Source organism: Phyllostomus discolor, chromosome 13, assembly GCF_004126475.2.
Source record: "Phyllostomus discolor isolate MPI-MPIP mPhyDis1 chromosome 13, mPhyDis1.pri.v3, whole genome shotgun sequence".
NCBI lineage: Eukaryota > Metazoa > Chordata > Mammalia > Chiroptera > Phyllostomidae > Phyllostomus > Phyllostomus discolor.
The window spans coordinates 28031719-28102400 of record NC_040915.2 but is presented as its reverse complement, the minus strand read 5'-3'; the positions used below and the strand labels follow the sequence as shown (position 1 = coordinate 28102400).

At 45.9% G+C, this 70682-nt stretch overlaps 3 protein-coding genes across 7 annotated transcripts; 2 read left to right on the top strand and 1 right to left on the bottom strand.

Moving 5' to 3' along the window:
* Window positions 1-32435: 32435 nt before the first annotated feature.
* PTTG1 (PTTG1 regulator of sister chromatid separation, securin) lies at window positions 32436-42902 on the bottom strand. 5 transcript variants are annotated; one of them, XM_036013944.1, is made up of 6 exons: window positions 42777-42902; window positions 38612-38712; window positions 37953-38137; window positions 36605-36698; window positions 33224-33382; window positions 32436-32591 (listed from the first exon to the last, which is right to left on the bottom strand). In XM_036013944.1, the coding sequence occupies exons 2-6, from the start codon at window positions 38700-38702 to the stop codon at window positions 32512-32514; spliced, it is 609 nt and encodes a 202-aa protein (XP_035869837.1). In that variant the 5' UTR covers window positions 38703-38712; window positions 42777-42902; the 3' UTR covers window positions 32436-32511. The 5 variants fall into 5 exon arrangements, with proteins under 5 accessions (XP_035869837.1, XP_028384121.1, XP_035869834.1 ...); XM_028528320.2 differs by lacking the exon at window positions 42777-42902 and adding an exon at window positions 39224-39293; XM_036013941.1 differs by lacking the exon at window positions 42777-42902 and adding an exon at window positions 39120-39253.
* Window positions 42903-42956: 54 nt separating this feature from the next.
* On the top strand, window positions 42957-56652 carry SLU7 (SLU7 homolog, splicing factor). The gene is made up of 16 exons (XM_028528934.2): window positions 42957-43113; window positions 44746-44931; window positions 45538-45691; window positions 46042-46122; window positions 46432-46596; window positions 47662-47730; window positions 49335-49382; window positions 49592-49723; window positions 49986-50083; window positions 50258-50325; window positions 50437-50576; window positions 51417-51578; window positions 52986-53090; window positions 53249-53320; window positions 53420-53536; window positions 54799-56652. The coding sequence occupies exons 2-16, from the start codon at window positions 44762-44764 to the stop codon at window positions 54979-54981; spliced, it is 1764 nt and encodes a 587-aa protein (XP_028384735.1). The 5' UTR covers window positions 42957-43113; window positions 44746-44761; the 3' UTR covers window positions 54982-56652.
* A 1395-nt stretch (window positions 56653-58047) lies between these two features.
* On the top strand, window positions 58048-63199 carry ZBED8 (zinc finger BED-type containing 8). Its single transcript, XM_028527657.2, has 2 exons — window positions 58048-58523; window positions 60757-63199. The coding sequence occupies exon 2, from the start codon at window positions 60806-60808 to the stop codon at window positions 62588-62590; it is 1785 nt and encodes a 594-aa protein (XP_028383458.1). The 5' UTR covers window positions 58048-58523; window positions 60757-60805; the 3' UTR covers window positions 62591-63199.
* The last annotated feature ends 7483 nt before the right edge of the window (window positions 63200-70682 follow it).

Sequence of the window (70682 nt, the reverse complement as noted above, 5' to 3'; positions counted from 1 at the left end):
GGGGACACTTTCTGGTTCAACACAGGGAAGGCAGCACTACCTTAGTCCCAAAGCACAAAAATTCTGACTCTTCCCATCCACTCAGAGTCCTAGACAAGAGGTGATGTTTCCACCGAGTGTAGCCCTGAGCAGGGACTGTGTCTTACTGACTGTTGAATCCTCAGCATCTAACACTGTCCCTGGCACATGGCAGAGGCAGGAAAGCATTGTCTCATTGATGAGTGAACAAACACGTGAGTGTCAACTGCATACGAACTTGAACCCCACAATCTCGATAAAGCAGATGGGAGTGAATGTACCAGGCAGAAGGGTTCTCACGGAGCATCTGGCACATCTGGAGGCAGTAAAGCAGCACAGTGGCCAGGGACCAGGCTCTGGACTTCGGCTGCCCCCTGACCTGCACAAGCTGCCCACCTCTCTGAGCCTGTCTCCTCATCCGTATCTGAAAGTATAACAAGAGACCTGCCCCACTGAGTTGTCGTTGGGAGTGATCAAGAGGGTATTTGTAAAATGCCGAGCCTGGCATGCAGTAAACACTCAAATGTTATTTTTATAACAGACTCAGGAATGAGTGGTGTGACAGGTTAATGAAGTCTGCCACAAGCGCGGAGAGGAAACAGGCAGCCGCCTCTGTGCACCTCTGCTGAAATGTACACCTGCCCCTACCTGCTGCTGTGAGATACCGTGCATCCCAGGCCTTTGCTCTGTGCCCGGCTTCCTGCCCCGTTCATCCGTGGGCCCAGCCAAAGCTCCAGGCGCTCGGAGTTCTGGGGGGACCTGCACAATTCGGTGACTGCTACATGAACGCCTTCCTTGGCTCATGGGGCAGCCTCGATCACACCTACTCAAACTGATCCACTGCACACTCGCCTGCCCGGGGAGGCACCCGGCGGCTGCCACCCTCACCCATCCATCCATCATCCATCACCCTCAACTCGATGCAGCCTTTTCCACTTAGAACACAATGTCAGGTACCGTGAGAATGCCCACTTGGAGGGCCTCCCCGGTTTCATCGCTTCCGTCGGTCTTGCTTCCCCCTTTCACAGGACGGAAAGCCAAGCCTTGAAGGGGGAAATGTTATCCCCTCCTTGGAATGCTTCAACTCAAACGACCCGGAGGTAGGACAGCCAGCAAGACAGAAATGTGATGGGAGGGGGAGCCACACGACGTAAAGACCCCCAGATGACAACTGCCTGCCGGGCCCAAACTAGGCACTGCACATGCAAACCTCCCTCCACTCTCGCAGCACCATGGGAAGCAGATACTTCCACCATCTCCAACTGGCCAAACGATAATAATTTAATTGATTAAATTCAATTAAGAAGGCGGAAGAGGAGGTGGGGGGCAGAAAGAGGGGGGTGGAGAGAATGGAGACACAGGGAAGGGGGGAAGAGGTTAAGCAGTTAAAACACTCACCCCAGCAGGCATAACTAACAATTTTATCCATGCTGCTCCACTGTCTGCCTCTTGGAAAAGTTTGTTGTGTTTTGTTGTTGTTGTTTTTTTTTATGATTTCTTCCCTGGGGAAAAACAAGCAACTGCAGAAGGCAACAGAAAACAGATGCTAAGCCTGGTGTCAACGACAGAGGTGCACAGCTGCTAGGAGGGGGACCTCGCTCCGGGATTGGTCCCTGGGAAGGCAGGCTCCTCCCACAGTCCACTGACTCCGTCAGTGCAAACCATTGGCCCAGGTTAAAGTCTTGGCATGCATGGGGGACTCCCCTTCCCCCTCTGTTCAGTCCCTCGGTAAGCGGTGTGAGCTCGGCCTTCACAGTGCATGGGAGCCTAACCTCTCACCTCCCCCGTGACAGGAGCCGCCATCACCTCCCACCCAGCCCAGCCACAGCCTCCTGGCTGGTGCCGTGGATCCACTCCTGCCTCTACCGTCCAGCCTCCAAACAGCAGCCAGAGGGACCTAATCAAAAGCTCCATCAGATCATGTCCCTTTCCCAAAAGGCTCTCCAACAGCTTCCATCACGTTCAAAGCAAAATCCGACCCCCTTGGTTGGCCTGTGAGGGCCCTGCCACCTGGCCCCACCGTCTGGCCCCACCATCTGGCCCCTGTCCTGTCTCCAGACGCGGTTCCTCCAGGACCTCCCCCACGCACACCCTGCACACGGGGCTCCTGGCTCACTCAGGACCACCACACCACACGCACTCCTCACTTCTTCCAGACTCTCGGCCACTGTCCCCTCCTCAGAGTCCCCGGACCCCCGCCCTAAAGTGACCCCAGATGTTCCCTCGCTGACGCCCACGCGCTCTGTCCCCCCTTGCCCTGCTTTCCTTCCCCGGGGCTTCTCACTCTTCGGGGCTTCTCACTCTGTGATAGGTGTGGCTACCGCCTTGCTGGTCGCCCGTCTGCCTGGCCAGAGCAACAGCTCCCTGGGGCGGGCACGTGGGCCAGAACAGTGCCTGGCAAGGTGCAGCGCCGCTCCCAACCCCTTCTTCCATCACCGCCCCCAAAAGAGCCTGTTTTCCTAATCACCCCCCCCCCCGGGAAATTTTAATACCACAGGTACGGTACATATCTGTTTACATACTAGATGTATATCTGTGCTTTACACATAAAAAGAAGACTTTTTTCAGGCCCAAGAGCAAATGTGCATGCCCTTCAATGATCCATTTGTGGAACAGTGCTCGACAGGCATCTGCTGGAGGCGCACAGCTCCCGAGGTGAACAGCTCGCTGAGAGACGACGTCATTGGAGACGTTGAGCTCAGCTGGGGAAATTCCAGGCGCCCGCCCCGCCCCGCCCTCCCATCGGCAGTGTGAGCACATCCTGTCGAGCTGTGTCTGGTGACTAGCGGGTATTTTTCTAATTCAGGTTCTCAAGCTTTTTTTTTTTAAACCCTGATCTTGTTTTGCATCCCAACTCCTTCTGCAGTTTGACTACTGAAATCTGCTCTTCCTCTCCCCTCACCCCACAGCTCGCTTTAAAATCCAGGTGGGCCCCTTCATTCCTGCAAATTTTGTTCTTCCTCCCACAGACCTTCACAGGGAGTTTCTGGGTGAACCAGACTCTGGAGGTGAAGAGATCATTCTGCCCCTCAGAAGCCACAGGAATGCAGGGCAGGCAAACAGGTGTCCAGTTCCACATACCAAGTGCCCCAGTCCTAGGAGATGCTTTGAACGGACAACCGCATTGACCCGGGGGAATCTCTCCTTCCACGTCCACCCATTCATTCACTCACCAGTCATCACGCATCCACCCAGCAGGACTCAGGCCCCGGGACGATGCTGGAGACACAGCAGGGAACAAGATGAACTTGGCCCTTGCCCACACATCCTCGTGGCGATCACCAAATACCAGGGCAGACCAAGAGCTCATTGATGGTCCCACAAAAACCAAGTGAGCTTGAATGGCAGAAGGGCCACCAACGAAAAAGCACATGGTCCCGCGAAGAGGAGACGCCTCAGGAGGAATCCTGAAGGATGAACAGGATGTGGTCTGGCGAGGGGCAAGTCAAAGGAGGTCCAGGCAGAGGGGACAGGATGTTCAATAGGATGTGACGGGCCACACAAGTGGGGACCGACAGGGACCCTGTAGGGGCCGTGATAAGACCAGGAAGGCACAGAGGTGAGGGAGGCCCAGGCAGCCACAGGCCAGCACGCAACAGCCTGGCTTAGGAATTCGGAGTTGACCCCAACAGGGGACAGGAGAAGCAGGGAAGGGAAGGGATCCCATCTGCATTTTAAAATATATTCTGGCCGGGGGTGGTGAACAGTTGGGAGGAGGGCAAGAAATAGTCCCACGTGCCCACCGTCTGGCCACGCAACGTGACCCTGGGTCCTCTGGGTCCTGAGTCCACCAGTCTAGTCATGGGCGACTGTGAAATTCTCAGAAACAGCCACGAGATTCTCAGCCTCTCTCCCCTGCCCCTGCACAGCAGCGCACTGCCAGGGTGGGTGGTTAGAAAATGTCTCTCGAGTAATTATTTTGTGATAACTGATTCTATGGTTTCCTTGTGATCAATAATTCCTTCCTTCTGCCCTCTGAAAGACCCCCTTCTGCCTCTGATTCAGACAATCACTCCCCCACTCGCTGCCCAACGGCAGGTTCTAGCTGGGAAGACCACCAGTAACTTCCAGGTCAGGTCCTCTCAAGTGCTCCGAACCGCAGTACTCGGGCAGGGGACCTCAGCAGCCCCCAGGGTCTGAATGGCGCACCCACCCGTTCAGCACTGTGGTCTGCTCCCTGCCCCCACCCCCCACCTGCACCGGGTTAACCAGGCCCTCCAGCCTCCCGCTCCTCCGTCTGCATCTCCGGGTCAAAAGGAGCTCAGGCTGCACAGCCAGGACCATTTCTCGGCCACACGGAGGGCAGGACACAGCAACTCAGCAAAGTAACTAACTGCTACCTGTTTACCAGGATGAGCTCGGTGCTGTGAACCTTTTCGTCAGCTTCACGAGATTTATAGTCAGAAACCATGGAAACAGGAGAACACAAAGGTCTTTTACCCACTGGCCACTTACATTTATCAACACTGCTGTTAAATGTATCGTTAGCATTTCCCCAGTGCAGAGCCCGGGAAACTCACATTGTGTGAAATCCATAAAAAGCTGAAAAGCTGAGCTCTCTTCTAAGGCAGAATACTGTTGTGTGACTCTGTCAGGAGAATGTATAGCTTGCCCTTTGAGAAGAAATCTCACCCCTGCTTTGGTCTTGGTGCATTACGATAAAGAAGCTATTCATTTCTATTTCCAGTATTTCATCCCCTTCTCTTTTATGTATTTTTCCCACTATAGGAGGGAAAAATAAAAACTAACCTGTGTTATTATAAAGATGATTTTGAAAAAAAATTCTACCGTGGCACTTGGCTCTTGCAACATGGAGTTAGAATTAGAAAGTGGGTTTCCAGTATGCGAGGCTTTTAGGAACGCTACTAATCTAGTGTAAATGTGCAAATCTAAAATCCTTTCAAAGCTAACTTAATGCTGGTCTTCCGGTTAACTCCCAGGAGGTCTAAAGGAGATATAGCCAGATTGCTTTATATTTGCTATTAAAAAAAAGTCCCTTACATAGCACTTCATTTTTTTTTAATAATTATCTCATTTACATCTGTGACTTAGGAGGAAGGCTGGAGCGGACACGGCAATACTGAAGACACTGGGTCATCAAACCTTCGCCAGTCAGAAACTGCAGGGTGATCTTGGTGTTGAACTTAGCTGGCCGTTTGTGCAAAACGAAACCCCCTTGCAGCCATGTGTGAGTTCTCCCAATGAGATAAAAAGACTCTACGAGACACAACTCACCAAACCACTGATTGCAGCCCAGCACCGGGCACCCTGCACCTCTAGGCTCTGGGGCCCCGTCAGCCTGGAATCAGACAGAGCCTGATACACAAAACATGCTTCAAGCCTGCAAAAACCGTGGCGGCTGGATCCGCTCCACAGAGGTGGTGGCACTCTCCTCTGTCTCCCAGCCGGGCCACCTCAGGCTCGGACACAACCGCCAAGCTCCTCAGCCCTGTCTCCACGGCCTTGACAGCCTACCTTTCCCTCCGTGCACAGGCTCTGCCCGTGTCTAGGGCCCTTGCCTTTTGTGGTCACTAAGGCACCAGTCCCTGGGGGCTTCTCTGACTCCCGCCACTTCCACAGCCTTCAGTGCTCACTTGTCAAAACACTTGACCTCCCTTTGGAGGCACAAAATGTCATATTTGACTTAGCAGATCCCCCACCCCTGGCCCAATGCCCCTCTTGTGGAGGACACGCTAATGAATAATTGTGGCAATGATCGTAACAGCTAGGATGTACTAAGTACTTATTAGGTGCCAGCTGCTGGGTGAACTATCTCGCTTAAAACTCACAACACAGCTGTGAGGTAGGTGCTATCAGCAAGCATCATTTTACAGGGGAAGAAGGTTAAGTGACTGGCCCAAGGCCATGTAGCCAGCATGTGGGACTTCAACCTGATCATTCCAGAACCCAGGCTCCTACGCATCCAGCTACACTGGCGCAGTGAATTAACCAACCGAGCCTCACCAAGGCCATCAAACCAGTGAGCCCTGCCAGGACCCCGGCCCCTCCAGCTCAGGCCAGGGCACTCCTCTCTCCTCTTCAAACCACACCCTGGCTTCAGTGGAGGAAATGAGCCCCTTGGGCACAGGTGGAGACAGCCCGCACCCCCACATCAGCCACAAACCACTTAAAGATTTAATAATCGTATTAAAAGTCATCCTCTCCACAAGAGGGGCTCTGGGGAAAGCTTGATAGCAAACCTTGTGATTTTGCAAAAGCTGCGGCTACAAAAAAGAAAACAATTTCTGGGCGATGAAATACACGAAATCCTGGATGAAGAGGCTCCCGTCCACCCTCCTCTGAGCTGTAGGATGACGGCGCGTGACCGCGGAGCATGAACACAGGGTTCCTGAGGCCGCCGCCTGAACGGATCGAGTGAATGCACAGTCTCTCCTCACCCCAGATTTCCACCTCCCCACTGTCGTTACTGTCTTGCCTTGCAAATCATTTTCTGGGCCCTTCTGCTGCTCCGTGGAGCTGGATGGTTCCTCACAGGCCTATTAACTAGCTGGAATTGCTCTTCTGAGCCGCAAGAGAAATTCACACACAGCTCGGATGAGTTCATCAGGGGACTGGTTAATTAACAGTTCTGGAGCCTGAAAATAGAGTTCCATTTCATGAACACGTAATTTTGGGGTGAATATTGTTATGATTGAAGCACACGCGTTCCTTGGTGGGGAAGACGCGGAGGTAGTAGAAAAATGGGAAGTCTGGGTGTTTATCGGAAGTGAGGTCGAATGTAGAGTTTTTAAAATAATAGTAATAGCTAATGCTGTGCTAGGTCTGTCTTACCAGGGTCTGTTCTGAGTGATTCATAGGTGTTTGCTTGTTTGATTTTCAGGACTATTAAAAAATGAATAAACAGGCCAAAATGGAGTCACTTATGCTAAGCCACATCTCCAAACCAACCTTACTAACTAACCTACATATATAGTTTCAGCCTTTCCGAGGAGTAGAATTTTAAATCTATCAGTCTGGAATTTCCTGATCCACACTAGCAACGGACCCTGCAAGATAAAATCCCTGTCATTCCTTTCCTGCCTAAGGAAGATGACCTGGACTAAAAACAATCCTTTCTCTCTGTTTGCTAATGATTCTCTTGCCTAGCTTTCTGCCTACAAAGGCCTTCTATTTTGTGCAACCCCCCCCACCCCCACCCCAGAGCAGCCTCCTAGTTGCTTAGACGGGATGCTGCCTGAGTCGTGACTCACTTCATCAAGCTGGTTACATCTTCAAATCTACTCAGTGGCAGGCTGTTCTTTAACAGGATCCCCCTCGGAGACAGGCACCATTATTTGCATTTTGTACGGGAAGAAATGGAGGCTCCCAGCTAAACCACACAGTGGAGCCAGGGACCGAGCCCAGGCAGCTGGACTCCAGACGGGAGTGGTTCTCAAAGTGAGGGGAGAGGTGTGACCCCAGCAGACATTTGCCGTGTCTGAAGATAATTCAGATCGTCATGTGTAGCCAGGAGAGCTACTGGCACCTGGTGTGTAGAGGTGAGGGACGCTGCTCACCATAGTATCATGGCGAGGGATGGGCCCCACAGCGAAGCATTAATCAGTCCCAGAATGTCAATAGTCCTGAGGAAAAGGAAGCCCACTGAGGAGCCTCATCCTCGGCATTGTGTCCAAAGCTGATGCTCTGAGGACGAGGCATTCTGTGTAAGAGGCGGGTCACCACCGCTGACCTCCTTTCCGACATGCCAGAGGAATGCCTGTGCCCCTTCCTGGCCGGTCACCTGCCTCCGCAGCAGCGACACCCACCAACAATATCAGTGATGTGTCTACCCGCCTGGAGTCTGGATGGGCCCTGATTAAAAGCCCTGTGAGATCTCAGGCTCCTTATCAACAACCGTGACCTCTCCAGAAACAATACTAATTACACATGTGACCGTGGAGCCGAAATAGCAGAAACATCAGTAGGAGAAAAGTGAGATTCTGAGAAGGCATGGGTGTATGCGGGGGAATTTTGGACCTTGTAAAATCACCCTCCCAAATCACCAAGCAGCCGGGAGGGGTGCACAGGAACCCTCTGTAGCATCTGTGCAACTCTTCCGCCGACCGCAACCTCGCCTCAAGTTAAAAGCTTGTTTTAAAAAGCAGCAGAGGGAAAGACTGGCACCTATCGAGTAAAATATCGTATCTGTCTCGCACGTCAGATAGATGAAAGAGCTAACTGCAAGTCAACATCGTGATAGCAAGTAAAACCATGCGTGCTTCATAAGCAAATGTAACAAATAAATCTTGGCAACCTCACTTGAGAAAGGCCTTTCTAAACAACACACAAAACCCACCAAGGGAAAGGCCGGCAGGTCTGAGGCCACCTTGGTGGGGCCAGGAGTGCACTAGGAAGGGGAAGGGAGTGTCAGCTCAGGAAAGAAGTAACCCGAGTTGTTCTGCAGCTTTCCGCGGGAGAAATTTTACAGCCAAAGCTTTGTCTCTCCGATTACAGAAGTCTACGGGAAAGGCCCTTGGGCCCATCCCCACTGGCATGCCTCTCTAATTAGCCTTAGGTTTAGGAGGCAAACTCTCCTCCCTGCCCTCTGTTCCTGGTTGGAGGAAGTCTCTGGCAAGCAGATGGAATGTTGTTAGCGGTGCACAGGCACAACCCTACAGCCGGGTCTCCGAGTCTGCTCTCCGTTCATAGAACAAGGGGCTCTTTTCTTGTTACTTTAACATCTGAGCTGATCGAGAGGACATTTCCTCCAGTGCTGGAAGCAGCTGGTAACAACCATCTTAAGCCAGGCGGCTGCTGGTCCCCTCCCCCTCCAGAATGGTGGCACTGTGGGGCTCTCTCCGGTACCTCAAGAGACAAAGCTACAGAAAAACTTCCAGCTCCACACCCAAAACTCTGCTGTTAGCTCTCCTGGAGACCTATGCAGTTTTCTGTGCCAACCCCCAAGAACTACGAACGCTTCAAGGCGGCCATTTTTCTTTTTTCAGCATGACCTTGCATTTCTGTCTCCAACAAGGAATGCCTCCAAGTAGCCGTGTCTTAAGGATATAAATTTCTTGCAGAGTCAGAAGCCTAAGAAACGTCTATAGGAAGGGGTAGGCAAGGCTCTCTGTCACCTATTTGATAGTCTAGTGATCTGACTGCATCTCCCCAGTACCTCTTTTCAAAGAACCAAAGACCCTTTCCGGGAGAAGGGCAACCCAACCCCTGCACAACACCAGCTGTGTCAGAGCTGGTCTGGAGAGGAACACGGCAGGAGATCTGGGGCGAGTCCCTGCTGGGCAGTGCGGCCTTGGGTAGGTGGCTTGACCGCCTCAAATCTCAGTTTCCTCAGCAGTAAAATGGGTATGATTCATTCATTCAACAACGTTTTAATAAGCTCCCGTTCTGTGCCAGTTCTACTGCCTTTCCTAACCTCACAAATTCTATGGAAGAATGACATGAAATGACCCCTGAAAATGCTTTGCGAATTGTCAATCATAAAGATTTCATGGGCTATTGCTAAAGTAAAAAGAACGTGTTGTTGTTGTGATTATTAAGACTGAGCCCAAGACCAAAATTAGGAACTGTTGCCAGATTGCAGAAAAACCAGAGGGAAGAATCACCAATTGAACTCAAACGGTTCCCAGAAGCTAGCTCGTCGGGACCACGCCCAAGCCTAGAAATTGCTGCCGACCAGAGAAAACACATACAGGGTCCGGCAGAAGTAACGCCTGCCTCAGTGTGGTCGGCAGGGTAATAACATGGGTGTAATAATTTATAGTCTTAATTTGAACAGTTCACCTACAATGCCATATGGTGTGCTTACATGTGATATGGTCATGTTACAGAGTTACATGCTTATGGTTTCGTAATAAAATTTTTTGTAATAAAAAAAAGAAGTGTTATTTGTGCCGGCCCCTGCATTTGCTACAGATGTAGCCCACAGGCTACGCTGAGAACAGGCCACCGGGTTTCCGCAGGGCCCACGGAGAAATGGGGAGATAGGAATTGAGAGGGACGAGGACGAACAGGTGCCCCGTCCATGCCCAGGCTTGGAGGCTCCTGAAGAGAAGACTCAGACGGCACCCACCCCACGCTAACCACCCAGGTTATTGCAAATCATCCCAGCAAACCCCAAAGTCAAGGTTTTTACCTTCTCCCTCCGTGAGCTCCACCACTGAGGGCTCTTGCGCCGCTGCTTACCTGTTCTGAGGAGTGCCACGTGGCAGGACAGCAAGGTGATTTGTATTGAAAACAAACACCTGAAGAGAAATCTGCTCTGTTCACCAAGCCATCGTTAACAACTTGGGGCCGCACTGCACTTGGCAGGGTTCAGGGCAAAACCCTGTGGAACCCCAAGCAGGCAAACGAAATAATGCGCAGGGTCTGTGAAGGTCCCAAATGACAAGAAAATGCAGTGATACAATGACAAAGCCTTCAAGAAAGAAAAGCTACACTATTGCCCAGTGGATACAAGTCCAGTTCAGTACGTCAAAAAGAAAGAAGAGAAGAGAAGAGAAGAGAAGAGAAGAGAAGAGAAGAGAAGGGAAGAGAAGAGAAGAGAAAAGAAGAGAGAAAGAAAAGAAAGAAAGATCAATTCCAAAAGAAACCAACAAAAACTCACATATTTAAAGACAAAATTGAATGAGATCAAGAATAGAAACACAATGGTCGGGGTAAAATGGAGAAAACTGTACTTGAACAACAATAAAAGTGTTTTTTTAAGAAAAAAAATAGAAACACAGTAAACAAAATGTAGCAGCCATAATCCCACCCCTAGCCCCCAGATGACACCACACGTCCCGTGCAATACTCCCGTGCAATACTGCCTCACTCTCGTCCCTACAGAAAGTCTGTGACTAGCTAAACACAGGCTCCCCGTCTACAACTCCAGGGTTTAAAACCCGTGATTATCAGTACACCGCTTCCTCGCCCCACCCTCCCCCACCCGACCCCACCCTGAAAATAACGAAAGGTTGAAAATACTTTCCTCTTGGAAATGCAGCCAGGTCTTAACTAAAGAAAGCACTGGGAATACCTGCGAGTCACATGGTTATAGTTACAGACCATGACAGGAGTCTCACCTACTTTAACTCTAACTCATTCAGCACACCTTAAGCATCTTGATGATATCTTCAATGTGCCATTTATTCTACGCAATAATCCACTGTTCCAAAGCCTGCCGCCTCTCAGACAGGAGATCAGTACGTCATAAATCAGCCTGCAGTGATTATTTTCCCCTAAAATAGTCCAGGGAGCTCCTAAAATCTCATTTTACTTTCTCTCTTCCAGGGCTGCGGCGATCCTGCCCCTCCTCACTCCGCTACTCCCTCCTGCCCACCCCGCCCACCCCGCGGGCACTGGCTCGCTGCCCCGGTTTGGGTTTTACCACCGCGCTCGGCCCCTCGCGGGGCCATCCGGGGAAGGAGAGCCGTCAAGGGTCTGGAGCACGAGCATCTTTCTGGAGACCCGGCCCTGGTTCGCTGGGTGGAGAAAGGCCCTCGAAGGCCTATTTGCATATGCTTTTATTCCATTTCCACACCCTGCACGCAAACGCTCTCTGGAAAGTCCCTTCTGAATTCCCTCCAGGGCGCAGCGAAGGGGGGAAGAGGCTGGGCCGGAATAGACGGTTGCAGCCTCGCAGAGTGTCCGCGTCTCCGTGGGAGCGGCCTCGACCTCCCTCCTGCGCCCACCCGGTGCAGACCCAGGGGGTCAGGCCGTGGGACCCTCTCCCAGTGCGCCCCCGGGAGCAGACATCTGCTCTGGCCTGCGCGCCCTGCACAGTTCTGGGCAGGATGCCGGAGCACAGCTCCAGCCTCCCCCGAGGAAGTTCTGGTCAGGCGCCAGGTCCCCCGGCTTCCTGTCTGTACTCTCCGCGGCGCCGCGGGGAAATCCCGAGACCTTTATTCGCTGCCCAACGACCCTGCTGGCTTTTCAAGTGTGCGCAGGCTGAGTTTCGGTCAAAACCTCAGTGTAACGTTAACCAAAAATAAAAGTAAATAAATAACATGTGTGCAGGCATATATATATATATATGCACTCATAAATTATTTTCAAAAGGACGGGCCTTTTGGAAAAGGTGAGGATCAGGCAGCAATCTCTTTTTCTTGCTGCAGATCCAAGGGGCTCGGATTTGCTCAGCGTCTGGACGAGCGGCTGCTGGGCACTGGACGCTGGCTGCTGGCAGTGCGTGCGGATGCGCCAGGCAGGAGAGGCAGGAGGGGCAGGAACCTCCTTCCCAGGACTCTTCTCCAAAGTGCGGACGTGCAAAGTCCTCGCGAGTCTCACGCAGCTACCGTCGTAATCCTCTGCGCCAGGCACCCTGCCCCACGAGTCACTGGCGAGAACGTGCCTAATCCCACAGCGAGAGCGTCAGGGAGCCAGGAAAGGACGCCCCTTTTACCGGTACCGGGATTTCACCTCCCGCGAGGTTGGCGTGACTTGCCCAAGGTCACACAATTAGTCACTGTTTCATTGCATGCTCCTTTCCCCAAACTGGGAAGGACTGCCGAGGCCCTTGGAATGTGCAGCTGCAACTGAAGGTTCCCAGGCGAGAGTCCCTGGACCTGTACCCACAGCCACAGGCTCTTACTTCCAGGTACAGGAACTCGCTTCCCTGAGCTTCCCGGAAGGGATTTGTTGCTCACCTTGCCGGGCTCCCAAAAAGTGTGTTTGAACTTCTGTTATGGATAATTTACTTTCTTTTTCAATTACAGTTCACGTGAGGTATTATTTTGTATTCGTTTCAGGTGTAAAGCATGGTGGTTAGACCATCACATATTTTACAAAGTGATCCCCCGTATTTCAAGTACGCACCTGGTACCACACACCGTTATTACAATGTTACTGACTGTAGCCCCCATACTGTGCATCCCTATGACTATTTTGTAACTACCCATTTGAACTTCTTCACCCCTTCACCTTTTTCATTCAGCTGCCACCCCCTTCCCCTTTGGCAACCATCCATCTCTTCTGTGTCTGAGTCCCTTCGTACTTTGTTCTGTAGATTGCACACATATGTGAAATCATACGGTATTTGTCTTTCTCTGTCTGACCTATTTCACTGAGCCTAAAGCCCTCCAGGTCCATCCGTGCTGTCGCACATGGTAAGACTTCATTCTTTCTTATGGCTGAGGAATATATATGGCCATTGCATATATATTTGTGCTACTGCTTTTCTCTCCACTCTCCCATCGATGGACACGGGGGTGCATATATTCTTTTAAATCAGTGTTTAGGGTCTCTTTGGATATGTACCCAGAAGTGGAATCGCTGGGTCATAGGGCAGTTCCATTTTTAATTTTTTTGAGGAACCTCCACACTGCTTTCCACAGTGGCTGCACCAGTCTGCATTCCCGCCAACGGTGCACAAGGGCTCCCCTTTGGTCACACCCTCACCAGTACTCGTTGATTTACTGATGAGCGCCGTTCTGACAGGTATGAGGTGATATCTCATTGTGATTTCAATGGCATTTCTCTCTTGATTAATGAAATGGAGCATCTTTTCATATGTCTATTGGCCATCTGTATGTCCTGTTTGGGGAAGGTGTCTATTCAGGTTCTCTGCCCACTTTTTTTTTTTTGGTATTGAGTTCTTTATAAATTGTGGATATTAATCCATTGTCAGATGTTATCATTGGCACTTACCTCCTCCCATTCAGTAAGTTGTCTTCATTTTGTTGGTGGTTTCCTTTGCTGTGCAAACATTTTTTAGTTTGTCATAGTGCCACTTGTTTCTTTTTCTTTTGCTGCCTTTGCCTGAGGAGATGCATCAGAAGAAAAACATTGCTGTAAGAAAACGTATGAAGGGGACACAACAGTAATGAGGGGAAAATACAATAAAGATTAAATTAAGAGGAAGAAAAAAAGAAAATGCCCAAGATTTTACTGCCTATGCTTTCTTCTAGGGTTTTATGGCTTTGAGTCTTACATTTAAGTCTTTCATCCAGTTGGAGTTTATTCTTTATAGACAACTTTTTAAAGAGCAAATATTCATCGAGCACATGTATGCCAGACACAGCACACACATACAGGCTCCTGTCCAGCCCTCCCGACAACCGCAAAAGTGATAATAGTATTGTCCTCAGATTACCGAGGAGGACATTGCAGCTCAGACAGATTTAAAGACGTGCCCAGGGGCACGCAGCTAAAAATCTGCGGAGCCCGGGTGTGCACTGAAGTTGGCTCTGCTCACACCTCTGGCCACCGTACCCGCACCGCTCTGCCTCTCAAGGGCGTCAGCGCCAACACTGTTCGCTTGTGTGAGATTCTCCTGGGGAAGGGGAGCTCCCGGGGGAGTGGGCTGAGACCCAGACATCTGAGTCAGCTCTGAGCTGACCTTGGGCACTACTCGGCATTGGCTGAAACACTGGATGGATGGGCTGAGGAAGGGTAAGGTCACTGGAAGAGTTAAGGAGAAAGTGACCTATTTGAAGCTTTATGAAAGGCTAAGAACTGTATGATGTCCATCAGTGACACTCATGTTCAAAGGACTTTGAAGTGAAGTGGACCCACTAACTGGGGCTAGACTCGAAAGGAAGCAGCAGGGGAGACCCAGGCCCAGCTGGTCTCTGCTAAGTGCATTACCCCACCGCAGGCAGCTAACTGGACTCCTGCATTCCTAAGGGCCCCCTCACAACACGAGGGGCTCACTTGGCAGGGTGTTCCAGAAACTGGCACGTGGACTCACAGAGCCAGGACCTAAGTAGCTATCTGCCGCCAGCTGTGGGTGCCTCCACTGGCTGCCTACGGCCTCGGCAAGAAGAGACCCTCCGACCTCGAGCCGGGTTTTCACGGACAATGTGGGAATTCAGCCTCGTCCTTCCATAATCAAAATTTACATCATTCCTATTTTGTTGGGGCCGGGGAGGCACGGAGTAGGAAGGAGGTGAGCTTCAACGCCATTTCCGGAACTTCTGTGCCAGGAAGAGTGCCGGGCACTCTACCCACATTATCATATTTAATGCCCATAAAGTGGGTATCACCATCTCTGCCTCACAGATAACTTCGCAGGGTTACAGAATCAGTGAGACGATCCCGGGGGCGGGCGGGGGGGGGGGGGGGGGCATTAAGTGACGGTGATTCTTCCTGGGTAACAAAACACTGCCTTTCCTGGTTGGGAGCCCCAGTCTCAGCAAATGCCACGCTATCTTCTTTACAGGCGCCCACAAATGCAAAAAAGTAACAGGGTTTCTGGGCTGGAGCTATTTTCTACCCAGTTACTTGGGAGGCAGAGGAACAGCGTTGGTAGGAAAATTTTTGAGCCCTACATTGTTTTATTTTAAACCCAAGCAGAGCCACCCTTCCTTTTGAATAACTCTCTCACTCCCCACTCTCTACCATTGTATCGGGCATCTCAAAGTGCACCCGCAGCCCACAGTCAGCACTTCGTACAGGCGCTCCTCGATTTTGCACAGTGCTATGTTAACTGAAACTAGTGCTGACGTATGATTTGAGTTCAAGTTCATGAATTGACATAAAGCTCGATGCCATACTGGAGAGGCATTTAATTAAAACTGCATTGGCTTTGGTTTTAGTCATTTTCTTTTTGAATTTTGGAGCCACTCAGCTTTTCCCACGAGCCCTAGGAAAGCACGTCCACACAGCGTCCAGAGTCGAGTGTATTCCCTGGTTCCCCGTCGAAGACACAGCTTTGCTCCCCGTTTCACAAGGTGCAGGCAGGAAGCTTGAGAGTCTTGCCACCATCCACCTTAAATATCACAGTGTGGGTTCAGGGGTACAGAAATGTCAAGCTGGAAAGACGGCCTTCAAGCGTGCCCCCGTACCCCATGGGGACGCTACACCTGAGCTGTGTGACCCTCCGACTCTTTGATTCAGGGCTAGGAAACTGTGACATTCGTGGCTACAAAAAATACCCCCAAGTGTCACGATGATGATGCTTGTGTTTCCAGCCCACTCGGGAGCTGAGAGGCTTGGGGCTCTTGAGCCCAGGAAATCCCCAGACAGACAGCGTCTCCTGGGGTAAGAATCAGAGCCGCGTCTCGGTCAGCTTGCAGTTGGGCTGGAGCCCAGAATCAGGAGTGAACTCACCCTCATCTCTGCAGGTTCAAGCGAGGGTGAGCTGTGTCCGAAGGAAGAGCCCACAAAACCACATGCCCGGCCGCTCAGGTGGCCCGTACAGGGTGTGCTGGGCAGCAGGAGGCCACCAAAGGTCACAACCCAGCACCCTGCCCTTCATCACATCACGTACTGTCTGCATGCATGGCTTGTCTGATGCTTTTAACTTCTCGTGTGTGCGCAACTGGTCGGTCTCTCCAGCTAGTTCAGTGCCTACAGAGGAAAACAAGGACTAGCACAAAGAGCCGACGTTCAACTCCAGCTGAGAAAAACTAACAACTTCTAATGAACTTCTAATACAACGGGGGAAAAACTCCTCCCTGACAAGGTTTCATTAAAGCTTAAATAAATGCCAAACATAATACATGGTCCACAGCAGGCCCTGAAAATGACAGAGCAAAAAGATCACGTATTAACTATCTCTGTATTTCTTGTGTAGCCTTTCCCCAAGCTGGACACCCAGAGAGCTCTCTCAAACCTTGCTCCCAGTAGAGGGTTCATGCTACACTGTTGCATAAAAGGGCAGGCAAACAACAATGATGCCAACTGTGTGCCTGCATTCTGAGAGTCTGCTCCTGAAACTGAAAATGGGTCAGGGGACCATCAAGCATCTCTGGGGGTGGGAACAACACACATGGGCCGGGAAGGGATACAGAGCATCCCCAGCTCTGGAAGTGGACACGTGCCTCCATACTGAGATAGCCGAACCCCCTCAAATGAAGACAGGCAACACTGTAGCAAAGATTTAGCAAACAGTGCTCATGCGCGAAGCTGTGTTAACATTAAAATACTGGCAGAAAATCCAATTGTCCCAAATAAGGTCTTGGTTAAATACATTGTGGTGCATCTACCAAATAAGCATGTCCACTCTACTTAAAACGATGCTACAATATTGAATGTCAGCTGCACTTGAAAAATAATTTTTTGAAAGCTGATGATGCTAAAGAATGCTTGATAACATTTTTGGATTGTCTGTATCTCTTTTAAAGTGAAAATACTATAAAATGCTTGCTGTCATGTGATTTCCGTAAGAAAAAGTGAAAGCAACACACCAAAAAAAAAAAGGAGTTATGTTTAGAAGGAAGATGGAATGACATGAGGTCTTTCTTACATCTTCTCACCTGTGCTTCTACATCTAAAAAAAAAAAATCCAAGTGTATTAATTTTATAAAAGCAGGGTGGGGCAGTTTGGGAGAGAAAAGGAGAAAAAAAGAGGAGGGAGGAGAAGGGAAAAGGGAAAGCTCAGAAAGAGGGGGCAGCAACTTCTTCCCACCCAGCACTCCCCTCTGCAAACCCTCCTGCTTTCTCCCTTCAGAACTTCCGAGGAAAAGCACTGCCTGCCATGCTGCTAGTAAAGGATTACTGATAAAACACTAGGAACACATAGCCAATGCTTTAGCAGAGAGTAAATATTTCTAGATCAAAGGTAAGTGCAGTTTAGGGGTAATTTTAAGTAAAAATTACTTTGCCTTTCCCTTGTATTCCTGAAAGCCTGAAAGGACTTTCAAACTACCCAGAAACTCCCGACTAGGTGGAATGATCCAGAGTAACATAGGAACACCATCTTCTTCAAAAGCACCCAAGACAGAATACAGTTTGCAGCAAATAGGAGGAGGGAAATGATTCTGTGGAGCAGAGCTACTTTAGTCCCAACCTGGGTCTGGTAAAAAAAAAAAAAAAAAAAAAAAAAACTTGGGTGTAATGGCCAAGCAGAGGGTCCAGAGCCAGATGGCCCAGGTTGAATTCTTTTGCTTCCACGTAACAAGTGGGCAACCTACTTGGTGTATTTCTCTCTGTTGCCTCATCCTGGAGATAGCAGAAATAGTAGCACTTCATAGGGTTCTCATTAAATGAGTGGGTGCATGTAAAATCTTTAGTAGAACTACGGCCAACAGAGAGTAGGTGCTGCATGTATAAATACTTGATTATTCTAGGAGACAGTTAGGGTGTACAGGCAGCCTAGCACCCCTTTCCTTCCGAACACTGTTCCAGATCTCCTTCCTGAAATCCTCACTCCTCTGTTCTCAACCCTGTTATTTTGAATGGAATTGATCCCATGCTCCCGTCCAAAGGTGGTCACTGATTGGCTGTGACCACTCTTCTGAGCAATGATAAAAATGGGTCAGAAAAGAACCATGACGCAGTTCAAGCCAATGAGAGAGATGCAATTCTGAGCCTTGCGGAGGGTCAACAAAAGAGACCCTCTCTCCGCCTAGATGAGGCCATCACCAAAAGAAAGCTCCTGATGGATATCACTGGAGTTCCTGGATCAGGCCTCACCTGAAGCTGGGACAACTGCTGAGCAATTTAGTTATATGAAGCTACAGACTCAGTTATTTAAGCCATTTGGTTTGGCCTCTGTAACTTGCAGGTAAGAAGTGTCCACAGTTAACGTTTCTGAGGTGTCTCATCCTCTGCATTTCTTCCTCTGGAACCTGACCATGTTCTAGCCATTCTCTAAATCAGCAGAGTTCACTTGAGCCTCAGACTCTCTTTCTATGATGAAAACGAAAGAAAATAGGCCTTCAGCTGCCTCTACCCTTTCCTACCTCAACTATTTCAACCCACCCCGATTTCCAAGTACCCTCCGAAACCAACAGCATGACCTAAACAACGGTCCAGGCATTTGGAATAAGAAAAATATAGAAAATAAGTCAAATGCATAAAACTCTATATTGTGTATATGTGCCTTCTAATGTGCTATCAACCCAAAACAAGATAATATGATTTGAAACAATATGCTTAACCAAACTGATGAAATTTCACTACAAAATTGACGTTTCTGGGATTTTGTGATGAGCTACTTGAAAGACAGGGCACGTTGGTTGACACACAGCTTTGAATCACCCCAGCATCTAGGCCAGTGTCTCCCCACAAGCAGACACTCACTTGTCAAATTCAAATGTGATTGATTCATCTAGGTCACACCATGCTTGAACCACAAGTGCAACTATTTATCGAGCACCTGCTGTGTACCAGACATTTTGTTAGTCAATTTATACTTATTCTCTTAGATAATTTACCTCAGAGCACATCTGCATGGTAAATGCTGAACTTTCATCCCTATTTATAGAGGAGGAAAGAGAGTCAGTTTGTCCCGGGGCCACACAGGTAGTAAATTGTGGTGCTAAGATTAGAACGCTGGCCAAATATGTAAAAGACGCATCAACAGTGAAACACATCACATGAGCAGCAGCAGCAGAAGAAACAATCATGTGGTTACACGATGTAAAGGTCAAGGGCAACGATATTTAAGAGGCGGGAGGCAGTGTGATGTAGAGGAAAAAAGAAACAAGCGTTCACACAGCTCTGCCACAAGTGAGCTTCATGACATTCAACAAGACAAAGAATCCATTTATTCGTTCACTCAAAAAATAGCCCCTGAATGTCTAGTACGTGCTTACCACTCAGGAAACAACAGCGAGTAAAACAAACACAGTCCCTCCCCTCAGGGAACGTGTGATCCCGTGGAGATCCGAGGAGTGAAAAGGCCATTCAGAATCCCCGAGGCCAACTCTCCCTTGGACAGATGGAAAGACTGGCGCCTCGGGAGAGGCAGGGACGCGCTCAAAGTTGCACAACAGGCTGGTCCGCAGTAGGACTGGACTAAACCCAGCTCTTCACGTGCCCCCTGCCACCCTGCACAGATGGGAAGGGGGTGGGCTGCCGGCCCGCAGCCCGCAGGACCCCCAGACCGCTGAGATGGGGTGTCTGTGAGCAGCGCAAAGGCGGGCAGACACACACCGACTGCAGCGCCGGCATTACGCACGCGCTGCGTAAATGCGCTCTAAGTAGGGAACTAGGGCGCCTCCATAGAATGGGTGCTGTTGTCACTGAGGCTGCTGAGGATGATAATCATAATAAATACTGGTTTTACTGGGTCGGTCTGGAGAATGGAGCACGGGGAAAGCAGGTTGTAGGACAGTGAATACGACAGGATTCCCACTCCTGTTGGTTACGCGGTTTTAGGAAGGAAACACACTCGTGTTTATGGTTTGTGTGTCCATGTTTAAACACAGGGACAGATGTGAAAAGATACACACCGCTGGTTTCTCGGGGGGTGGACGGGAAGGTAGGAGAGGTGATTGTTAGCTTTTTCTTCTTGTACGACTGTGTCATCTGAGTTGGCACACGCGTGTGTACTTCGTATTTATGAGCATTCTGTTTGTGTGTTACACACACATAGCTCAAGTTCGAGAGACAAGAGCATCCAGGAGAAAAGTGTCACCCGTGCTCCAGGGGGAAAAGAACATCCGGGGGGAAAAGTGCCCGGGAGAGGCCCCGGGCCCCGCAGGCTCCCCGTTCCTTGTGCATCTCTCCAGAGACAGTGAATGAGAACACAAAGGCAGGACATGCCCCACACCCACGTTCTTTCACTCAACGACACATTTGGTGTCACGGCGTCTTGGTCAGCTCGGCTACTATGACAGGACACCACAAACCTGCTGGCTTAAACAACAAACACCGGCTTCACCCAGCTCCGGGGGCCAGAAGTCCGAGGTCGGGCGCCAGCATGGTCGGGCTCCTGATGAGGAGCCCCTTCCTGGATGGCAGGTGGGCAGGTCTGTCTGCATCCTCATGTGGGCAGAGACAGAAGCTAATCTCGTCGTGAGGGCCCGCCTCCAGCACAGGAACGGGCATGGAGGACGAGCCTGACGAGTATTTGTGGAATGGATAAATATGAATGAATTGCACACCTGAGCCTCTTTTATTACACACATATTTTTACCAATGGTAGTGTATTGAAGTATAGGAAAAGCATATTATACTTGGAAGAAGGAGCAGGGGAGTTGTATTGGGTTGTCCAAAAATTCCATTATGTTGTTTCCATAAAATAAAAGACACATTTTTCATTTTCACCAAAAACTTTATTGATTTGACCATTTTGAGTATGTTGGCTATCTCCCACTATTGGCTTCTAGTGGGCAGAGGCCAGGGGTGCTGCTAACCATCTTCCAATGCATAAGACAGCCCCACAGCAAAGAAGTATTTGGCCAAAATGTCAATAGTGCTGAGAAACTTCACAAACTACTTTTGACACATTTGATCAATCACAGCACCTTCTCCATATACTGCACAAATCTCTTTTTTTGCATTTCAGTTGTGTTTTTACCTTCCTTGAAATAATAAAACATAATGAGCTGCAACTGTTGCATATTTTCTTCCAACTTCAATATTAAAATGGCTGCACAAAAATCCACCAATTTTGATAAGATTTTTAAATGCATGCTGATATGACAGCTGTCACAATAAAATCTAAGGAAATTGTTTCGGATGAAATTAAAGACAACTAAGTGCTATTAGAACTACCTTACAGAAAAAAATGTAACAGACTTTTGGCCAATGCGACAGATAGCAATTATGTTTCCTGACAAGACCTCTGCATAGAACCATCGGGCACACTTCCTGTGACTTGTTTGTGTCACTGCACACACCCCTCAGGCGGCCCCTCTCAGGGCTCAGGGAACTGAGCACGAAGCAGTGTGGTGACTGTCTGAGGTCCCACCATGTGGGGAGGGGAAGAATCCACAGCAGGGGTCCAACCGCAGGCAGCTGGTTTCTGACGCAGGTTCTCACCAACCACCACTGAGGTCCAGCTCTGATTTCCTTTCCATTCAGGCCCCAGGCCTAGTCACTGAAAGGGAAATCCTAGGAAGCCACAGATGAATCACTGTAGCCCAAAATCCTTGCCTTTGCTTTCACACGTGCACATGGCGCGGAGGGAACCCTGAGATCACTCCAGGCCGAGGGCCCTGACGTCTAAGTCACTCGCCCAAGGCCGCACCGCCATGTGCAACGGAGGTGCGGTTTGGATCCAGACATCCCCCACTCCTGAGCATCCCGCCACACTGCCCGCACATGGGCCACGAAGAAGAAAAAATGAGTGGGAAGGCTGTAGGCTGTGTGCATGGAAAGCCCGGGGAGCTCCCAGGCCAGTCTTTGTCCCAGAGGACTCGCACCAGCCACCAAAACCACACTGCTCGTTCTCTGGAAAGTTCTGACTTACAAGGTTCCTTCGACAGGAAGTGCTGCCGCTCAGAGCTCACCTTGATCAGTGCTGTGGCTGGAGCTTAGGAGGCTGCAATGACAGGACAGGAGACAGATGACCCCCTGGCAACCTCAAACTGCTGTCTAAGGGGCAGCTGACGGCCACCTCCAGGCCATCAGGGTGTCCGCTGACGGGCAGTGTCAGCACAGTTAGGCCCTGAGACCCACTAGCTGTTGTTCCCACGTCTCCTAACAGGACACCGCAAATCACAGCTCCGTCTTGGGGATGCCTCCTCTCAGGGCAGGGGCGGCCGACATTTAACTGCCACGGACCCCGAGCTGCCATGTGCACTCACGAACTAACAGTGAAGTGCAACGGCTACCTTCACTCATGCGGGGCTGCCCAGAGCTTCATTTTCCCAGAAACGCCACCAGCCTGAGAGTCAGGAGACCTGCATTAAGACCATGTCAATGAGCTTCAGACAGTCGCATGACATCTCACCGGGTCTCAGTATTTTTATCTGGAGAGTGGGTGGCTGGGACGGGCCATGAATGTAGCCTGGATCCACGCTGAGCCCTGGCCCACCCATCCCACCCCACCCCCGCCGCCGGTCCCTGGGCCTGGGACTCATCGACCCGTGTCCACTCCTTTCCTCACTCCGACAGCGCTGGAGGTGGGCTGAGTTGTGCTGAGGGTCTCCGAAAAAAGCAAGGACACCAAAAAAGGAATGATAAAAAGCAACAGACACTTCCACAAAAACACCATGAGGAACAAGTAAACTTTCTGTTGGATTATAACTTTTACTAGTGGGGGGAAACACCATGACCTTCCCATGTTTATGATGACCTGCCAATCGGCCTGATTCTGGAAAGGAAGAGGATTTCCCACCGCCTCCCCCCCCCCCCCCCCCCCCCCGTCCTGCCTCCTTTTGAAAAGATTCCCGCGCACCCTGTGCGTCGGTCCCCATGTTTAGAAGAGGGCGGTTGCCCGGAGTTCCCCAGCTGCACACAGTTACACACGTAAGGGAACACGGATCCCTCACCACGAGGTGATGAGGTGTGTGCAGGGTCTTCTCTGCAGCAGTGTTTGTGACAGCAAACAGGGAAACCAGTGTAAATGCCCGCAGCACAGCGCTCATTTGACCCATCCCAGGCCCCGTGTTCCCCGGCATACTCCGCGCACTGGCCGGCCTGTGTGTGTGAAGCGGAACCTTCACCGGGACCCATCTCCAAACGAAGGAATCCAGATGCAGGGCAACGCACAGCGGCTCCCGCTGGTGTTTCTCCGAAGACGCCTGTATTCGCCTGTGCTGCACGTACCGGACTACCTCCAGAAGGCTAAACAAGGAACTGGGACCCGCGGCTGCCTCTGGGGAGAGGGCTGGGTGGCCAGAGGGAGAGGGGATGCGACTTCATCATTTTCATTCTCTATGCTCTCCCACTATTTACTTTTTCGTATCCCTCCTGTGCAGAACTCCTACTGAAATAAACAGAAAGGCCACATTGACATACCGTCCTGTTACTGATGAGAGAAGATAGTACTTTCAGCGTCAATTAGAAAGCATTCACTCAGTTCAAAGACTGGCGGAACATTTATTACGTGCAAAGCCGTGAGCCGTGCGCACTGGCCGCGCACGCGGAGGGGCCTGAGACGGCTGTGAGATGGCACAGTGGGCACCAGCTCCAGCTCTGGAGGGAAGCGCAGTCGGCTTGAGGCGCGCCGCCGCTCCACCACTGTCTGCTGGGTAACTGTGGGGAAAGCTGCTCACCTCCCTGAACTTCGTTGTTGTTGTTGTTGTTGTTGTTGTTGTTGTTTTAGCTGCACAATAAGGATATTTGAAGAGCCTACTCCCCACCCCCATCTCCAAAAGCTGTTACAAAGGATAAATGAGATAAGGCAGCTGACATGCGCATCCCTGGTTCTTAGGATCAATAAATGGTGGTGAGTGCAGGCCATTGTCGTGGCAGGTGTCTCTACCTGAACCTAGCGACTTGCTCTGTCCCAACCTGTTCCTCCCTACACAATAGATCCTGAAGAAGCTCAGAAGAATCCAAGGCAAGACCGGTAAGATAAGTAGGCAGATCGGACCAACTGGGGTTGGGGGAAGGGAAAGGTGGAGATTCTTTTCGGAGGAAGCAGCCTGAATTAAGAGAATGGAGCAATGAGGACGCTGGGGGATGGTCAAGAGCCTGGTGGAGGAGGGGGCCCTGCACAGCGAGAGGCCAGGGCAGCAGTCAGGGTGAAGCCCCAAGCGCTGTGAGGGGAGCTTCCGGGACAAAGCAGGTCCCGAAAGTTGAGGAGCAATGGGGCTTCCTGAGGAGCGCAGCGGCCGGCCGTGAGAATGGAAGTGAGAAGGCGGAAAGTGAGACAGACAGCCCACCTTGGGGTTAGCTGGAGGGTGGGGGGGGATGGGTGAAGGAGAAGCTAAAAACCAGCTGCAGGTTCTAGTGAGCGCAATGAGCCTGAGCTTGCCATGGCAGATGGGGAGAGAAGTGGGGGTCCCTGTGAACATGTATTGATCTGATGTTGCCAACACAAGGCACCCTTGTTAATGTCCAAGCTGTCAGAAGATCTGAGCAAGTTTCTCCTTAACTCATCCAATGAATATTCACTAGGCACTCTAGTGCATTACGCACTGCACCCCGAGCCAGAAATATAACGGTAAAGAAAGCACAGTGCTCCATCTCAGAGTCCTTACGCTCTGCAGCGGAGTCCCGGCAGGCTGTCAATCACAATCACAATGGGAAGGGAGATTGCATGGGATGTTGGGATTTTAAGGAGGACGCCTACTATGCACTTGGGTGTCCGTGAAGGCTTAGGAAGTGACTTCGAAACTTAGAACAGAACAAGAAGCAGGTTTTAAGAAGACAAAAACGCAGGGAAGACTATCCCAAGCAGAGCAGACAGCAAAACGTGATGCTCCACGGATGTGGAGGAGCCAACCAGAGGTGAAACAAGCCGGATGGAGGTGGGCAGTGGGCTGAAAGGAGGCCACAGGGGGGCCAGGTCTTGACCTAAGGTGTTAGCATCCATGCATAAGCATCGCCCTCTGAGTGTTGCTCAGCGCAGACCCTGCCACCCCTGCAGCTCCGGCCTGCACACTGGGAGGGTGGCCGTGAGCACCTGGGTCTGGGAGCCTCCCCCAGAGCCTGTGGCAGAAGCACGAGTCAGGCCAGTGAGTCGGAACCAATTTCGAAAATGATGACTTTGCTTTGTATCAGATTTCTAAATAGGGACTTTTTTTCAGCCCCATCAATGTCATGTGCATTGGGTTCCTCCTTTCACTCCCCCTTAAAAAAAAAGAAAAAAGAAAAAAAACTGAAAAATACTCATGCCAAACGCCCAGGAAGGTGGACATCCTGATGTGATGATGGGGACATGTGTACACTAACCACAGAGCTTTGTCTGCAGGCTTCTCTCATCCTCTCGTTCGGCGACAACCATGCCCAGGGCCCTCACCACTGTCACCACGCTCTCAGGACACAAAATACCAGAGCCAGTTTTATTTTGCTCTTGGTTCTGATGCTTGAAAATATTTTGTCATTTGTCCAAGGTCAGCTAGCAATTTGTTGTTCTCAGGGCAGAAGAGCCTATTTTTCCACTTGTCTTTCCCAGCCTCTTCCTCCCCATTCATTTTCTCTTTCCCTTCCCGCTCTTGGGTGCAAGTCCTGGACACTTACTGTTGGCCTCAAGCAACAGAGGTGGGGAGAAAATGCCAGTTGTGTAGGGAACCCGAGGCCCCCAGTGGAGCAGCAGGAAGTGTCCCTTGAGATACCGGTCGCTGGGTATCTTTCGGTCCAGAGCTGAGTCAAACCCCAAGAGGCAGGAGGCTGGGAAGGTGGGACTGGGGCTGCACCATCTCTCACACACCGCTGCTGTAGCTGAGGCCGGGCCTTCGTTGTGGCTGCCCTTCATCTTGCGCCTGTTCCGCAGCTTTCCTGACGTTTCCACGAGCCACCTGGCAGGCTTTCAGTAGGTTCCCCGTCTGCTTCAGACAGCTTAGCTGGTTTTGGTGTGGAAACCCCAACGGATACAGGACCTCTCCACAAGCGAGGCCTCTCTAACCCAGGTCTGCAGATGAAAGAGCAGAACCCTCCTTCTGTTTTAGGTGGCAGTCATAGGATCATGCCAACATGGTGTCTCCATCAGGACAAGTCCATCTGGTCTGGAAGGTCCTGGGAATGGCCGTCACGGGCAGGTGCCTCCCAGCGTGAGCAAAGAAGCACCAACGTGACCCCGCAACTCCTGCCTCCTTGCCCAGCGCCACCTGCCTCGGTGGCAGAGCTGATCACAGGCCACCACAGGTTCACTCTGTCCCTCCACTGCTCCCCCAACTCTCCCCGGCCCCTCGCACACACTGGCAGGCCCCTGTACCCAGGAGCCGTGCAGAGATGTAGGAAACCTGTGGGCTAGAAAGCCACAAGTCACTCAGCTAGTGCTGTCAAACAAAAATTAACTTTTAAAAGTCTCAAAACCCACACAAAATATGCTCAGCCCTCACATCACCACCAAGGCCGTGTGTGGGTGGGACCGCCTTGCACATTCACACTCACCGTCCTCAGACAAGCCCCCCCCCCCCCTTGCAGGTGCCTGGGGCACACACTCCATCAGGTTACAGACACGGGGGACAGGGCCCCAGACAGTGTCCCCCAGTGGCCTCCCTCCGGGACCTCAGTTTCTTCTTCGTTAAATGCCTTAGGAAGCAGCAGAGTCGGCGGGGACAACTGCCAGGCCCCTGGCGAGCCCCCGGCGTGCACGTTGTCACGTGGTGCTCCCAGGGAACACGAACGCCGCGACTGTCCACACGGCACACACTCAGGGGAACCGGGGCCAGAGCCGTGCGGTGACTCGCTCCAAGTGGCCAAACTGGGAGGGGGCAGAGTGAAGACCGAAACCCAGGTCTCTTGGACTCCAGGGTCTCAGCTCTTAGCCGCTCTGCCCTGTCGGGCTCCACTGCGTCTCACATGAGAGGGTGCTGGTCGAGACTCCTCTGGGAATCCTTGGCTTGCTCTAACCCTTTGACAGGAAGTCCAAGTACAGAACCAGAAGACGCCCTCACTGGAAGGAGACTCAGAGCCTTAGACTATTGGCACCGGCAGAATGTCCTCATCTGACAGGGGAGGACAGAAAGGGCAAGTGACAAGTGCAGGACAGGACACATAGCCAGTAAGTGGCCCCTTGATTCCGAGCCCAGGAAGCCACCCCACGAACCCATGTCTCCAGAGTGAGAGACGTTCTGTCTACCACTGTATGAGAGGTGATTTTAGGGGCGAACAGTGAAACTTTTAAAATTACATGGATTCTCTTAAATAATAAGGCTATTCCCTTATCCCTCTGCTGGTCCTGATTACTTTGAGGACACTCTTGGCTCTTCATCACGAATATACCTTTGATATCTCTAACACTTGTTAAACTCCTTTTATATGGGGAGAGAAGGAAGGTTTGGTGGGACTCTTAAGTATGAGCAAGGATGTAGCGGCATTGTTTTCTCTTTTTAGGTTGCCCTCTGATTATGCCAAGTGATACAAGTTTTCCATTTATACATTAATTTAAACTTTCCATTTACATATAGTCCACTGTCTTTAGGTTAAAGAAAAACTGAGTCAGTTTAAATACAACTATTAAATGAATACTTACCGCTTGCTCTAGCAGGAAGTAGCCTCAGCAATAATTCCAATTAAAATAGAACACACATAATCACCTTTAAAGCAAATGACTCCATAAACAAAACTCAAACTTTAAAGCATGTGACTCTGATCACGGTGTGTGCATGTGACCAGAAATCTATCACAATGACTTGAGGGTCAGCTCTACACTCTGTGACTTCCTCTCTTTATACCCCACTTCCCACCCTCAGCACTCAGGGGACCTCGGGGAGCCAACCATGCCACCCCAGGAGGAATCTAACATGGCGTGATTACAATGGCAGGGGGAGACAGCCCAATGTCACGGGGTAGGCCCCTGAGGTTCGCAGGGGCGGAAGAACATGCCGCCCCCGGTGGACACTTTGGAAAGTTGTGCTTGCAGGCTTACACGGGTAAGTAAGCCTGACACTCAGTTGTATTTTCTTTTGTATTATATGTAAGCATACACCACCCATGTATAGATATGCACTGCCTGTGAACTTCCCTTCGGGATAGTAGAGGCGGTGTTACCAGGTGGAGGCTGGCGAGGCTGAGAAGTATTGTGCTAGGACCGTGAGACCGGCTCCCTGCTTTAAGGGCGCACAGCCTCGGCAGGACAGTACCCTATGAAGACCATTTCCTAGTCCAAAGTGTGACTCCCCTGCCTGACCAAACTCTCTGGCTCATCTCCTGTCCAGACCCTGCCTCCTGCCAGGCCAGGCCTCCCTCCCGCCCTCCCTCCCTCCAGCTCACGGCCACCTGGCCCTCCTCTGCAATCAGCACACTCTTCCTGGGTTTGAACCTGCTCCACCACCTTTGAGCTGGACTTTGCACCAGTCACTTAACCAGCCAGAGCTCGGGTCTCCAGCTATTAAAACTGAGTGCCATGGCCGCACCCCACAGTGCTGCTCTGAGACTCCCCAAGACCATGCACATGAGGCAGTTAGCACAACCCTGGCATGAAGAACCTGCTCACTAAATGTCAGGGGACCGTGGTGACACCCACAATCTTCCACCAACCCCTTCCTGGCCCTCCCAGGTTTATTTAAAGAGGTCTCTGTAAGTGTGTGTTGACTGGTACAGAGGCGGGTGTCTCGGACAAGGCCAACCACACTCACCAAGCGAGAGTGCCCTGAAGACACCATCTCTGCTAAAGAACTGTTCCACATCAGAGAAAGCCGCAAGTGAATGGATAGGAAGGCAGGACGTGCCCTCTAGTGGTATGACTCCATGGTTGCAGAAGAAAAGTGGACTCTGTACAAGCTGAGAAGGATATAGCATAATTTTCGAGGAGAAAGGCAAAACCAAGTGTTAAACGGAGGCAGCAGCAATGATGCCCGAGAGATACAGTGGGAGCTTACTGTCTCCTCAGTGGACCACCATGGATGCCTCTATCATCTGACTTTACGCCAGGGGAAGTGGCTTGCTCAAGGTCAGGTGGGGCTGGGCGGTGAACCCCAAGGTACCAACTACAAATCTAGAAATCTCTCCCCTCCTGGACAGCAAATGCCTTCAGAGTGAGAGCCTTGTGCATTTACACCCTTCACAGCACTGAGCACAGGGTTATGCATGTACAAGGGGGCGACCCCCCCAAAAAATGGAATTTAATTATAAAAAAAATGTGCATTTCTTTTGTTTAAACTTCAGTCACCTTCAAATTTCTCTCCATTTGATGCAATATACCTACCAAGACATTTTTTTCCACTGCTCAAAACAGTTTTTGAACTCCTCGATTTTGATGCCTTTTAGTTCCTCAGCTGTTCTTGTTTCACCTCTTCTGACTTATTCCATCAAGGAAACAAAAAAAAAAAGTTGCTGGGGCGAGATCGGGTGAATAGGGAGGGTGGCGCATGGGTGTCATGCTGTTTTTGGTCAAAAACCGCTGAACACTCGGCGTGGTGTAGGCAGGTGCACTCATAAATCACCCGTCGTGAGATGGGCACACACACCGAAAGACTTCAAAAACAATCCACCAAAGCCAAATGCAGCCTCTGACAACGCCAGCTGGTGCACTGACGCGGATGGGCTCCTAGCACACACACCCGGCGGGGGAAGCCTGTACTACAAGGGGCTCGGCCTCCAGAAGATAATTCTGGGTTTTTTTGGGGGGCCCCCCTCATACTATTATATGTATTATTTGATCAAATAATCAACATTTGTAAAATGATCACTCTGGGCCCAGCACTGTGCCAAGCCATATTAATACATTTCACTTGTTGCTCACACCAACTGTATGAGGTATCTGGTTTACAGATAAAGATATTAAATCTCAGAGAGGTTAAGTAACTTAAGATCACAGGCCTTCTCTGCACGCAAGCGCACGAACTCCAGATCCAGATCTCTCACCCGCTCACCACAGCTCTCAGCCTGTTTGGCCTCAGGATTCCTTCACGCTCTTTAAGGGCCTCAAAGAGCTTTTGTTTATAAAGATAATATCTAGCAATGTGCACTATTAGAACCAGTTACTGATTTAAACATTGTAGTAACAACCCCTTTTAATGTTAATATAATTAATATTTTCGTGAAAAACAACTCTTTTCCCAGATAAAATGACATTTGGTGGGAAGACTGATAATGTTTTACGTTTTTGCAGATTTCTTTAATATCTGGCTTAAAGGAAGGCAGCTGGATGCTCATCTCCACATCTGCACTCAATCTCCTGTGATACCACACTCACATAGCTTCTGCAAAACCCCAGGACACACAGTGAGAGAATGGTGTGGAAATGGCAAGTAACATCTTAGTTCCGTTGTTGACTGGTCTTGACCTCCTGCACCCCTGAAAGGATCTCGAGGGACCCCTGGAGTGTCCAAACCCCCCCTGGAGAAGCACCGCTCTACAGCGCATTGTCTGCAGGGCAAAGGAAAAGGAAGTGCATTCCCCACAGTCCCAGCGACTTCTCGGACACCACTTCCTCTTTTCCTTCCTGCCTCCTCTCTTCCTGGTACCTGCACCTGCATGTCCTCTAAGTCACCTTCTCCTTCCTCTGGGCCCTTGGATGAAGCCTCTCAGGGTAGGGGGAGCCCGAGGCAGACTCCCCCAAGCAATTCAGAGGGGCTGTCTAAAGACTAGATGCCACTCTAGAAAGACCCAGGGGCAGAAATGATTAATTCCTAACTATTATTCCACCTCTAGGGAATAGACCTAAAAAATCCTCGCTCAATTTCACCCAGGCTAAGAAACCTAGTATTAGGAAGTGATACTCCCACTTATGTTTCATTAAAATTAATGTGTCAGTAAAAGACATATTGCACACCCGGAGGGAACCTTGGCTCCCTGGCTGCCACCCCTGCTCCAATCACCAACCCTCCCCATGCCTCCCGTCCCTGCACCCCCCAACAGGGGTCCTCGGGGCTGCTTCCAGACCATGCTCCCTCTGCCCACATGAAAACCCCAGTTGGAATCTCGGGTCATCCAACTGCACCATCCATGGACCGTCTTGCTGCAAACACCCGAGCCATGTCCTCCCTCCCTGCCTCCTTGAAGGTTTGGCCCCCAGCTCACTGCCATTCTCTCTAACCCCACTCCTTCACTCTATTCTGTCCAAGACCTGCTCCCAAAACCCCCTCCGCCTCCCTATCTCTCACTGCCTTCCAGCCCCGCTGACCTTCTGCAACACTTCCAACACACCAAGTCCATTCCTACCTCAGGGCCTTTGCACTTGCTCTCTCCTCCGCCTGGACAGTCTTATCCCGGGGCATCCCCAGGACTTCCTTCGCCTCCTTTAAAAGTACCTCTGCTCAAAAGTATCCTTCTTCAAAAGTGCCTTCCCACTGAGGCCCTCGATAACCTCTCTACTTAAAATTTCAACCCGCCCGCCTGCCCGCTCACCCACAGACATGTGTCCTCCCCTACCATATTTTTTCCAGGCACCTATCACTTTCTAGCACATCGTGTAGCTCACTATTTTGTGGATAGTCTGTTCCTTCTGGCTGGGATGAAAACAGATTTTTACCTGTTTTGTTCAGTGCTCTATTCTTAGTACCTAAAACAGTGACCGGCACATAGTGACCACCCAATAGACATTTTTCTGCATAAATGAAGAGAAGTGGACTGCAAATTTGAAACAATAAAAAAAATAAAGAATGGCCCTACTCAGTGTGGCTCCATGGATTGAGTGCTGGCCTGCGACCCAAAGGGTCGCTCGTTGGAGGCACAGTCAGGGCACCGGGTTTCGAACCAGGTCCCCAGTAGGGGGCACCCAAGAGGCAACCACGCGTTGATGTTTCTCTCTCTCTCTTTCTCCTTTCCCCTCTCTCTAAAAATAAAACCTTTTTAAAAACTTTTTTAAAAATTAAAAGAATGATCAAGGCATCTACATAAACCTTTTCAGAAGGTAAGTATTCATGTCCTCATTATTTACTGAGCACCTACCATGTGCCCGAGGGCACGCGCCGACAACTACAATGCTGTGCGGACGGGCAAAGGCGGAAGGGCGCTGGGGTCTCGCTGACGCAGGCGCAGAGCTCAGAGCAGACGGACGTCAGGAGGAAGGGCGAGATTCACCTTAGGGCGGACTGGGGGCCTGCAAAAAATATCTAACGATCTAACAAGGGTCACCAGTTAGCAGCCACAGAAAAGCAACCAAGTACACATCGAGGGGATGTGTCTCACAGAGAAGAGTGCAGCTTCTATCGTAAGCTTTCAAACAAATCAACGGGTTTTATGGTATATTTTTCAAATCAGACAAACTTCTATTGTCAGATTATGGATTCTTATCTATTAACACTTTTAATGATACTAGTTTTTATATTGTTTTAAGCAAATTACAAATATCAACCGCAATGTTAAGAGTCTGTCAAGGAATTGCTTTATTAACACGAACTATTAATACATACACACAAACTGGAAAGCACTAAGAAACTAAACCTCTACGTCGTAGCACACGGGCGGCAGTTCAATGTCCAGAGTCGACAGAATGCTTGAGGGAGACTGCAGCGGATCTAGAAAAGAGGAATTTCTTCTTCAGTGTCTGCAAACCCTTGATTCACTGCCCACATAGACATTAGCTGTCATTTTTAATCATCAGTTGTTTTCCCCTTATCTGATGAATCCCTGCCCCACCTACACACCAGTAAGAGCCAACAATACCACTAATGTAAACTACAAACTTTAAATTATGAAACAGTGGAAGTTATCTCATCAGAACAAACAGAAAACACTGATGGGGGCCTCTCAGCACCACCTCGAACCCGGACCTCAAACACCGTACAGTAAGGTTTTGTCATTCTGTGCCTTCATCCTGAACAAGCTCTGGATGTGACTTGGAATTCCCATTTCAAGCAAGTTTATTATACCTCAACTTGTAACCTATGAAGCTACATGCTAAGTTCCATCTCGTTTTGCTGGAGCAAAGGCTGCCTGGATTCCAGAATGACTTGATTTCACCCAGGCATTTGGAATTAAAAAGTGGTACCAACTGAGAATAGTGTTTATTGTTCTGAAACCTCATCCAGAAGTCTGAAGGACAGAACTCACTGGCAGGCGAACCTTGCACAGAGCCGTCCCTAGGGTGATGCGCGTGTCCTGGCGCTGACAGCTCTTGGCCCTGCCAGAAGGGCCCTTGCGCACTTACCGGACGCCCACGGTGGAGAGGGCATCTTCAGAGGCGAAGGGGGGCCGAAGTGTAGCAGCCGTTCGAGTTTCCTCTCCTCCTCAAGGATCATGAGAGGCACTCCGCTCAAGGGCAGCTGGGCGATCTGGTGCTCTTCGGGCAGGTCAAAGCTCTCAAAGTCTGCCACGCACAGAAGGGATTTTGTCAGGACAGCAGTTCTCAGCCTGATCAGCGGACTCCCGGGAGCCCGAGCCCCTGTCTGCAGGCTCACGAGGTCAAAACCGTTTCCCACTGTGCTGACATGAGCAGCGACGGCACAAAAGCAACGGTGGGTAAAGCAGCATGCCTTGGCATGGATCACGGCAAGGGGCAATATGCTGTGTTCCTCCCTACCATTCACCTGCAGTAAAAAAATGCCAGTTTTGCCCTGACTAGCAGGGCTCAGTGGATTGAGTATCAGCCTCTGAACCAAAGGGTTGCCAGTTCAATTCCCAGTCAGGGCACATGCATGGGTTTCAGACCAGACCCCCAGTAGCGGGTGCACAAGAGGCAACCACACACTGATGTTTCTCTCCCTTTCTCCCCGCTTTCCCACTCTCTAAAAATAAATAAAATCTTTTCAAAAAATGCCAGTTTTACGCACAGTGAAAAGTATTTATTTTTTTTAGCTCTCGATCTTTGAGGATATATCTCTGTAATATTCTGTATGAGAAAATAAGTATGCCAGAAAGCACTCTGTTGCACACTAAGGTATGATGGTGATCTCAAAGGAAAGGGGTTTGGACGACTGCTTGACTTGCAAGCTAAACTAGAGGCCTTTTTCCCAGCGCAATTCAGCCGAAAGAACTGAAAGACAAACTGGGGTCACTCAGAGTCGGGTGGGGGTTGCCCATTTTCTCAGAGGAAAGAAAGAAATCTATCCCTTTGGGGAAAACTGTGTGTGTTGCCGATGATAAAATGCACAATTTCAAGAAAAAAACTAGAATTTTGGAAAAGTTGTCTGCGATCATTAGTTTGACAGCCGCATCATACTTAAGACTTTTCTGATAAGATGGGTGATCAAAGAACCGCTGTTGCTGCAGCATAACGAAGCATTTCAACATGTGGTGAATCCGCTTTTCTCAAGAAACCAGTATTCCTCAATGACCAGTGCACGATGAACGAAAGGACAAAATACTTTGGAAGTTCACAGGAGGCCCAATCATTTTACTGCCACAGCACGAAATGTTCGGTGCCATGGCTTCAGATTCCACGCTGTCTGTGCAGAAACAGCCACGGGTTGAATTTTAGTGTAGTATCGAAGAAAACTACACATATTGGAAAAGACTACTAAATGCTCCCCCCTTTCCGAACTAGATACCTGCACGAGGCCAGATTTTCTGCATGTACTTTAACTGAAACAGATGCGACACACTGAACGCAGGCGTCAGAGGAGAACCCAGCTGCCTCAGATTAAGCCAAATAAAGCAAATTTTCAAAAATATAAAACCATGCCAATCTTCTCAGTAAGCTTTTTCTGTTTTGGAAAAGTTATTTTATAAAGTTATTTATAGGAACGCAATATGTTTATTATTTTTTAACCAATTAATAATTTTAAATATCTCCATTTTAATTTCTAATACAGGAAATATAAGCAAAACATACAATTGGAGTCCTCCTTAATTTTTAAGTGTGGAAAAGAGTGATTAAACAAAAATTTGAGAACCACTGTCTGTGTTATTTAAAACTGGTTTTTCTTGACAGTAACAAAATAGGATTTAAATACTGAATCTTTCCTCTTTACAAGGAGGTTAACCATTTTCCCAAAAGACAAGAACAAAGGGTTAAAGCATTGTCCAGATACGCCAGCAAGTGCAAAAGTTCTCTGAAGCCTAAATACTAGGAACGTGTCTGTCCTTTTGAAGCCTGGTAAAGCCCAGAAGTAAAAAAGGAACTGAACGACAGAGACTACTTCATTTACAACCACGAAATTGTGAACGAAACCAGAAGCAGACGAAAGACTCAGGAGGAAGCAAGTCTGCGACATAAGAGGGCTAATTTCCTGTATCCACTAAGATCTCTTAAAAACAGTCACATTATCAAAGGAAAACAAAGATCCAGATCGAAGTTAAACTAACTACAAATGGCCGATTATCAAACATGCTCGCCCTTGAGCGCACACACAAATCCCAATTTAAAACAGAGATACCCACTGTGTTTCTGATAAAGATTAGAGTTTTAAATAGTTGCAGTTAGAGAGCAGGGGGAAGCAGGAGACGCCTTCTGTAACTTATGCTCCCACTTTAAAGGATAACTCGGCCATGCCTCTTTCCTGAAATGCAGCCCACGGGAGCCCTCCTTCCTGGCCTAAACCTTCCTCATTTCCTTAACGTCTGAATGGTAACCATTAGCATGGAGGCTCTCAGAGTGTCATCACACAACGTCCCTCAAGTTTACTCGCTGGGTATACTCACGACACTGTAACTTCCAGAATACTGACTGCAGAATTGTCTGCAATGTCGGAAAGCCACAAACAGCCGGGATGTGTGCTAGTGCAATGCCCAAACGCCCATTGGGTGAAAGGGCAAAAAACCCAGCTGAGAAAGCAAGAAGGCCCTGCTTGATCTGCTCCCACTGCTTCACCCGTCTCGTCCCCCACTCTGCATTCGGTTCCCCAGAACCGCACCAGGCCTTGGGCCCACCGCGGGATCTTTGCACACACTTCTGTGTACAATGCTCTGGCCTTACCCCATCCTCCTCTTCACCGACCTGTCTCCTTAGAGCTTTCAAGACTCCACTTTGTGCAAGCTTCCCTGCTGTTCCAGGCTGTTAGGTCCGGTTCCCCCTACCGGGCCCTGTTTTTCTGCCTGCTCACCCTCACCGTGAGATGATTTGTTCAGAACTGGACAAATTCAGAGCCTCCAAACCGTAGGCAAATCAGGGTGGGGTCTGGCATACAGTAGCCTCTCCTCAAGTAGGAGTAAATTAAAGCTAAAAACCTGGTTCTATAATAAAAAACGTTTCAGACACATGTAGCACGTTGAAGGAGTAAAAAAAATAATGTTTTCACTGGCTATGTGACGTTTTCAGGCGTTGTTTAATTTGCTACAAAGCCCGCTTTCTAACAGGCTAACTAGGGCTGTCCACTGCAGCCTGACTTGTTCAAGGTTAGTGAACACATCCTCTCCCCCCGGGAGGGAAAACGTTCTCCACATCGCTGCCCCAATTCCCCTTCTGACCCAGGATGGTGCCTTACAAATATACCTACTAACAAGTGTGTCTGTTCAAAGCAGCCCAGATTCAGACAGCCTCGTTACAGTTTCGGGTCATGTGTCACATTTGTATCCACAGCAAGTTACAGCTGAAATGGATTCTAAGAGAAATTCAAGGCCCCAGCATTTCTGTAACACCAAAGGATACTACCTAGAGGGTTGAAGGGAAAGAACTTCTCTATTTCTGGATAGGTGTCCTCTGAGGCAGGAGCAGAGCTTTTTCCTTTAACAGTCTTCTCGGTCCCCTGAAACAAGCCAAGAAAATAGGAGTCAGTGAGAGGACTTCTTCGAGCTCGGTTGGCTAGAGCGTCGTCCTGATACACCAAGGTTGCGGGTTTGATCTCCAGTCAGGGCACATACAAGAAGCAAGCAGTGAATGCATAAATAAGTGGAACAACAAATCGATGTTTCTCTCTCTTTCTTCCTCTCACTCCCTAAAATCAATAAATTCTTTTTACAAAAAAAAAGATGTGAAGGCTTTACTGCAGTCTAAACTTTTTCAATTTCAAGCTGACTTCAAAGAACCATGATCCTTATCTCCTTTTTTTTAATTTATTTTTTTCATCCTTAGTTCTGTGATTACATACAAATACAATTCAACAAGCAATTCTAGTATGGAGGCTCAAAAGTTAAGTCCGAAATTTCAGTATTAGTTCCTGTTAGCCTCAGCCATCAAGAATGCAGAGCGGAGGTAATTAACGCAATCACTCAGCCTAACAGAGGAGGAAAGGACCCTGAGTCAGCCAGAATACAAGCTAATCCTAAATGCCATTTTTGGCTTTTGGAAGTGTAATTTTTTCATGTTTCCCTTAATGTTACTTTAATCAATTGTTTTTTCTTAATACACGTTAAACAAAACAATCATTCAAATCAAGTGTCAATCTACACACTCAAGTCATGTTTCTCAGCCTGGGATGCACTGATGTATAGCATTAGCTCAGTAGCTAGTACACGAACACAGAGGTCACCGTGCTAACAAATCATCACCTAAGCGGGCTGGTGCTTGCTCTGGGAGGTGGGGTGGAGGATGGCAGAACCTGAGCTATTATATGCAAAGCACTTCCTGTGTGTGTTAAGTAGATACAGACATACTTCATTTTATCACATTCACTTTAATGCACTTCATAGTTTTGTTTTAACAATCTGAAAGCAAGACCCTCCAAAAAAAAGGACTCGCTTTATGGCAATACTTGTTTTATGGTGGCCTGTGGCCTGGAACCCAACCCTCGATATCTCCGAGGTAAGCCTGTACTACCAGCCAATCTGCTTCAAGACATTAAGGGCAGGTGAGGCAAAAATATTCACCAGCTGCTTCCAAGGCTTCTGATCTCCAAGTACAGAGGAAGCTCACAAAAACGGCGTGATTCTCTTCTGCCAATATGTTTGCTGGTCTATATTTGCCCTACTCACTGGGAAGAAAGCCAGAGAGGATGCCAAGTCATTTTAAGAGTCAAAGTGCTGAAGTGTTCAAACTTAGTGTCTTTATAGACAATACTTACCTTTTTAGCAGAGAAGGTTGTCTGTTTCTGCTTGAGAGGTCCATTACTCTTTACTGACTTTTCTGAGGCCCTGTTGACAGTTCCCAAAGCCTTTCTGGGAGCCTTAGGTAAGGCTGGTGGAGCATCAAACATTTTGCCAACGTGTGTTGTTGAAACCTGAGATCTCCCATCTAAAGCTTTGACTGCTAAAAAAACAACAACAAAAAAACACCCCGTAAGATTATTTGGGCAATACACATCTGTGCAACTTGAGGGCTGACTGTGTATCAACTTGGCCTAATTCTCACTGCAAACTCAACCCCCATTTTTGACCATGGCATGGCAATCGTCAATCCCATTCAAATACTGAACATGCAAAACACTCATAACAAGCACGTTGTAATGGCAGTACAGGCACACCTCAGAGATATTGCAGGGTCAGTTGCAGACCAAGGCAACTGAGCAAGTACAAAGCGAGTCACAATCCTGCTGCTGCTTGGTCTTGCCCTTAATTTGTAAAAAATGCAACGTCTGCGAAGTGCAATAAAAGGTATGCCTGTATTCGGCAAACTCGACTCCAACTGCCTACAGAAAGTACACTAAATGGCTCCCTAGGCTCCAGGGCACATCCACAATTGATCCACAATACCTGTGTATCTGATTGCAGCCCGTATACTTACAAGGCCGGGACCCCAGCTTCAGCCGGTCCTTAGGAGTAACACGGGTGCCCGGTTCTCCGTTTTCCTTATCCACAAAGATCACAGTAGCCATTCTGTATTAACTAGGGGTGTGAAATACATATTAGTCCCTGGGGGTGGGAAAGACCAGAGAATCTAAGGTGTAACACAGACCGAACTTTACATTAAGCAGAGAGAAGCCCGAGCTTGTGCCAACGGGCACTTAATCCAGCTCTTAACTTTTGAAGGAGGCGTCAGACTCTAAATTCCATAGGAGTTGGCGGTTTGGAGCCGGCAGAGACACTGGTACTCATCAGAACCGAATGGTCGGGGATCGCGATGCAGCCCAAAGCCGCGGCTCAACCCGACTCGGCAAGCCCAAGCCCCGGGCACGCGGTCCTCGCCCCACCTCCTCCAAATTCCCTGACCCTGACCCACCCACCCACCCCGAGTCCCGGGCCCTCGGAGCCGCGCCCCAGATCCCTGGCCCCCAAACGCAGCCCCTTGATACCGGCTCCCAGTTCCCGGCCTCCTGCCCCCAGCCCTCGATATGCCTTTTTCCTGGCCAGAACCCCCATTCCCACCTAACCACTCGCAACCTCTGGAGTCACCCACTTTAGGATCAGCAACCAAATTACCCACGCCGCAGCCTCCAGCTGTACCGCCCGGCCCAGCCAGGCGTTTGAAAGACAACTCACATCCCTATTGGCTCATCCGCCCAGGAGGCGGGACCGGAATGGGACGCAGGCTCCCCGAAAGAACCAATGGGAGGAACCTAAACTCCTTGGGTTCCGCCCCGAAAATTTTTTCCCTAGAGCCACATAATCTAGGGACTAGATTATAGCTTGTTTCTTGGGAGGGGGTGGGGAGCGGGGGGGGATCAAACCTCCTGGCACCTTAAAAGTTAACTTTTAGGGTTTTTTTTTTTAATTTGCTTCCCAGACAGGTATAAGAGGAGTGAATATGGTCTACAATTACAAATAATTGTGATGATGATTATGATATCAGGATAGTTTTGTTTTTTCTTATGACACTTGAGGGGCTAACACGTTCTTAAATGAAGTGATTGTGAGATTCAAAAAGTAATTGGTAACAGAACTGTTTTCCTTAAGTCTTCGACTAATCAACTCTTCGTCCAGAGAGTAAACAAACCAGATAAAATAAAAACGAAGAGGCATCCTGGAATAAAGGAATGGTAGTCTTCAGGAAAGTAACTGAGGAAACATGGCTACATTACAGCTGAAAAAATACATCATCAGGTGGGGGAAACAACCCATATTAGGTTTAAAGGACACTACCAGAGAAGAATGAAAAACTAAGAAAAAACATAAGTACAGATAGATCAAACATCAATATTTGGGTCTTTCTATTATGATTGTAATTAAGAATGGACAGATTAGTCCCTAACTGAAGGCCTTTCCTCAACATTTCAGGCTAGGATGCTGTTTCTAGTATGGCAACAGGAATCTCTGGCTTAGCAACAAGATGATGATCCTCATGAATACATAATTCAGGCTTCCTTAAAAAGTCTATCATTTAATAGGGACTGGCATAGACATGGTTCTCAACATATGGCAGCTCACTGGCCTCCTCCCTGGGACTTCAGGACCAAAATTGATGGAATGATCCATTCAGTGAATAATTACTGAATGCAGGTTAATGCATCAAGAAGAAAGGATCCTAACTCAAGAAAGTGAAGAAAAGAGAACAAAACAACCATGCATATCTTTATTACTTCTTCCCTGTCCTTTTTCTTTTAATCCCCACCCCTCCCCTTATTTTTCCCTTGTACCACCTTCTACATGTCTCAGCTCCATACCATGTCATGGGCACACAAAAGTGTTCGTTCTTGAAACCAAATCTGTACAACACCTACAACTTCCAAGGGGGGGTCCTCTATCTCCTAAGTTTGGGGGCTGCAAGGTTTATACCTCCCTAGGGGTAAGTCTTCCCCTTACCAATAGGGAGCACTGCCTCCCAAGGTCATTCAGTAACTGAAAATGCCATAATCACCTCCCCAATGAGTGACCACTGTTATCTTATTAATGATGCTTCAGACCTACTTTGTTCTTCCAAACAATTAGTGGGATACCCAACTGTTACATCACCTTCCCTTCACAAGGGCATGCAGATCCTAATCAACCCCAATGTATCCTAATCCCGATTTACAAACTCCGACCCATCCAGAACTGCTTCCTTAAATCCTCTTCAGAATCAATCCTATGGGGAGGAACCCAAACCTTACAAAAGATTCTTCCCTCTTGTCCAGCACATTCTATGATTCCTCTGGGAGAGGAGCTTGTGCCTGGTGGTTTGAACTTAATACACCTCAGCACTTCCAAGCAATTTCAGTAATTGTTTTAAAGAGATAAAAACTAAGTGTGGGTGATTCACAGACTACTCACTTTCAGGCTATTCTCTAACACTTTATTCCTTTATCTATTGCCCTGTAGAATCAAAATTAATATTTACATTCCTAAACTCTAGGCACTGCAAACTCTTGATAAGAAAAAAATAGACATTAAAATAGGCTATCTTCTTGAGGCAAAAATGTTAGCTATTTTCACTTTTATGTTTTAAAAGGAATACATGTTATTTTGACAAGTTTTTAAAATAACCAGAATAGGTGGGACTAAAAATGAAAATTCAGCTGAGTAAATGTGAAGATCTAATTGGCTTTATTTACTCATTCATGAATCGGGTGGCATCCCACCTAACAACTGCACCAGCATTCAAAAGGTTTATATAGGAAGAAGGATGGGGCAAAGGAGATATTAACAAAAGAGAAGAATTATTTGGGGGCCAAGACATCTTTTGAGGGGGTCGCTGGAGGAAGAAGGGGAAGGTATTTATCAAGCAGACATTCTTCTTTCCATGGGGGTGACGAATGAAGCATGTCCATGTGGCAGCTAACCTTACTGGGACTTGAGAAAGGAAAATGAGTCTAAACTGCTGCTGGAACTTGATCAGTAACCAAGGCAACACAGTAAATTCCTCACCAAGACTTCCCTGGGACTAGCCACATATATTTTCCAATAGCTCCAATTAAAAAGATAAATGATTAATCCCTGGCTGGTGTAGCTCAGTGGAGCTCGGGCTGCGAACCAAAGCACTGCAGGTTCAATTCCCAGTCCGGGCACATGCCTGGGTTGCAGGCCACGGCCCCCAGCAACTGCACATTGATGTTTATCTCTCTCTCTCTCCCCCTCTCCCTCTCTCTCTCCCTCCCTCCCTTCCCTCTCTAAAAATAAATAAATAAATAAAATCTTTTTAAAAAAGGAAGAAAGCTTTCATGGAATAGATTGTATTTAAAAAAAAAAGATAAATGATTATAGAAGGCAGTCAGTGCCTGTTCTTTCTACATCCTAAAAATGTGTAAAAATAATTGCTTTGAGAACCCTTCCAACGACTCGGGACTCCAGGTGCTTGATGGCCCTGCCTTTTCTGTATATTCTCTCCACCTGATGTAAACCTACTAATCCTTGAATATATGTAACTAACTAAAACAGCTTATGCACAGCTGTATTTTTCTTCGTCCTCCTACTTATATAAACATCCCCAAACTCTGCTCTCCCACAATGTCTTCAAATGGGCCCAAATAAATCTCTTTTCTTAAATTTACAAAGGTTCAAGTCCTCTTTCCTTGATATGCTTGATTAGAAAATTCCAGACTGGGTGATTCGATTATATTTCTGGGATTGGTTGCAACTGCAATTAAATCCAGGTTGGGGATAGGCGGCAGCGAACAAGGTAGGAGGAGGTAGCGAGTTATAGGTGATACAGGTGAAGCTGGAGAGCCCCGGAAAATGGGCTTAAGTTACTAATTCTTAGGTACAACCTCATAGGCGAGATGAACGCCAGGTTGAGGAGGGAACGGGGAACGGGTACCTTGAAGAAAGCCGCCATCCTAAGCTTAAGACATCGTCCTTAGATCCAGTCAGGCCAGAACTGCGTCGTCAGTGGTCTTTAAAGTAAAAGGTATGTCACTGGAGCAGCCCTACCCAGCATGATACCTATTAGCTGCTTGTGGCTCTTAAGCACTTGAAATGTGCCAAGTCTGAGCACGTGTGATATCCCTCTCAGATTTTAAACTGTTTACTTTTTTCTTATGGCGAATTACTATGCTGGATATATTGGGTTAAATAAAATATTGCAAAAGTAATCTTACCTGTTTCTATTGTCATAATAATATGGTTACTGGACTATTTTAAATGACACCTACGGCTGGCTTTATGTTTCTCTTGGACGGCGTTGCTTTGGAGGTTTTTAACTTTGGGTTATGGGACGCAATACGCACAGAGTATTGATTTGAGAGAGTCGGAAGGGTAGCAAAAACTCGAGATATCGCGAGACCGACGTCTCGGGATCTTGGGACCCAAAGGTTGTTAGTGCGCATGTGTCCCGCGGTGGCTACCGGGAAGCGCTGAGTACAGGAAGTAAACATAGACTTGCTGGCTTTGTTTCTGTCCGTCCGGTGGTGTGGAGGTCCCGTGGGACAGGACTGGGTGAGGAATTATTTTGAGATTTGGGTGGGGAGAGTAGTGTGGCCAGCGAGAGCGGGGATGGTGCGGGAGGTGGGGGAGGCGGGACAGTGCGGAGGAGGTGGCGTCGGCGGGGTCGTGTGTACGGAGAGGAAGGTTAAGCTCGGGAACACCGGAAAATAGGCCGGAAGTTTCTGATTCTTAAGATACACCTTCAGGGGGATGAGGAACACCAGGTTGAGGAGGGAGCAGGGAACGGGCCCCGTGGAGGAAGCCGCCGTTCTAAGCTTTACACGTGGTATTGTACTTCGGCCCAATCAGACCAGGACTGGTTTTTAAAGTAAAAATTATGTCTTTGGAGCTGCAGTGCCAGTGGGATAGCTATTGTTTACGTGTCTCTAAAGCACTTGAAATGTGGCTCGTCTGAGCAAGTGTAACATCACTATCAGATTTTTTAAGTTTTTTTTATGGCGACATAATAAGCTGGAAATACGGGGTTAAAGTATTGCAGAAGTTAATTTTACCTGTTTCTTTGTATTTTCGAAATGTGACTACTGGAATTTTTAAAATGGCATGTAGTTGGAAAAAGGAGTAATACTAAGGTAGTAGCATTGAGAAGAGGATTAGATGAATATGAGTAATATTCAGAAGGTGCACATAATTTCTAATGATGAAATAGATGTGGGGATTAGTTGGAACGCCTTAAGTAAAGGGATAAATGATGGTGTTTTTCATTAAGAGAAGAAACTGGAAGGAGAGTAGATTTCGTAGAGGAGATCATGAGTTTGAAATAAAATTTGTTGAGGTTAGGTGTCTCTGAGACCTCTAAGTGAAGATGCTGTGAAGTAAGCAATTTATCAGAAGCTCAGATAAAAGGCCTGGAATGGAGAAATAAATTGGAGCCAACAGTGGTGTACTGTGGCTACTAAAGTCGTGGAAATGGATGAGCTTGCCCTACTAGTGGTGTTCAGGGTGATTGAAAGGCTATAGGACTGAGCCTTGCAGAATCCAAAATTAACTAACTAGGCAGAATGGGTAAACCTACAAAAGAGACAAGAGGAGCAGTGAGAGGGCTACAAGAAAACCCAGAAGAATACAGGGTCCCCTAAGTTGAGGGATAAGAATGTAGCAAAGAGAGAAGGAACAGTACTGAAAAGAATGGCCACTGATAACTTAGTGGTAACTTTTCAGGGTGGTAAGGGTTGGAAGCTAAATTAGAGTGATTAAAGAGAGAAGTAGCTGATGATGAAATAGAGGTAATAAATACAGATAACTCTTAGGGCATTCAGTCTTTAAGTATAACACAGATCAGTCTTTAAGGATAACACAGATCAAACACTAACTCATTAAGGGTTAGTGTGGTAGGAAAGTTTAACATTTACATACAGAGGAATTTGGAAATGTATATGAGAGAATGTTCAGAAATTTTAAATGTGTATGTATGTCTTTCATTTGTAAATTAGAATTGAGGGAGTAACTACAATAGTAGAGAATTTTATTTAGGGGGAAGAGAACCTTTCCTCACAGATACTATGAAAGAATAAGAGCATATGAGACAGTATTTATGACCCAGAGTATGTGTCATTAGAAGGTAATCTTGATAGACGAATTTCTGAAGGCCTATTTACACTAATACAGATTTCTTCCTTTTCGCAGAGGAGGCCAGGTAACAATGTCGGCTACCGCTGTAGATACAGCTAATGCAGCCCCCCTGTCGGGGTCCAAAGAAATGAGTTTGGAGGAACCAAAGAAGATGACCAGAGAGGACTGGAGAAAGAAGAAGGAGCTAGAAGAACAGCGAAAACTGGGTAATGCTCCTGCAGAAGTTGATGAAGAAGGAAAGTAAGTAATTTTTTGCATTATCTGTTCATTCAAAATTCAAATTCATGTCTAATTTATCAGTTCCTCATTCTTTGACAGGTTATCTTTACCATTTACATCATGTTTGTTTTATTTTATCAAACTCATTTGCACTGTTTAGTAATCAAATAATATTGGAGGACTTATAATGAACACTATAGTCCCTTTCAACCCTTCCTACTCCCCGTCCCACTGCAGAAGTTGACTACTTACAAATCTTTATATTTTTTAGTTTTTCTGGCTGTTACCTCCACATGTCTAAATAATACACTTAATCCCTTATTTTAATCAACTTGAAGACATTACTATTTACCTCTTGCTCTGATACAAGATTTATCTCATTAAAATACATCTCTTCCTCCTTCAGTTATATCACTATTCTTAGTTTCTTTGTGGGCAATTTTCTCACTCTACTTTAAGTCACTATTTTTAATTGTGTTTTTTAATTATATTACAGATATATCAAGCATATCTTTTCCTCCCCCATTGCAGTATCTCTATTCTCAGATTCTATATAGGCTACCTTCAGTAATTGTAATATCAGTTACTTTTTTAACTTTATTCTTTAAAAAATTTATTTTATTACAGAGACATCAACCCTCATATTCCTCAGTATATTTCTTCAGTGCCATGGTATATTGATCCATCCAAAAGACCTACTTTAAAGCACCAGAGACCACAGCCCGAAAAACAGAGGCAGTACAGCTCGTCTGGAGAGTGGTACAAGAGGGGCGTGAAGGAGGTTTGTAGGCACCCTGCACCTAGCCGTGTGTAAATGGAGACTTTATTTTAAAAACTTAATGTAACGACCTTTAATACAATACTATATAAAGGAGAAATGGGTTACATAACTTTTTACCTGGTATTAAAATTCACAATCCACATGACATTAGCACATTAGTTCCTGTATTTTGTTTTATAAATTTTACATTGCTGAAGCCCTTAAACTTTCTCATTTATAAAAGAGTAGAGACTCTCACTGGTCATCCTTTTAACTAATAAATCATTTCATTAGACAATATAATGAGAGCCAATATTACTTTCAACTTACTCAGATACATAAAACATTTTGTTTTTCTTATTCGCGTGCAGAATTCCATAGCTACTAAGTACCGCAAAGGAGCGTGTGAAAACTGCGGGGCCATGACACACAAGAAGAAGGACTGCTTCGAGGTGAGCGCACCCTTGGGAGTCCGGGAAACTGCGGTCAGCGCCTTTCCTTCTGCACGCCTCGTCAGAGCGCTTCATTCCTCTTTTCTGGAATTACCTATTCTCACTGCCAGTCAAACAAAAATTAGTTCGCATGAAAGTAATCTTAATTCAGCATCGTTAGATTTTTCTGCTTTAAGACTAACTGGTAGATTTATGAAAGGGACTGTCAAGTCTCATTGTGTGTTCACATCTGCTCTGTAAACATTATGTGAGACTTGCCTCTGGGCTGCAGGCACTCAGGGAGGGGCTTAATCTTACCCTGTTTTCCAGAGACCTCGACGCGTCGGAGCCAAGTTTACAGGGGTTAACATCGCTCCAGACGAACACATGCAGCCTCAGCTGACGTTTGACTACGACGGCAAGAGGGACCGGTGGAATGGCTACAATCCGGAAGAACACATGAAAATTGTAGAGGAATATGCCAAAGTTGATCTGGTGAGCAGAATGCCAGCTTTCCTGGTGTTCTTAACGAGTGTACAGTTTGCTCTGTCTCTAATTTAGCAGCTCCATTGTTTGAGTCTTCAAGTTTAAAAATGGTGGCACTTTTATGTAAGCCTTATTAAATAATGAGCATACACAGTGTGCTAGCCGTGTTTGGCAGCAATTCTTTTTATTTGATTCTCTTTTCTTTTTTTCTTTTTTTTTTTTTTTAATTTATTTTTTTAGAGAGGAAGGGAAACATCATGTGTGGTTGCCTCTCACATGGCCTCCACTGGGAACCTGGCCTGCAACCCAGGCATGTGCCCTGACTGGGAATTGAACTGGCAATCCTTTGGTCTGCAGCCCACGCTCAATCCACTGAGTTACACCGACTAGGGCTATTTGATTCTTGTGTTGTTCTTTACTCCCTGAATTTGGAAGTGTGAGAACAGATTACAGTGTCCAAAGTTTTCAGCTTTTTAAGGTTATAAAATTAGTTCCCAGACTGTATGTCTCCCATGGGCCTACTTTACAGTTGTCTCAGAGCATTTGAGGGTGGTAGAAGGGGGCCAGGAAACTTGTTTCAGAAAATTGAGTTTTACTTTAATTCAGCCTCAGTTTTTTTCTGTTATGTTTTCACCTCCTCACCCCTATTTAAAACCATAGTCACACTGCTTTTTTATTTCTCTAAACGAAGTTGACATTTAAAAATCATGAGATTTTACATCATCTAAATTTTATCTTCTCATGAACATATGTGATAATACTGGGCCTGCTTGACGAGAGTCAGCCATCTGGAGTCAGGTGGCTGCCCATTTCGGATGGGGCTTGCTCTCCGCAGTTCACCACAGGTGCCCTCCGGCTCGGTTTCCATTCACACCTGGTCCAAACGGGTGTTTGTAGCTGCCGTTCCTTACAGAGCATAGGTCTAGAGCTCCAGGAAATCGCAACGAGATGACCTTGTCCACCGACCTTTTCTGAAAACAGTAGACTTACTCCTCTTAAATGTATTACAAAAATTAAATATTCACTTGAGTATTGTAAGTAAATTGCAAATGTTTTGTTTTGTTTTTTGGTTAGGCAAAACGAACACTGAAAGCCCAGAAGCTCCAAGAAGAATTAGCCTCGGGAAAATTAGTGGAACAGGCTGTAAGTAATAAAAATGATCAGTAAGAAAGTTTCATACCTTAGTAAATGAAAATTGAAACAAGAATTTATTTTATGTATCTTCTGCTATTGAGGGAGAAGAATAAAACTGGCACTTTTAGAGTATTCAGGCAAATATAAATTGATATAATCATTTTGGAAAGAATATTGCCATAAAATATTTGTATACCTTTTCTGGAATTAAATTAGCAGATTCTCCAGGCTAAAGAATTTTCTAATATTTGTAAAAATTGTTGTACACAAAGATGTTTATCATAGAATGTTTTTCATTAGGAAGAAATGGAAATGGTTTAAATTTCTGGAGCTAGGTAATTGGTGAAGTAAGCTGTCCTGCAAGCTAACATTTTAGCACATAAATTTCAGCACTAAAATTAATAGCACAAGCTAACAGAAGCTGAAATCCAGCTTTGCCACCTGTCTAACTGGGTGGTCCTAGAAGGATTAATTTGCCTCTCTGAGCCTCAGTTTATCATTCCTAAAGTAGGCTACCCCCTAGGGGGCTTAGCATACATACACATAGTAAACATTTGGTATTAGTAGCTATTGTTGTGATTATTTTTACCAACTTTGGAAAAAGAAAAATGGCCCGTTTCTTTTCATCTAACGTATTCTGTTTGTCATAAAAATAGCATAATTTTCCCAGTAGGCATCCTTAAATGTATGTAGAGCACTGATAATTTTTGCCACTTGGAAACTTTGGTGTTAGGGTTCACTGCATAAGGTAGAGCAGTCTCTGTTACAGAGATTTAGCCGTCTGTATAACAATGCAGTTTGTTAAACTCGCAACTTGTGGAACTCCCAGATATTTTCTTTAGTATTTCTGATTTTGAAAGTCATACATATTTCGTGAAATAAAAATTTAAAAGTTAAAAGAATAAATATTCCCTTTGTTAACTACTAACGTTTCGAAGTAGGTCTTTCTAGGTCCCACACCACATCCCCCACACATGTTGTATATGTGTGTAACTATAATAATAAAGTTTTTAATGTGGGTTTATCTTCACGTACTCATGTATTACCTGCTCCTTCAGTGAAACAATACATAATACAATGACAACTTGTCTTCTGTCAGAGTACAAACTTACTTACTTTTACATAAGTTCACATGGTTCACAAGCTGAAAACAATGTAAGATACGCAGCAAAAAGTCGCTCCCCCGTCTCCATCCACCCTGTCTCTAACCCTCATCTCCCCATAACGTTTCATATTTTTCTTGAGAATTCTTTCAGTGTTTCTTAAGTAAATACAAAAAAGTAAAAACATATAATGAATGTTGTTTCCCCCTTTTGTCCACTCCCCTTTTTTTAAAGATTTTATTTATTTTTTAGAGAGAAGGAGAGGGAAGGAGAAAGAGGGAGAGAAACATACATCAATTAGTTCCCTCTTATATGCCCCTAGCCGGGACCTGGCCCCCAACCCAGGCATGTGCCCTGACTGGGAATCAAACCAGTGGCCTCTAGGTTCGCAGGCTGGTGCTCAGTCCACTCAGCCACACCAGCCAGGGCTATCTTAACTTTTTTTAAAGTGTTAAATAATAAATAGGTTTAGTATAATAAAATAATTCTTTTCCTTCTGTCATGATGCAGAATTCTCCAAAACACCAGTGGGGAGAAGAGGAACCAAATTCTCAAATGGTAATGAATATTTGCCCTATCTGGGTATATGTTAAACATTTCAATTTCTGGTGGCTAATATAATAATGATATAATTATTACTAATATAATTAATAATAACAGCTTTAAAGAACACAAGTGAATAAGGGTATGGTTAAAGGGAAATGAAAGGTAAACAACTGAATGCTATTTTGCTTTTTTACTATTTTTTTTTCCTTTCCCTCCTTCAGGAAAAAGATCATAATAGTGAAGATGAGGATGAAGATAAATATGCAGATGATATTGACATGCCCGGACAAAACTTTGACTCAAAGAGACGGATTACTGTTCGGAATCTTAGGATTCGTGAAGATATTGCAAAAGTAAGCCTGAACAATTTAATGTACACATTTAAAAAATGTTTGTCTTCCCAGCCTAAAATGTACCTACTCTTCTGATATCTGGGCATTATATGAGTAATATAGTCAGTCATTCCAAAATTAGGTATCATTCTCTTTTTTTTCTTCATCTGTGCCCCAGAATGCATTGTGAACACAGAATTGATTGTGATCAACTTCTGGTCTGCTGAAATTCTTTTGTTGGAAATAAACAGTAATACAGTTTTTAAACATTTTTCTATTCTAGTATTTGCGGAATTTAGATCCAAATTCTGCTTACTATGATCCCAAAACGAGAGCGATGAGGGAGAATCCCTATGCCAATGCAGGGAAGAATCCGGATGAGTAAGTATCAACTTAAATGTACAGATTTCAAGATGGAGGGGTGAGGGGGGTTGCTTTTAATTGTAAAACTGAATCTACGTTAAAATGAATATCATCTGTGGTTGGGTCAGAAGGAATTGACTTTTCTTAAATCAATCTCTGAAACAGTTTTTTTTCTTCAATTTGTATTTGCAGAGTGAGCTATGCGGGAGATAACTTTGTTAGATACACAGGTGATACCATTTCAATGGCTCAGACACAGTGTAAGTGTTTGCTGTATTGTCAAGGCATTTCCTACCAGCTCATAAGACATTTGGGGGCATTTAAAACACCATGTGGCTGACAGCTTATGAGGATATTTTGAATTGCCCTAGTGTTTGCATGGGAAGCCTATGACAAGGGGTCTGAAGTGCATCTGCAGGCCGATCCTACCAAACTAGAGCTGCTGTACAAGTCCTTCAAAGTCAAAAAAGAAGACTTCAAAGAACAGCAGAAAGAGAGCATCCTAGAAAAGGTAACTTTGACAAAAATGCTAAAGAACGTTTCTTAAAGAGAAGGTACTACTTAATAAGCATTTGATGTATGCTTAAAATACTATACAAAGAGAGTCCCTTTTAATCCATCAGGAATAGTCCTTTCTTTCAGCTGGCTTCATCACTTGGCAGACGGTATTAGTATAGCTGTATCCCTGAGCTTTGTAGCAAACACACCAACCCAAAACTTCACAACTTAAATGAACACTTATTTCTTCTCATTCTGTGTTGGTCTGGGCCTGCTCATCTGCGGATGGATGGTCTAGGATGGCCTTACTCTGGTCTCTTAAAGACAGCTGGCAGACAGGTTGTCCGAAGAGAGCCTTACCTGGAACAGTTCGTCTCTGCCCCTCCTGGGCTATCACCCTGAGTAGGCTAGTCCAGCTTCTTTCCATGGCATTCTCAGGACACCAGAGAGCGTAGCAGAACCTGTGCGCCAGTGCACGAGTGCTTTCCAGGCCTTTGTGCGCATCACATGTGCAGGTTTCCCATAGGCCACAACAACTGACGTGGCCAAGCCCGGATTCAAGGAGTGGGGAAACAGACTCAGTCTCTTCCGGGGAGGAGCATCAAAGTCATGGCAGATGGGCATGTGTACAGGGTAGAGGAATGTAGGGCCACATCCAGCAGAAAAATAGCAACTGAGACATCTTGTATTTGTCTATGAAAATTTGGTGGCATTTGTTCCACTGTGTTTTGCATAACAAGGCCCATAAAAAATATCCTTATAATCTTTCTCATTAGAAATAAACCCTTCAGTAAGGAGTCAAATGCAACTTTTTATCATAAAGTGTATTTAATAATGTTCAATGTCCTTTTAGTATGGTGGCCAAGAACATTTGGATGCCCCTCCAGCTGAGCTGCTTTTAGCTCAGACGGAAGACTACGTGGAATATTCGAGACACGGGACAGTCATCAAAGGGCAGGAGCGGGCTGTGGCCTGCTCCAAGTATGAGGAGGACGTGAAGATCCACAATCACACAGTACGTGCTGCACCAGACCCGTTCTGTGTCCTTGTCAGCACCCTGCGCTGGGTCGTGTCTTTATGTTACAGCTTCATGACTGAATCACTCCTGTGTGTTTTGGGGTTTTTTTACATTTTAAGTTTGCTTTGTGAATTTTTCCAAAAATAGAAAAAAATGTAAAAGAATACTAGTCTGTTCACCCATATACCCACCACTAGATTCAGAACTTAAAATTAAAGATAGTCTTTTTTATAGCCATAGTACCAATTCAGAAAATTGGCTTTAGCTCCTTAGTATCATCTAATCTCTTGCCTTTAATTCACATTTGCCAAAATGTACTTAAGAATGCTTTTAAATAGTTCTTTAGAGGGTTGTTTGTTTTGAGTCAGAATCTAATCAAAGTTTATTTTGATTGTTATTTGGTTGTAATGTCCCTGTTTTCTAGAGTGTATCTCTCCTTTTTCATGACAGTGACTATTTAATAGATCAGGCCATTCACCTTGTAACCTGTCTCATTCTACAGTTGACTGCTTCCCAGTGATATAAATAACTTCCCTCTATTCTCTGTATTTCCTATAAACAGGAATTCACATTTAAAGGCCTTATTAGGTATGTTAAGTGTTCTGACAAGAACACTTCACAGCTGATATAGAGTGCTTCATATTGCATCACATCATAAGCGTATAATGTCATTTGCTGTACTTTTAAAACACCCAGACTACAGTTGTCTCTCTAAGTTAGGTTAAAAATTTAGCTACCTGTGGGAGTCAGGCAAGTAAACATACATGAGTAAAGTGAGCCGGGCACATTGAACAAAACAAAGAACACAAACCCTGTCCACTAGGAGCATTCACTGTTCATCAGTAGCTAATTCTTGCCAAGCAGGAACATGGGCCCACAATGTCGTAGTCCTTAATTTTTCAAGAGAAGTCACACATCCTAAATTTTTAAATACGTCTTAGGAAGAATGTAAAACCACTGTACTGTAAAATCTGCTTCTCACACTTGAGGTCAGGACCTTTGCTTGTTAGCTAGCTCTGGAATCCTTACAATTTTCCTCCCATGTTACCTTTAAAAGAGCTGTATTTTATACTCCTATCAACAGTACATGAGGTCACTAGTTCAGGTTCTTTTTTTTTAAGGGTGTGTTCTTTTATTATTATTTTTTAAAGATTTTATTTACTTATTTTTAGAGGGTAAGGGAGGGAGAAAGAGTGAGAGAAACATCGATGTGCAACAGACACATTGGTTGCCTCTCGCACACCCCCAACCAGGGATCTGGCCCACAACCCAGGCATGTGCCCTTGCTGGGAATCGAACCAGTGACCTTTTGGACTGCAGGCCAGTGCTCAGTCCACTGACCCACACCAGCCTGGGCTCAGGTTCCATTTTAAGTAACATCCCTTTCTCTCTCTCTCTCTGCAGCATATCTGGGGATCTTACTGGAAAGAAGGCCGATGGGGATACAAGTGCTGTCACTCTTTTATCAAGTATTCCTATTGTACTGGAGAAGCTGGAAAAGAGATCACTGTGAGTAACTGTCCTCCAGTTCTCAGAGCTGTAAAGCTGCCAAAGGCTTAAGTCAAAATCAGTATGAAACAAATATCCTCATACTTCACATTTTAACTTTTTTCTTGCATAATTGGTAACTATGATATTCAAGCCTAACTGCATCTATTTTCCCACAGAATTCAGAGGAGTGTATTGTAGATGATGTCGCTGGAGAAGAATCCGTGAAAAAACCCCAAACCCTCATGGAGGTAAGTCCTGAGTTTTTAAATACCTGAAAGAGGACTTTAAAACTTGCACTAAAGCTTTGTTTTTGCTTAATAACTTTATGTCTTAATCCTCTCTGTCAGATGCATCAGGAAAAACTGAAAGAGGAGAAAAAGAAGAAAAAGAAGAAGAAGAAGAAGCATCGAAAGAGCAGTTCAGATAGTGATGATGAAGAAAAGAAACATGAAAAACTGAAAAAGGTACTTTGTGAAATGTAAAGAATGAAAATGACCACACGTATTCTTTATTGGTAGGGGACTTTAGGAAATAAATTAGCTAGTGCCATGTCCAAGCTCATTTTATAAATGAAGTGGGTTCCCGTTCTGGGTGATTTGCTCACGTCGCCTCGTATCGGGTCAGGAGATTTTGTGTGTCTTGGTATTGCCTCCTCCCTCAATATTTGATAGATATCACTAATGTACAGGTGAAATATGCCTTGTAAAGCCGTAATTTTAGCATTATTGACATGTTTCCCGGAAAGAACTGCCTTCTAGCTCAATAATCGGCAAGTTTCAAGTCCTTGGGAAAATTCAGAATTACAGTCTCCACCAGAAGCATCACTTGTGGGCTTCTGTCATTCAATTGAACGTCATTCAATTTTTGCTATTAAGTAAAAACAAATTTTTTTTACATTAAAAACCCTTTACTAGAGCAGTTTAAGTCCAAGCAAAATTGAGAGAAGGGCACAACGATTTCCTATAATATCTCATTTATAGCTTTCCATCTTATCACCATCCCCCACCATTGTGGTACATTTTTAAAACTGATGAACCTGCATTGATGCACCATAATCACCCAACATCTAGTTCACTCTTGTTTTTTACATTTTTATTTAATTTATTGGGGTGACATTGGTTAATAAAATTATGTTTCAAGTGTACAATTCTATAATACATTATCTGTATATTGTATTGTGTGGTAGCTATCCGGAGTCAAGTCTCATTTTGTTACCATTTATCCCCTCTTTTACCCTCTTAAGTAAAAATTCTTTAACATTGAAAATATCATAGAATGATTGGGCTCTATGATAATAATCATATGAGCCAAATAGTGATTAGTTGCAGCTTGATAGTGCAAGGGCTGACTCCCAAGCTCTTCCGGGTAATCTGGGGGTGGGGTGAGGGGGTTTGTTTTGTTTCACTTTTTTAAGATTTTGTTTCTTTATTTTTAGAGAGAGGGGAAGGGAAGGAGAAAGAAAGGGAGAGAAACATCAGTGTGTGTTTGCCTCCTGCATACCCCCAAATGGGGACCTGGGCCACAACCCAGGCGTGTGCCCTGACTGGGAATCGAACCAGTGACCTTTTGGTTTGGCAGTCAGTCCACTGAGCCACACCAGCCAGGGCATAATCTAGTTTTTTGATGTAGCGGTTTATATTCAGTGGAGTCTTGTGCTGTTCTGCCACTTTGGAACAAGAGGAACTGGTGTAGAGCCATGGCGCTCATGTTTTTCCTCTCGCTATAGGCACTGAATGCAGAGGAGGCCCGCCTTCTGCATGTCAAGGAGCTCATGCAGGTCGATGAGAGGAAGCGGCCTTACAATAGCATATATGAAACTCGGGAACCCACGGAGGAGGAGATGGAGGCCTACAGGATGAAGCGGCAGAGGCCCGATGACCCCATGGCCTCTTTCCTTGGGCAGCAGTAACTCGCCACGGACGGTCACCCACGATAAACACGGCTGATGACAAATTCTTTCCAGCTTCTCGCTGGTGATTGTAGGTGGAGGAGTCAGTGTCTGCTCATCCTGCTGCCTGACTTGAATAAAGCTCCCAGACGTCCTGTGGTAAATTGCTTTCTTTCCGCACTGAAGAAACAGAAGAAAAACACAGAGAGGTGGCCCATTAAGTGCGGGCTAAGGTTGTATTTCTGACTTCATGTCAGTGATACGGAGAGAGGCCTTGGTTCGCTTGCCCGTGCTCTGCCTCTCACACACGCGCTCGCTCTCTCTCAAGACTCTCTTCATCTCAGCAGTTAACCTTCATTTCTTCCATTTTTATGGCACTTTATCTGGAGTTTGCACACATTTTAAAGGTAGACTACTCTTCCTCAAAACTAGGGAATTGTTTTTTTGGTTTTCTACTTTTACTATTTTTTAATCCTCACCTGAGGATGTGTTTATTGATTTTAGAGAGAGAGAGAGAGAGAGAGAGAAACATGGATGCGAGGGAGGAGCATCGATTGGTCGCCCGCCCGGACAGGAGCCTGGGTGTGTGCCCTGGCCGGGAGGTGAACCTGAAGCCTCTTGGTGCTCAGGGTGACACTTCAGCCCGCTGAGGCACCTGCACAGGGCTGGGCTTCATTTTTTTTAATTAGTAGTAACTATATTATAGCTAGTTTATAGTCATTTGTCGCTGCCTCCTAAGGTTTTCCTGGTCTGCAGCTAAAATAATTCAGTCTGAAAGGAAATTTGTAGATGTGAATAACTTTATCCTCTGTGGTAATAATTCTGTTTTTCACTTATTTATACAGTTTTGATTTGTAAAATATTTACTTGTGTCTTATACCCAGAACTAAATGTGTTAGCCTTTGGATGGAAAAAGAACTCCCTTTTCCATTCTTGAATCAGAGGGGACTGGGTCCTTTACCATTCTGGAGATGAGCCTACAGACAGAAATCCTTTCCTGCGTCATAGAGGATATAGTTTGTGATAACTATTTTTTTTGTTTTAATTGTGATTGCTTTTATGTAACAATCATGAACATGAAAATTGACTTTAAAAGCTTATAAAATTCCCTTGTACCTAATCTTTGTATCTAGCAGGTGTCACTTCATAAAATTTGCAAAAGCAAAACCTGAGGTTGAAGGGTTCCTAAAAGCACTATGAGGATAGCTTGTAGGGCTACTAGATTGCCGCGATCCTCAGGCTTCTAAGGACATTGTGAAAAGAATACCATGAGAGTGGGCCCATGAAAAAAAAGAGTTTCAAACCTCTGACATGAGTACATTGACTTTTAACAGCTCATTGGATTTTCTCAGCTACCAAAATCTGCTAAGATACTGCATTAAGTTAGTATCTCAGAAATAATGCTGGTGCTCGCTATGGCAGCACGTATACAGAAGTAGTTCTGCTGGGACAGTAACTGAACCCAATTGTCAAGTGCTGTGGATATCCACGTGGTATCTAGACTCAGACTGGTCTGAAATTAAAACAGCAATGCCAATAGATCTAATTTTAACCCCTGTGAGAATGTCAAGTCTGTGTTTTCATATTCCTACTTTAACATAGGATAGTTCAACATAAAGTCTGAGACTGGTGTTTATTTTGTATCTTATTTATCTTTTGTTAATAAAGATACATGATTGAGAATACTTAAGTGTATATGAAATGGTTTGTGGCATTATTTCAAATATCTGGTAGAAAAGTGGTTGTTGATAGGGTTCTGAGGGAGCCTGGGTTAGTTTCTGTGAGTTGGAATCAAATTTTCAGGGTCCTTTATCTCAAAAAATGTGTCACCTATCCTTTCTGGGCCTGTTTCCTCTCCTGCAAAACCTAATTTACTCTGATTTTAGGAAGAATTCTGTAATACCTGAAATCATGTCTTATTTGTGTTTCAGTTAGGAAGAAAGGTAATATCCAGAACATTTTTCAAGATACTTGTTTTGATTTTATCTCAATATTAGCTGCCTTTTGAGTGCTGGAACTGTGTGCTATAGTTTCCATATATAACTTCTCAAAAGAAATGCGTGGGGTAATGGATGGTGTCCGTACTTTGTTTGCTCAAGGCCTAAGAGTTCGAAGTGCTGGGGCCAGGACATGAAGCCAGGGTTTCTCTGACTCTGAAGCCTACTCCTTTCTCTAGTATTTAAGGCCCTGGTTCCCCAGCCAGGAAGGCTGGTCTTTTGCAATTTCTTCCACTAACAGAAACCTGGAGCATGCCCTCGGTCTTTGCCAAGTTCACCGTCAACACCCAAAGATGATACATGCGGCCCACATTCTTAAGCACCCTCTGGTCCTCCAGCCTTGTGAGATGCTTCTGACAAGATTGACTATACAAAAAATAATAATAATAAAATGCCATTTCCCTAAGTATATAAGAATTCTGGACTAAAATATACCCCACATAGGATAGAGAGCTATGACTGGGTTTGTTTCTTTACATGTTTTCTAGTTCCTTCTTGGGAGTTTATCTCTAAAATCTAATCTCTAATCTAGGTTTATGACTTTATGGCCCTTTTAAAAAGAATGATAATAAAGATCTTTTCTCTAAAATAGATGATGATTCTCAGGAAATTCACCCATGTGCTCTGATTTATGGGAGGGGTGGGGGGGTGACCTGCGTGGGCAAGAGGACCCGCGCCCTGGAAGCACGTCCTCCACTGTGAGCATCTCAATGGACTGTGTAAGCCATCTCATCCGCCTGAATGTGTAATTCGGGAGCACAATGAACTTCCTTTTCCGTCATGGATCCCACATAGAAAACAGCAAATTATTGGACTTTCACAAGCCCGCCTGACACTCTAAAATTTTATTTCCAAAGCTCTGCAGAGATATATAGACTTTGCAGTGCCTTCTGTTCCTTAGATTCCATTTTTCTGGCATTCTTTCTGGCAGACACAATGAAAAAATGTCCAGCTCCAATCTCAAAAAAACGGGTCTGGGGCAGGCAGTTGGGAGATGGGCGGTGCGCGGGGGGGGGGGGGGGGGGGGGGGGAGGTGATGGCCAGCGCGCATGCTCCTTATCCAGCCCCACCCCCTGCACCCCCCAACCCGGGGGCCCGGGGGCGGTTGCTAATGCGCCTGCGTTCCTGGAGATGCCTGGCCGCCTCTGCGGGCGGGAAGCCAGCCGCAGAACCCGGATGGAAGCCTGGCGCGGCTGGGGCGGAGGTGGCTGCGGGCGCCTCCGTGTCACTCGTCTCCGCAGGTTCCTGCTCCGAGGTCGCACCTGAGGAACCGCCGCCTAGAGTGGTTCTGGCGTCCAGGGGCTAGGCCCCAGCCTGAGCGGAAAGTGGCCTAGACCCTGAAACGGGCTTCTAAAAGGATCCCGAGCATCCTTGGGGCCTGCGCCTGGGGCTCGGAGAGGGGCGGTGGAGACGGCCGAGTCTTCCTTCGTGGCCGCCGGCGCCTAGTGCTCCGTGGAGCAGCCTCCTAAGCGTCCTTAATAACACCAGCAGGTCCTTGCTGCCAGTTACACGCTGCGTGTGCCTTCCACGCATGCTCATAAGTAAACATCCCAACGACCCTATCAGGTAGGTACTATTGTCATCGGCAGTTGAGGAATTGGGGCTTGGAAAGGTCCCAGTCTGTAAGTGACAAAGCCAGAATCACAGGCTTTTGCGTCTGGAGCGTTTGCTCGTTCCATTTCTCCTGGCTTTTTGCTTTTAACTGTAAACTGCAGTGATTAAATCCGCTCCCTGCCCTGGTACCCACACCTGGCAGAGGACAGACAGAAGTAGAATTTGTTTGGAGTTTTAGATTTGCAACTGCACTTGGGTGTTGTCATTGCTGAAATGTGTATGTGTTAGCATTCCCCAAGTGTTTGTTATGGAGATGCTCACCTCTAACTTTTTTTCTGTCAATCGTGATACTTTTTTATAGCTACCCTTGTACTTTATCAACTTGCAAAAACATTCTACTTTGTTATATCAGATTTTGCATCCTGAGATACCTTCAAAAGAATCATTCTAAAAAAGAATGACATGTATCTTAACGAGATACTGCTTTTTGTTTGCTTATTTTACTGTGTATCGTGGAAAATTTCTGGCATACATAAAAATAGAATATGTGTACCCATCATCCAGCTTTAACAGTTAACATCTCAAGGCTGATCTTATTTCTTCTACCTCCACCCCACTTTTTGTGTGTGTGCACACGTGTGTGCTGGAGTTCACTGTATCAAAGGAAACCCGGGCATCTTATCATTTCACTTGTAAATACTTGAGTCTGTATTTCTGATAAGTGAGGGCTTTTTTTTTTTCAAAGATAACCATGCCATTGTCACACCTGTTTAAATAGACAATGTTTCCTGACTATGATGATGCTTTTTAAATATTTGTATATTTTAGAATGTTGTGACTACTGAGTACCACAAAGGAGAAAGTGGAAATTGTGAGGTTCTAAAACACAAGAAAGCTTTTTGGGTAGTAAGTTCATCTTTGAGGATCTTGAACATTGGTGACAAGAATAGTTGTGTTTCTCCTAAGCAACTTGTTTTGCTTTTCTGTTCAGACAATATGAATCATGGGCTGACAGTGTGTTACACTTTAGCAGCAGGAAACTCTGAGCCATATTTGTGTTATACTTCTGTGTCAGGGGTGGCTTAATCAGACCTGTTTGAAATTCTCTGCTTAGGTTGGAGTCAAAGCCCCAACCTAAGGATAAAATAGTTTTACAGCCCTGTTTAATCCTTAACTATTGGGTTGGCAAAAATGTCTGTTTAGTTTTTTTTCTGTAAAGTAAAAGACACATTTTTCATTTTCACCAAAAACTTTATTGATTTGACCCTTTTGCATATGTCGCCTATCTCCTGCTATTGGCCTCTAGTGGGTAGAGGCCAGGGGTGCTGCTAAACACCTTCCAATGCATAAGACAGGCCCGCGGCAAAGAAGTATTTGGCCACAGTGTTAATAGTACCAAGAAACTTCATAAACCACTTTTGACATGTTCAATTGGTGTCATAGCACCTTCTCCATATACTGCACAAATCTTTCTTTGCATTTCAGTGGCCTTTTTACCTATCTTGAAATAGTAAAGCATAATATGCCGAAAAATATTGTGTATCTTCTTCCTTTATCAATATTGAAATCACTGCACAAAATTCACCCATTTTGATGTTCTTTTTAAAATGCACACTGATATGACAGCTGTCACAATACAATCTAACAAAATTGTCTCGAATGAAGTCAAAGACAAGCACTACTACAGCCATCATACAGGTAAAACTAAACGAACTTTTTGGCCAACCCCCGAGTAAAAACAACTAGCCACTCTGTCAAAGTACCTGCCCTTCCATATTGTATTTAGTGAATTATTTCCTTCTCTATTCAGGGCTTCATAACAGGGACTGTGCATACATTATTAGCCCGAGATGGAAGGAGGGGATGGTAGTGAGATGCCCCTTCTGGGCATCAAAATGTACCATATTTATTCAGAACATGTACCTTTGAAAGCAAATTAAGCCATAACTGCAATTCACCAGTAGAGGACTTAAGAGTATTCACAACTTGCCTAAACCTAAATCGCCCACATACACCTTGCTGGACTTGAGCTGTGAGTTTCTGGCTTCAAGTTGGAATGTCATGCTGTCATGGCTTACTTTGTATCTTTACAGGCTGCTGCTTCCCATGAACACAAATGGCAGGATGGCATATGATGTGGCTTTGTTTTATTTTGGTTAGCCACTGATTTTTTTATTTTGTCTTTTTTGTGCATGTTTTTTGAGCCACTGATTTTTAATGTGTGGGTTGTATTTTACTCCCAAAGCAAAATTCTGCGGCATCTCTGGAATACCACCTGAGAATTTCAGGGTGCCATGTCGAAGAAACGCAAATGGGATGATGACTATGTCCGCTACTGGTTCACCTGTACGACGGAGGTTGACGGAACTCAACGCCCACAGTGCGTCTTGTGTAACTCGGTGTTTTCAAATGCTGACCTCAGACCATCAAAACTCTCTGACCATTTTAACAGACAGCATGGCGGCGTCGGTGGGCATGATCTCAGTAGCCTGAAGCATATGCCAGCACCATCTGATCAGAGCAAAACCTTGAAAGCATTTGGAGTTGCATCACAAGAGGATGCCTTGTTACAAGCCTCCTATCAGTTTGCGTACTTATGTGCCAAGGAGAAGAATCCTCATACAATAGCTGAAAAATTAGTGAAACCTTGCGCGTTGGAAATAGCACATATAGTTTTGGGTCCCGATGCACAAAAGAAGCTTCAGCAGGTACCCTTATCCGATGATGTGATCCATTCTAGAATTGACGAGATGAGCAAGGATATCTTACAGCAAGTCCTGGAAGACATCCAAGCCAGCCCTCTTCAGGTGGGTATTCAGCTTGCTGAGACAACAGACATGGACGACTGCAGCCAGCTGATGGCGTTTGTGCGCTACATAAAAGAAAGAGAGATCGTAGAAGAGTTTCTGTTCTGTGAACCATTGCAGCTAGCCGTGAAAGGAAAAGATGTGTTCAGTCTCTTCCGAGACTTCTTTTCGAAGCATAAGATAGGACTTGATGTATGTGGCTCTGTTTGTACCGACGGTGCCTCATCTATGCTTGGAGAAAACTCGGAATTCGTTGCTTGCGTGAAAAAAGAGGTGCCTCATATCGTGGTCACACATTGTTTGTTGAACCCTCACGAACTTGTCACCAAGACGTTGCCTACAAGGCTGAGGGATGCTCTGTTTACTGTCGTGAGGGTGATAAATTTCATCAAAGGGCGAGCGCCGAATCATCGCCTGTTTCAGGCCTTTTTTGAAGAGATCGGAATAGAGTACAGTGTCCTCCTTTTCCATACGGAAATGAGGTGGCTTTCCCGAGGCCAGATACTCACTCATATTTTTGAAATGTACGAAGAAATAAATCAGTTCCTTCACCACCAAAACAGTAGTTTAGTTAACGGCTTTGAAAATAAAGAGTTTAAAATTCACCTGGCCTACCTCGCAGACCTATTCAAACACCTAAATGAACTCAGCGCATCCATGCAGAGGACCGGGATGAACACGGTGTCAGCTAGAGAGAAGTTATCTGCCTTTATTCGGAAGTTTCCATTTTGGCTAAAGCGAATCGAGAAGAGAAATTTCACCAACTTTCCTTTCCTTGAAGAAGTAATCGTCTCGGATGATGAGGCGGGAAGCATCGCCGCGGAAATCACACTCCACCTGCAACAGCTGAGCAACTCCTTCCACGGGTATTTTTCCGTGGGGGACCTGGAAGAGGCAAGTAAATGGATACTGGACCCATTTCTTTTTAACCTGGATTTCGTTGATGATGGTTATTTACTAAAAAATGATCTTGCCGAATTACGAGCCAGTGGCCAAATTTTGATGGAATTTGAGACCATGAAGCTGGAGGATTTCTGGTGTGTTCAGTTTCCAGTGTTTCCAGACCTGGCGAAGACAGCTCTAGAAATCCTTATACCGTTTGCATCCACATACCTTTGTGAGCTGGGATTTTCATCACTTTTACACTTTAAAACAAAGTCCAGAAGCTGCATTAATATGAGTGAGGACATCCGTGTGGCTATTTCAAAAAAAGTTCCTCGTTTCTCAGACATCATTGAGCAAAAGCTACAGCTACAGCAGAAGTCACTGTAAGCTGACATACTTTTTTAAAATGTATAATTTTCAATATATTCTTAATTCCGTGATAAAATTAAGCTATAATTCTGTCCCTTTCCTTTTATGTTTATGGTATACCAAATCCTGTGTTTAAAAAATTTAGCATCTTTAACTTTTAAGTTTCACATGAGTCATGGGAAAGTATATATGTTTTATAAAAGGCAAGGAGCAGAAAAGAGCACCGCTGCCTAGTTAATACATAGGATTCTTCTAAGTGTTCGTTAAACCTGTTGATGTGATGCATTAAAAGGATGCCCCGGCGCTAGAATATCCAGCAAAGTGGTGCGGTAGGCTGAGAACTGGAGCCAGGGTGGAACACAGGACCTCCCAGAACACGCATCTCCGTGTCGAGAGTAAAAGTCAAAGGACAAAACGACGGGCTGTCTCCCCTGCCTGTGAGAGCTGTCGCAGGGAGATTGCTGGACTCAGAAGAGGATTATGGAATGTCCTAGAGGGAGAAGGGATGATGCTGGTTTACATAGGATTTATTTTTAAATGCGTTCTTTGGAGTTAGCCTCACAGTGTCCATTCCTCTAGCTACCATGCCCTAAATACAACATTAATAAATACCCTAATATCCTATTAGTCACTCTTTGTCTTCTTTTAAGTTTCATTAGGACACCAGGTCATGGAGGCTGCAAAAAGGAGATCCCAGAGCCTTACCCTAGAGATTCTGATGTAGCAGGTCTGGGGTGATCAAGGATCCTCATTCTTAACCAGCCTTCCAGTGCTTCTGCTGGAGTCATTGGTCGTCTGGCCTCATCTTATTCCTCCTACACTTATTTTCCCTTTACTCCACCTTCCTCTCTTATTTTATATCTTATATGTATTTTTTTAAGATTTTATTTATTTGTAGAGAGGGGGGAGGGAGGGAGAAAGAGGGAGAGAAACATCAATGTGTAAGAGACATACCAACTAGTTGCCTCTCGCACGCCCCCAACTGGAGACCTGACCTGTAACCCAAGCATGTGCCCTGAGTAGGAATCAAACCAACAACCTTTCAGTTGACTGGCCAGCACTCAGCCCCCTGAGTCACACCAGCCAGGGCCTTCCTTATATGTATTTTTCTAACATAGTTTAAAACTTTTGAATGTACCAGAATATAAATAATAAATTGATGTAATAAATTGACATGAAGACACAGTAGTAATTAAGGGCCATCAGAAAGTTTCCCATGGGAATTTAAATGTACTCCTTCTGAGTGATAGTTTGGCAGAATATATTTTTAATTTAAATAAATTTACATTTTTATTTCAAAACTTCAATGTTTAATCAAAGTGCTGTGTGCTCAAGGCTGGAAAAAAAAAAGAGAGTTCTATAATGAAAAGCCGCAGTCTTCTTCCTGCCCAGTTTCCTTAACCGTTTCTGCTGTAACATTTCCTGCTTCCACCCCTACAGCCAGGCAATGTGCCAAACACATGCGTCAGTATTTACGTTTGTAAGTTATATATTGACTCCTCCAGATGACAGGTGAGGTTTGAATGCATAAAACATCCATCTCCTTTTTTAATTTTTTTATCATTACGGTACTAATTTCAGTTCCTCTGTTGGGTATTCATATCCTTTTGATTGAGGATTCTTCCTTCTAGGAATTTACCACGTGGAAGAATCAGGGATTTCCACAAAGTGTTATTTATAAGGTGGGTAATCACAGCATTTTATAATAGTGAGAAATTGGTCGGGGGGATCTGGAGGGGAGTGGAATGTGACGACGAAAGTGAGATGCCACTCGAATACTGCACATCGAAGTTCATATTGTCTACACAAAACTGAATGTTATCATCATCCATCAAAATACTTTTGTCAATAAATATAAATACGTGCCTTCTCTCATTTAAACATGCAGTTATAAAATATGTCTTAGTTTTTTCTAGTGTAATCTAACATCAAGAAGAGTTGGAAAAATTTCCTAAGTTAGTAAAGGAATAGATCTGGATGAGTATGTGTACTGCTTAATATGCTTGCATATCTAAAGGTAGGAAGGAGTAGGGATGGGCGTGAAGGCTGGGCCCTAACAGCACAGGAACTGGATGAGGATGAAATGCCAGAAGCAAACGACCTTTCATAAACCGTCTTTCATGAAGTCCACTAGAATTCTCCCTTAGATGAAATTCATTCATTTCTGCTCGAAAACAAAAAACCCAGAGGACATTTTAAAGGAGAGAACTGTTTCTTTAAATTCATTTTCAAATCCTACAAGTTTATTTTCCTTGATCGAGTGAAAGATACCCCATTATCTGCTAAAATGAAGAAACTCAATTTGTTTTTAGTTTAAAAATCTCCCACAATGATGCATATATTGGCACATATAAGTCATATATGTCGGCTTCTTTTTCTCCAAGGAAGAGATAACTTTCCTATATTTTTAATATATAATTAAGGTCATTGATAAATTGCAAAGAGGAGCCAGACAGGATAAAGTCGTAATCATTATGACCAGCAGATGTCACTCTGTGCACGATTGGTTGAAAACAAACTTCCTGTATTACAGTTTTGCCAAATACCCGATTTTAAACATCTCAAGAAAACCAGTTAGTAGCACACATTAAAAATGCCCCACCTGAGCCTCTCTGTAGGCTCAAAAGTGGCAGACGGAACTCTGCTGGGCCTAGTAACTACCGGAACACAAGAAGAAATCGCTGGGAAACCAGGGTGGGGAAGAGAAGATATAAATGGCTTTTTCTCTAAAACTGACCTGATCATGTGGATTTTTGGACATCTTGACTGCTTTTCTAAGTCACCAAGAGCTCATGAAATGGGTGGGTAGGTCAGCGTTTCCAGACATCATTCAATGGGAATTAAAACCAAATAAAGGATAAATTTTACAATATCTTATATTTCAGGTTTTTTTAAATTAGGCTCTTGATAATTACAGTATAGAATCCTTTTAGCACTAAATCCAAAATATTTTAAACCTAGCTTTTATTGATATCTACCAAACACTTAGAAAAATCAAATTTGAAGCTTTTAATTTACCTTCATTTAAAGGTCGGTATAAGGTGATTGTCTAATTCATTGTGTTGTACTTTATCTTTTGAAAATAAAAATACCTAAGGTTATTTTCTTAGTGTTTTACATTTTTTCTCTAAATCTCACAGAAATGGACTCAGCTAGTGGCTCAGCTGCTTACCAGCTGTGTAACCTCCGTAGCTCTCAGCAGACAGGAGCCAAGTGGTCCGGCAGACCAGCCATCTCTTACTCTGCCCTGCTCGGCACTCATTCACCCGCTTCTAACAAGAGCACCCTTACTTTTATTTGAGGAACTCTCCTTACCCCACTGTCAGCCTGTCTGGTTCAGTCCTGGCTAATCAGAGTCAGCTCCAAGACTGTGGCTGGAATTAGTGGGGAAGATTCTGTGCTTGCTCAACCAGCAGGATGTGGAGTCTGGAGCTCAGCTCTGCTGCCAGAGGATGGAGCGGCAGAGACAAAGCTGGGAAGAGGAAAGGGACAAACCCCTTAAGACATTGCTTCAGCCCCTGAATGCAGTCATGGTATTTTTTTTTCCCTTTCAGTCACATGAGCTAACAGATTCCCTCTTTTGCTTAAGGCCATTTGTTTCCTGCCACATGGCACCAAAAAAGATTTGCTCTGTGTGTTTGGTTTTCAGTCTTCCTGCAAATGGCCTATGGGAAAGTCTGAACTCCGTTCATTCTACTGTGTGATTTTGTACAGCTTTCACCTGCCCTGGGCCTCCGCTTTCTTCCCTGTAAGATGAAACAGTTGGGCAGGTTTTCCCAAGAGAACCTTTTCATTTTTCCCCACACAGGCCATATTTTGTTTGCTTAATTTTGGAATTTTGATGACACTGACATCAGTATGAAAGAACCTGGCCTAGATATAAATGGAAAACTCAGTTTTTTTATTTTTGTTTTGTTTGTTTTGGGATTTTTGTTTGTTTTTAGTTGTTGATTTTTGTTTTTTACAATGGGATCAGTTTTTTTAATATCTTTTTAAAGATTTTATTTATTTATTTTTAGACAGAGGAGAAGGGAGAAAGAAAGAGAGGGAGAGGAACATCAATGTGTGGTTGCCTCTCATGTGCCCCCCACTGGGGAGCTGGCCTGCAACCCAGACATGTGCCCTGACTGGGAATTGAACCAGCAACCCTTTGATTCACAGTCCACGCTCAATCCACTGAGCTACACCAGCCAGGGCTACAATGGGATCAGTTTGATTTCTGGAGCAAACAGTTTAAACTTATTTCCTTCTACTAACAAAAGCCCCATGCCACAATTTTGGAGACTCTCGCCCTTCATCAGGTTTACCTTTTTATTCTGGCACTGATACTTCCCAGATATTCAGAAGACCGTTGTCCCCAGTGTTTTATTATGATGGGTCTCACACATACCAAAAAGTTGGAAGAGTGATACAATGAACACTAATGCCTATTTCCTAGATTCAGTTCGCCTTTTGCTGCAGCTGTCTGTATGTAAATTTGTAGGTGTTCATGTATCAAACAGGGTCCAGTAAGAAACAGAAAACATACCAGTGTTTCAACAAATAGAACCTACAATAAAGAATCATAAACTAGAAATTGGAGAACTGCAAAGGCAAAAGGAGATTCAGAGATAGTACATTCTGGAAGCGGGGAGCATCACTAGGGCTCGGTGAACAAGGGGAGAGGTTGAGGTTAGAAAAGAGGTCCCTTGGAAGTATGACTCCGTGTCTGGGGAAGGAGCTTTGGCTAGACTGGTGTATGTTTCAGTAGCACAAAAGTCGGAAGAACAGGTACCAGCCCACTGGTGCTGCCCTCTCTGAGAGCGCATGAGGAGGCCAGCTCTGGAAGTGTGGGGAAAAACTGCACATTTAAACCAATTAGTTTCTACTGCTACTGGACCTGGTTCTCACTACAGCGGGGGCTCGCTGCAGGGCCTTCCCTGCACTGGGCACTGCAGTGTCTTGGAAAGTGGGTCCAAGTGACACACTCGAGTGTGGTATGTGTTGGTTAACAGACCAGCCACCAAAGCTCTCCATTAGAAAGGCATGTTTACCTGGCTGGCGTAGCTCAGTGGATTGAGCATGGGCTGCGAACCAAAGTGTTGCAGGTTCAATTCCCAGCCAGGGTACATTCCTGGGTTGCAGGCCATGACCCCCAGCAACCGCACATTGATGTTTCTCTCTCTATCTCCCTCCCTTCCCTCTCTAAAAATAAATAAATAAAATCTTTTTTAAAAAGGCATGTTTTCTGCTTGAACTTTTTTAAGAGTGTGCTTTATTTTTAATATGTACTGCAGGCATATGGTGAGTCAAAACAGTACAGTGAAGGCTGCGTCTCCCCCCTCATCTCAGCTCCACGGTTCTCCCCAGAGGCAGCCACTCTCACCAGGTTATTTTTAAAGAGATGGTCATACATAAAGACGCTCATTTTTGTGAGTGGTAGTACACTAGACACCCTGGTGTGCTTTAAGTTTTTTAATTTTTTATTATTCACATCATAAGTGGGGCGTTATTTAAAAGAAATCTATAGAAATCTTTTGAAACACAAGATTCAGAGAAATTCGTCTCCTGGTTCACAACAGCTAACCGTTTCTAGCTGCTAGCTACATTTCATTTACGCAGTTTAATCATGCCTCATCTTCTCAGTCGGGGATTTCTGCTTTTCTTCCAAACCAAAGGGCAGGGGTAGAGCCTTTATTTCTCGTATTTCCTCCCAAAGTGATGCTGGCAAAGTCCAGCATGGATGCTGGTCTCTATACTCATTCACGTGCTGCTTTCTCAAAGCTTGATTCTGCAAAACAGAAGCCTCTCCCGGGGTGTCCAGCCTGCAGCCCAGAGGCAGCATGCAGGTCAGGATGGTTACAAATGTGGCCCAACACAAGGCCATATGTTTGCTTAAAGCATGAGATTTTTGTTGTTGTTGTTTTCGTTAGTGTTTGTGTATTTAATGTGTGGCCCAAGACAACTCTCCCTCCACTGTGGCCCAGGAACACCAAAATTTTGGACGCCCCTGCAAGGGCATTTCCCTCACATCAAACGTCTGTTCAGTTCTGATCCTCACACTGAGTTGTGAAACCTCATCGAGAGCCTGTTGCATCAGATTCCAAAATGAATTCTTCCCAACTGAGGCCCTTCAAGTTACATCTGGAAGCTGGCTGGATCTTTCCTGGGTCGTTCCCCGTTGAACTAAGTAGTGTCTATTTCAGTCTGACTTCATCCATGCTGGGGCTTTACCTCTCCCGAAATCTTAGATCGGAAGAGCCTCTCAGAACTCTCTGGTTCTTCTTCGCCTTCCCAGGAAACCCACTCTGGTTGTTGAAGCCCCGCCACCTGAGGTCTGGGAAACAGATTGCACAACCAGGTGGGATCTGCACTCCCGCCCCAGCTCTGCCCCTTCCCCTCCCTCCCCAGGAAACATTGGGAAGGTGGCCTTTTCCTGCACCTCAGATTCTTCACTGTAAAATGGGGGAAACGCCTGTCCCAAACTTGGAAGATTGCAACAGACTGTGAAATATTTTTTAATGCAAGTATATAACTATTGGGGACTTATGCTTATCAAGTCTCTAAACTCTGCCATATCCCCAGATCCAGCATACCCATAAGAGCAAAGGAAGAATTTCCAAAGGCTATAACATAGCCTATACTTTAAAACAAAAATGATTGAGGGGAGGGGTAGAAATAAGTACTAGATTTTTATGGTTTTAAAAGTTAAATTGCCCCAAAAGACATGCAGTAAAAAATGTCTCTCTCTTACCGCTGTTTTCCAATTGCCCTCTCCAGAGACAACTTTTTGTGTTACAATTTTTTTGTATATCCTCCTGGAGATAGATTCTGCTCCTGTGTCCTTGTGTGTGTGTGTGTTTTCCTCGCCTCTTTTTATTTAACTTGAATGGGAGGGGACTAAAGACTGTTCTGCTCCTCATTTTTCTCACTAAACAATTTATCTAGGAGGCAATTCCATAATAGTACCTAGAGGTCTGTCTCTATGTATGTAAATGATTTAATTAATTATTCCCCTATTACTAAGAATTTAGATTGTTTCCAGTCTTCTATCAGTTCAAAGAAGGTTGCAGAGAACATCCTTATACCCACTTTCAGGAGACGTTACAGGAAATAGGATGGCTACGTCAAAAAATAAATTGTATGTTTTTCATTTTTATAAATCTGCAGAGCCTTGCTTGCGATTCAGCTGTCCTCTTGTTTCACTCTGCGTGACATAATACACACAGCTGCCAGTGCTCACTCCAATGTCGCGGTCTTCCTGTGGCAGCAAGTCCCCCTCAACAGCTGTCCCCAGCTCCCGCCGAGTTAGTGGGACTCCATCTGGGATGACCTCACGCTGGAGAACTTTGCAGCCCCAAAGCCCCTGGTCGAAAGTAAATATTGACAGCTTGGGTCTTGGCCATTAGCTGTTTGGGATGATTCAGCAATCGTTTTTAAATACTCTTTTGTACAAAAATTGGAGAAAGGGTTGAAAAAAAGCAAACAGGAAGGCCTACATTTTAATAACGATGCAAGACAAAATGGTCCTGGGTTTTCTTTGTCTTGACGGCAGGACTCACTACCGGGTCACTGGAGGGCTCTGGCCCTCTTTGTCCTCCTGTGAAATGAAGAGCACGGACCAGCTTACTCCTCAGGACCGTTCCTGCCTTGAGATTCTGAAGGTTCAGACGGAGTGTAGGCCAGGGCACGTGTCCTCCCAACCTCACTGTGTTCAGAAAGCAAGAGATGTCACACGTCAGTCCGTGGTTGATGTCCAGATGGCACAACTGACCAGGGATTTAGACAGTGATGTGCTGGTAAACAGGCTGGGGGCTTAGTTGGGGCAAAGACAGCCTTGATTCGCAGCATTTGCTGATTTCTGTAGTCTCATTATTCCCACTGTGACAATTTCAAACCGCTAATGAGCGGACACTGAACTCGGAGTTGGGAGGAGAGGCACAGAATTGGCTGCTGGGTTCCAAAAACGATCTGTTAGAAATTCAAAGAAAGCATTTTCTTCAGACTGTTCTGGGTTGTGAGGACTTCATAAAAGAGGAGAGATTTGACGTAGGCATTCATGAATACCGTATTCAGGTATTTTTCCACGATAACCAACAAACAAAGTAGCTTAAACAAAGAAGGAGAATAT

Excerpts from the sequence above, each read along its gene's own strand:
- PTTG1 (XM_036013944.1), bottom strand. The coding sequence starts at position 38,702 with ATGGCTACTGTGATCTTTGTGGATAAGGAAAACGGAGAACCGGGCACC. Across the intron at positions 38,138-38,611 it reads GAAGCTGGGGTCCCGGCCTT|CAGTCAAAGCTTTAGATGGG; the intron begins GTAAGTATACGG and ends TTGTTTTTTTAG. Across the intron at positions 32,592-33,223 it reads CTCTCCACCGTGGGCGTCCG|ATCCGCTGCAGTCTCCCTCA; the intron begins GTAAGTGCGCAA and ends CCTCTTTTCTAG.
- ZBED8 (XM_028527657.2), top strand. The coding sequence starts at position 60,806 with ATGTCGAAGAAACGCAAATGGGATGATGACTATGTCCGCTACTGGTTC.
- SLU7 (XM_028528934.2), top strand. The coding sequence starts at position 44,762 with ATGTCGGCTACCGCTGTAGATACAGCTAATGCAGCCCCCCTGTCGGGG. Across the intron at positions 49,724-49,985 it reads TTCGTGAAGATATTGCAAAA|TATTTGCGGAATTTAGATCC; the intron begins GTAAGCCTGAAC and ends TTTCTATTCTAG. Across the intron at positions 53,321-53,419 it reads AACCCCAAACCCTCATGGAG|ATGCATCAGGAAAAACTGAA; the intron begins GTAAGTCCTGAG and ends CCTCTCTGTCAG.